General features: G+C 36.2%; 3 protein-coding genes and 1 long non-coding RNA gene across 5 annotated transcripts; 2 read left to right on the forward strand and 2 right to left on the reverse strand.

Annotated features, from left to right (window-relative positions):
- Positions 1-11,495: 11,495 nt before the first annotated feature.
- LOC131316150 (probable LRR receptor-like serine/threonine-protein kinase At3g47570) lies at positions 11,496-15,223 on the reverse strand. 2 transcript variants are annotated; one of them, XM_058345428.1, is made up of 3 exons: positions 12,394-15,223; positions 11,929-12,315; positions 11,496-11,848 (listed from the first exon to the last, which is right to left on the reverse strand). In XM_058345428.1, exons 1-2 carry the CDS (start codon positions 15,119-15,121, stop codon positions 11,933-11,935), a joined length of 3,111 nt encoding a protein of 1,036 aa, XP_058201411.1. In that variant the 5' UTR covers positions 15,122-15,223; the 3' UTR covers positions 11,496-11,848; positions 11,929-11,932. The 2 variants fall into 2 exon arrangements, with proteins under 2 accessions (XP_058201411.1, XP_058201410.1); XM_058345427.1 differs by having other exon boundaries at positions 11,920-12,315.
- Positions 15,224-27,319: 12,096 nt separating this feature from the next.
- LOC131316108 (uncharacterized) lies at positions 27,320-29,710 on the reverse strand. Its single transcript, XM_058345388.1, has 2 exons — positions 29,571-29,710; positions 27,320-29,385 (listed from the first exon to the last, which is right to left on the reverse strand). The coding sequence occupies exon 2, from the start codon at positions 29,374-29,376 to the stop codon at positions 27,340-27,342; it is 2,037 nt and encodes a 678-aa protein (XP_058201371.1). The 5' UTR covers positions 29,377-29,385; positions 29,571-29,710; the 3' UTR covers positions 27,320-27,339.
- Positions 29,711-41,558: 11,848 nt separating this feature from the next.
- Positions 41,559-44,967, forward strand: LOC131316748 (uncharacterized). Its single transcript, XR_009197260.1, has 3 exons — positions 41,559-42,043; positions 43,148-43,212; positions 44,670-44,967. It is a non-coding gene; the product is annotated as an uncharacterized LOC131316748 (long non-coding RNA).
- Positions 44,968-52,255: 7,288 nt separating this feature from the next.
- Positions 52,256-55,230, forward strand: LOC131316383 (protein neprosin-like). The gene is made up of 7 exons (XM_058345727.1): positions 52,256-52,384; positions 53,088-53,180; positions 53,261-53,458; positions 54,158-54,310; positions 54,401-54,454; positions 54,545-54,682; positions 54,798-55,230. Exons 1-7 carry the CDS (start codon positions 52,355-52,357, stop codon positions 55,155-55,157), a joined length of 1,026 nt encoding a protein of 341 aa, XP_058201710.1. The 5' UTR covers positions 52,256-52,354; the 3' UTR covers positions 55,158-55,230.
- The last annotated feature ends 1,623 nt before the right edge of the window (positions 55,231-56,853 follow it).

Consider the following 56,853-nt stretch of genomic DNA (forward strand, 5'->3'; position numbering starts at 1 on the left):
GCGGATCTAATTAATTTTCATCGAGCTAGAACAATTTCAAAGTAACTAACGGGAATAACTTACCGTCAAGTGCACTTTAAGACGTGTAATTTATGGATGACAAGTAGTGGGGCAGCATGGATGTCCTCCTGAATGGGTAGAATTCAAATGGGATGGACACAGAATTCAAACATTGAATGGGTAGAATTCAAACATTGAATGGGTAAACATAGGAAGCGGACTTTAATTTTAATGCTGAAGAGTCACTGTAAAATGGGTTATCATCCTAAGAAAATTGTATATCTACTTGAACAACCGGAGCGAGGTCTATTCTTAATTTCCAATCGTCGCAATCAATTATTATCATCCTAAGAAAATTGTTATCATCCTAAGAAAATTGTTTCTCTTTGCTCCTCCCTCCCCTTCTCCCTCCAAACCATGATATTTTCTAGGCACCTTTTTTTCCACAAATGATAGAACTAAGGGGTTGTTTGGATAAATAATCCATTAGAATTATTTTTTTGGTTTTTCGTAAATCTTTTATGAATTATTGCTTCGTCACGACGAGAAGATTGTAAAAAGTAAAAAATTACGATTGAATTCCAAAATTTTCTGAACAAAGACAAAAATAAGTCAATTTTTTTTCGTTTTTATTAAAAAAATTAGGTGTGGACAAAAAAATTTGGTGTGGACCATAATTTTTTTTCTAATTCCTCTCGTCAAGTCAAACCAGTATTCCATAAAAATTTGACGTGAAATTAACAAATGCAAAAAAAAAATTAAAAAATCAATAAAGACAAAAAAGAAGAAGGCGGAAATGATAATGCTAAAACCGTTTTTGTTGGTGCCAAAACCGTTTTTGTTGGTGCCAAAACTCTAGTGCACAAGAGGCTTTTACCATTTGCAATGTACAAGACTTTTATATACTGGAGTTTTGACACCAACAAAAACGGTTTTAGCATCGTTACTACCCAAAAAAAGAGAAGCCAATTGGCTTACTTAGCCAAAAGATCCCTAAATTTTGTAAATGATAACCAAGTAACCAATGCATCAGATTGGGCACCCATGCCCTTGGAGGGGAATAGAAGCCACAAAAGATGATTAAACTCCCAAGTACCACAACCGGTACCTCTCACTATTTGATGAGCAACACAATGAGTACTATGGTTCCAATCCTCTTCACAAACTGCATTTTGACCTCTTGAAAGCCCGTCATGGACTGAAGAACATCTGCCATGATAACTACAACAGTCCGATGCTCTTCCCTATGGTGTTCAAGCATGCATATATATATAAAGGAATTTTCAAGTGAGGGATCCCTCATTTTGTTAAAATGAGGGACTTTCATTTTCCGATCAAATTTTGAAAATCCGAACCGTTCAATGTGTGCAGAAAGTAATTTTAAGGGTCCTCGCGGAAATCAACAAAAAAAATGACCGGGAAGGGCGTCATCTGAGCAGTTTTTTTTGAACCATTCAATGGAAACTGCTCGAATGAAGCCCTTCCTGGTAATTTTTTTTTGTTGATTTCTCACGGGGACCCTTAAAATCACGTTCTGATCACTTTGAGCGGCTCAAATCATCAAAATTCAATTGGGAATATGAGTTAGGTTCCGGTGAGGGATCCCTCATTTTATTAAAATGCGGGACTCTCCTTCCCGATTGAATTTCGATGATCCGAGCCGCTCAAAGTGATCAGAACGTGATTTTAAGGGTCCCCGTGTGAAATCAGCAAAAAAAATGAATGGAAAGGGCTTCATCCGAGCAGTTTTCATTGAACGGTTCAAAAAAAACTGCTCGGATGACGCCCTTCCCGATTATTTTTTTTGTTGATTTCTCGCGAGGACCCTTAAAATTACGTTCTGCACACATTGCACGGTTTGAATTTTTAAAATTTGATTGAAAAATGAAAATCCCTCATTTTAACAAAATGAGGGATCCCTCACTTGAAAATTATATATATATAAACTATTGACAGTCACCTTCCATGACAATCTTATTAATTTCCAAATCCCACGCCAACCGAACGCACTTCAAACTAGGCTAAATCGTGATTATTTTTCGTCATTAGAGAACATGACATATTTTATTTTATTTTTTGAGATCAAAAAAGCTAATTGGTTATTCAATCAGTTGACAAAAAACTGGTTATTCGGTCTCCATTTGTTTATTAGAAATTTGAAATGGTTATTCGATCAATTTAATGGATTTGATGGTGTTGCAGTGGTGTTAAGAGAGCACGGATCCGACTGGAGCAAAGGGATGCAATTAGATGGGTAATGGGAGGGGAGAGGGATGGAAATATTGTGTGTGATAATGGGATGGGATTTTCGTCATCAGGATCTTGCTTTCCTTGCGGAGGATAATGGGACAGGGATGGATGGTCCCGCTGGCCCATTACACTCCCCAGCCTGGACTTCAATTAAACCCCCCAAATCAATGCCAGAGTCCAGCCCATTAGCAAGACCTTCAAAATGCTGAACTAGGCCACTCCCCTTAGAAGGTGGGAAAAAGCCATCTTCTCCCGCAAGCCACCACCATTAGCATGCAACCAAGGTCCATACTGCGGAGGTTTCAGGCAAACCGTCTTCTTGTCCTCCATCTTGACATTGCACTCGCTTCCGTCGTGATCCAAACATCCACAGTAGGGAAAAAAAAACAGGCAAGCCGTCCACACTTATAATCCACCCAAACCTTCATTCCATTATCACACACAATGTTAAATCCTCCAATCCTCCAATTCCATTAACTACGAATGTGTATATTTCTACATGCTGAGTTCTCCAATTATCAAGCAACAAAAGTAGGATACCATTAAGCCCATTCAGACTTTTGAGTTACTAGGTTCCATGCCCATGGCATTGGAATGAAAATGAATAAGAACATACAATATGAAAAAACTTTTAGAGATCATCAAGGGAGATTAAACTTTATCAATTTCGCATAATTAGAACCGTTAACAAGCTTGTAAAATCTACTATCTATTCGAAGTGGTTTTGTGATTATGGCTTCAACAATGGTGATGATGGCGTCTTCTACTCTGTGATGGGGCCCAACCTGCTTCAAATATTAATTCAACTCAATCTGCTTCAATTCAACTCATTTGGACTCCTCCTACCAACAAGATTTTGCTCTCCATGGCTGTGTTCTAGGGTTACAAAGATATTTAACGCTCAAGAGGCTGTCTTTCTCTTTGGTTTTAGTTCTGGACCACTTGCCGTTTATGGGTCTTCTGTGGCAATTTTCGTTTCTCGTACTCTATTCGGTTGATTTCTTGATAACCATTTTTTCTTTTTGGGTTTTGGTTGGCATATGATTGTCAAAGGATTTGGATGCCAACTTAGTTGAGAGAGTGCACGCTGAGAGTGAACGAAGATATCCGTGAAAGACCCCATGGGAGCCAGGACAGAACTTCTTCTTTGTCAGCGATGACATTGTGAGCGGAAGGGGGGGTGGGGACCGTGGGGTGACCCCATGGGAGCCAGGACAGAACTTCTTCTTTGTCAGCGATGACGCAACGGGGGGGAATGGGTGGACTTTGATGGTTAAACTCGTTTTTTGATGGCGACGAGATTGTGGACCCCTTCTTGAGGCTTTCTCGCTAGAGTTTGCTGCTTCGTCTTCATTCTGATATCATTCTCTTGATCTTTGCGATCTCTGGCCAAGAAGAGGGAGAAATCAATTTCTTTTTTATCAATATTTATGCCAGAGAATAATTAGGGTGGTTGTGTTGTACTACTCCTAGCTACTATAAATGGAATGTAAGTTTTTCAGCAGGAAGGGAACAAATGCGTGAAACACGCCATGCATCGTACCATCCCAGAGTTTACCCAAAACGGCCAAAAAAAAAAATAATAATTCAGTCAACAAGTACAGCCAAACAGGGGACCATGCATGAAGTTAACTACACTACTAGTCTACTATAGTTCTCTGCTTCTCATCACGTGGCCTTTTAAGTACTCCACACTCCGATCTCGTTACGCTTAACGTTTAACACTTTTTGAAAAATAAAAACTTTTAAATTAAAAAAAGTCTTTTTCTTTTGCTAAAAAGTAATTATTTCTCAAAATATGTGGGTGAAATTTTTTTTTTTTGCTTTTCTGATTCGTCTCGTCGAAACAAATCAATAATTTATAAAAATTTGGTGTAAAATTAACAAATATGAAAAAAAAAATTGAATAATAACAAAGCGTGCACTTTTCTAAAAGTAAAAAAAAAAAAAAAACTATTAGTTGAACAGAACCTTAGTCAAATATAAAAGATACTTGAGTCAAAACAAAAAGTTCAAAGCTGAAAGGAGTATATTTTTTTTCATTATTAACGAAGAGAATCCTAAGAAAGTTCCACATCAACGCTCTCTCCCTTCGGTTGAATGTGAACCGAGGAATATAAGATGCTTTTGTTTTGTTTGTTTGTCATACTTTTTTGTTTGTTATTTTCTGTAGTTTTGGATTGATAGTATCCCCTTTATTGTATTAATTTATAAACTATCTGCAATTTTTACTGCAGAACCCAAAATTTCTGCAAAAAGTAGGGCCCAAACTATCCAAAAGTGCTTATAATTACTACTTCACTAGGTGAGAAGCCGACTAATGTGAGTTGAACTTGGTTATATATACATAATACTATGAGAAAGCGATTTGGCCAAGTGGTATATGAAAGCAATTAAAGGGCATGCCCCTAAGAGTTTACAAGTTTGAATCCCGTGAAATTCAACATTTCAATTCTTAGGGCCATAGGAGGTTTGCGTGGTCGATAACTTTAGAGTTTCAGAATTAGTCGAGTTACACATAAAATGGTCTGGACATCTAGTTATAAAAAAACATATTGGGTCAATTCACTAAACTATGAATGGTACCCTGACACATAGTTAATGAAGGACTACCTTAAAATGAGAAAAAGGCTTATTCAAAAAGGGAAAGATGCTCTTTTAGGAGTATCATGTGGCTTTTGTCCAACAATTGGCCCTCTTAGAGCATTCACAATGTAATAATCAAAATTAAAAAGTTGTTAAAGTTAGCAATGTTTGTTTAAAAAAGTGTTTACATTGTAATAACTAAACTTAGCAACCTCTTAGCAACTTATCAAATTTTGGTCTTTGAATAATCAAAACTAGCAACCTTTTTATCAATAATCAAATCAAATGGTTCCCACATTTTCTCAATCAAGTATATTCATCATAACATAAAAACCTTCTCTCTCTCTCTCTCAACAATGTTTCCAGAAAATTATTTTCAAAAATTATTTTTTTTCAGAAAGTTTATAAAAAATAGTATTTACAAAAAAAAAAATTTTAAAGTGGTTTTACGCAAAAGCTGTTTTTTTATCTAAAAAAAAAATGGTTTCTGACAGTTTTTCAAAAAAAAATTGTTTTTTTAAAACTGTTTTCTTTTTGAAAAAAGCTATTTTCAAATTCTTTTTCACTAAACTATTTTCTTAAAAAAACTGTTATTTTTAAAAAAAGAGTATTCAAATTATTGTCAAAAATTTAAGTTTTTAGAATTTTTTTTAGTTTAAAAAAGTGATGTGGCAAGTTTTGATTATCCAATTTTGATTATTACATTGTGAACTTCTACATTGCTAACCTTAACAATGTCTTAAATGGATAACCAAAAGATGATGCAACAACTTTTGGTTATCCAATTTTGATTATTACATTGCGGATGCTCTTATATGCGTAAAAATAAATGCCATCAATGTCATGAAAGTGATGTATATGTTTGACCACTTGGCAATTAATTAAGCCTGATGGTTGTAATAGTGTTATAGTTAGGATGCCAATAAGTCTGTTGCCTATAAAAATTTAATTTTGAAGAATGCGGCCTTAAGAAAGTTTTGTGATCTTTAATTTTTGAATTCAAGGATGTCAATGCTTCTACTTGTGTTTCCTCTAATAATGCTGCTCCTTCCCCTCTTGTTAATTGGTGTCTCCCCGCTCCTGATATCATTAAATTTAATGTTGATGGTGTTGTGGATAAAAGTGGTGGTCTAGTTGGTGTTGGGATAGTAGCACGAGATCATGTGGCGCAAATTTTGGGAACGGCATCCATTCTTTTTTCTGGTTTATTCTTCCCGAGAACTGCGGAAGCGCTAGGCTTTCGTGAAGCGTTGGCTATTGTGGCAAACAAAGGTTTCTCTAGTTGGAAACCTTACTCAAGTTGGTTATTCAGATTGTGCAAGCTCTTACTCAAGTTGGAAAATCTTTCTCCGATTGTAGCTCTATTCTTTTTGATTGTTTAGAGCTTATTCCTTTATTTTCCTCTTCTGTTTTTAAACATGTAAAGCGTTTTTTCAATAGTGTAGCCTATTCATTGGCTAAGCAATCCCTATTATGTGTTAGGTTAGAGAATTGATGAGGTCTTGTCCCCCATTTTTCGGTTAACCTTGCCCTTGATGATGTACAGTCTTCAGGCCATCTTTCCTCTTAATAAAATCCTTATCTCTTCTTGTGGAAAAAAAAAGTATATATGAAAAAGGAAGGGGGAATACTCAATGTTTCTTTACCTGTGTAGACACAAGCAAGATCTAGCAAATTAATGAAATTAAACCAAGAAACCTAAGTGGGTATTGGGAAATTAAACCGTTGTGTTGGTTGTGTGCGTAATTCTGACCGTCCAGATGTATTTGGATGGTCTAGATTTTATAAAAATCCTTCCAAGGAAAAGTTTAATTTTTATGGGAAAGAGTTTAAGCGAATCCTGGCCATTTATTACAGTAATGGATGGCTAGAGATTGGTTGTGTGTTGTGTTTTACACAACCATTATGTGTGTAGCACTTTTGTTGTGAAAATGCAAACATTACCAATATTTAAGATGAATAAAGAAGGGTATAGCAAATAACAGAAGGCTACATGATTAGTTTTCAATAGCTGTAAATTTGTAATAATGGGTTTTGTGACAAATACTGCAAGAAAGCATTTTGTACAGGTCCAAAGTGCAAAATATTTACTTACAAAAAAAAAAAGTGCAACCTATTTTGTAAAGGTGCGACGTACCTATGATGTGCTGCTATTTCTTCAAAAAAAATTCCACACTACTTTGTTCATGCATGTTTACGTCTTTTTTTTCAGAAAAAAAACTTCTTTTGGGAGCGTGCATTCCGTAAAAAAGTGTTCGCGCGTCCAAAGTGTTTTAGAGGGTCACTTTTCCCTGAAAAAGTTTGTTTAAAATCTGGACCATTGATTGCTGATATGGACGGGTGAGATCATGCGACTCCGTAAATAACCTGTTTACAGTGGCTTCGTGAATAAGTATCTCCTTTTTTCAAAACAAGTTATGTGTGCTAGTTTTGTTCAATTATTAACCACTTCACATAAAGTTCATCATTTTCGTGACCACGACTATGGAGGCTAAACATTTCAAATCTTGGTGGGTTACTGTGGGTTATATAAGCCCGGTCGTTTTCCTTCAGGGCCCCGGAATTAGTCGACATACGCGCACGCTAGCCTGAACCTACGGTTATAAAAAAAAAAATTCATGACTATAATAACGGAAAAAGAAAAAACAATATCAGGACAAGTCATCAGCATTTTCTATTCTACGATTATGGCAAAGGGCAGAAAAGGAAATCTGTTGTAACCCAAATCTGTTTTTAAGTATCTCTCCTTTTTTTCAAAACAAGTTATGTGTGCTAGTTTTGTTCAATTATTAACCACTTCTCATAAGTTCATCATTTTATCGTAGATTTCTGTTGTAAGTTTTTGGATTAATCATTCATTATGACGAGAAATTCGAAAAGTATAAAAATGAGAATCGAAGTTGAAAGAAATTTATATAAGATGATAGTATAGACAAAAATGCAAGTTGTTTCATTTATTTTGTTTTTCACGAACTCTTTTTTGCTTTTGGTTACAATTTTTATTATTAAAACTCCTTTTTTCGAGACGAATGGATAATCTAAAAAATATTATGTGAATTTAACAAAAATGCATAACAGTCTTAACAGACTACTAAAAATAACAAAAAAAGAAGAAGAGAAGTACGGGTACAAATTAAGTGATCCATTGTCAAAAGAAAACACACTTCTCTGCCAAATTTTTGTGGGGCTGCCAAAAAGTTGAGTCAACCACAATTATATGTGAGCATTTTCTTGGACTTTTTTTTTTTTTTTTTTTTTGATCCTTTCTTGAACTTGTTTATTTACTCAATTTCATGATAAAAATATACTAATATATACTATTATAATCATAGTACAGAATTGGAAATCACAAGCCCGTCCGCTGTGGGCCTTAGCCCCAGGCACGAAAAACACCCATCTAAGCCCACTTATTGTCAGTAGCGTCCTGGTGCGGCTCCTGGGCCTAAGCCCAGGCAGGTCAAACCCAGTCCAGCCCATTTACTTCAGCTGTCCTGGTGCGGCTTCTGGGCTATTGGATCACCAGAATGCAAAAACTCTTGGCAATTTTCTGAAGCCCCACAAAAAATAATAATAATAATAATAATCGCACCCCAAACTAGAGACAAATAATTACATAACGGACTCCGACGCTATTCCTTGGGTTCTCTCATGCATCAATCAAAAATGCCCATTTTTCGTGTCGAGGCAAAATGATGAGGACGTAAAGAAGCGATAACAAGATAACTGTCAATACGAATGTGTGTATTTTTTTTTTACATGCTAAGTTCTCCAATTATCAAGCAACAAAAGTAGGATACCATTTAAGCTCAATCAGACTTTTGACTTACTAGGCTCCAAGGGATTGGAATGAAAATGAATAATAACATACAATAGGAAAAAAAAAATTTATAGCTTTCACCTACCAATCGAAGATTTTTTTGAGCTTCCGTAATATGTTTTGTGATTTGAACAACAGATGTGAGTTTATCAAACCAATGATGTGAATCTTTGTACAATCGTTTGTGTGCTTTATCAATAAAAATGGACTTACTATTATATGTGAATATCTCCTCCTCTCATCAGGCCAGGTGATGGTTGAAAAATTAATTCCGGTGATTGAATGGGAAAACCATCTCAAAGTTGCTGCTAGCTACTGAGTACTGTTGCATAATGCAATCAGCAACTAGATTAGTAGATTTCATCTTGGGCGAAAAACCCACACTCTAGCTAGCTAGCCCAAACTTCAAAAGTTCTACTTTACTAACCACAAAGACTTTACTAAGTCCAAGCCCAATTGTAATGGCCCAAAGCCGAAAACTCTTAGGGATCAATTGCCCAGTCCAAATATGACGACGTGCCCGGTCGATCCGGGTGTACACTTGAATGTTTTCTTAGCATTTATCATCGAATTTTGCCATTTTTGTTGTTCCATAGTAGTGATTAATTTTTACTATCTAATGCGCGCAAAACAATGGTAGTCGTAGCAATCGTATTATTACTTAAAATTCCCAACAGTTGGTAATGGATTTGGAAACACAAATAAAAATCCGTAAATAGTGTGATTTTGGAAAATGATATAGTATATGCTGTTTGGACCCAAAAAAAAAGGATAAAATTAGGAACTAATTTTGAAAGTCAAAATAGATAAAAATGCTATTGAATATGATTGCCTTTCGTAACCGAAAGGACTTTACTCCAACTTTCCCATGCGATTGCCTTAGTAACCAAAAGCTCAAAAAATGAGTTGTGTTGCTAAAAAAAAACCCATTATGATTTCTCATACAAAGTCATGTTTTTTCATGTCACAAGGACAAAGGCTCATTTTGTTACTATAGGGGTTGTGGTCTCCCTCTCTTGGGGAGCCGTGGCCGCCCGATGCCGGCTGCCACGGCATGATGCTATCAAGACCACTCGAGCAATCTTTGGCTGCTTGGCATCGTTACTTGAGAAAACACAACCCACTAGAAATGCTCGGAAAAAAAGACTAAAATACCTCTGAAGCAGCATGGAGCCGGTCTTAGCAAGGCAAAGCACGAATCTACCTAGCAGAAACTAGATTTCCTTGGCTAGGTGGCCTCTGTTACTAAAGAAAAAACGACCCGTTGGTAATGCTCAAAAAAAAGATCGATATGCCCCCAAAACGGCATGTTCTTTTATAGGTAATAGGTTCCATGCAGAGCTTGCCGATATAAAATAAATAATAATAATAGTAATAATGATAATAAAAGATTCCAACTCCATATAGGGCAGTTGGAGGTGATACGTGTGCCCTAGTTAGGCTTGAGTATCTTTAGTTTCTCGAATTTACTATTACACATTTCAACGTCAAAATGAAATTTCATTGCATTTAGTACGATTTTACTGTTTCAAAATGCATTGATTAGTAATTTTTTCAAATAGTTACATGTTGTTTGAAAACAATTAATTAGTGACTAATCCAATGAGGCTTAAACACTACAAGGAAAAATATATTCAATGAACAAAAAGTGGCGACGAAAAAATAAATTCGTTAAATTCGTTACTGTTTTGACAACTTTTGCGACGAAATTATTTTGTCACCAATAATACCTATTTTGCGACGGAGAAGGTATTTTCGTCACCAACGGTTCTCATCTTTTGGCGACGAAATACATTTTTCGTCATTGAAAGTGTAAAAACAGAGATAAAATTATTTTTCTTCGCCAAAAATAACCACTTAGAACAAAAATATATATTTCATCGCCAAATGGGGCCATTCGAACACAGCCTAAGTGAATTTCAGATGAGGAATAAATAGAAGGTGCCACGTGAGTTATAAGAAGAAAATTGATAAATTAAGAAGAAAATTGACAAAAGGGTTCTTCACATGCATAATCAAATCATGCATTCATGTAAATTTAGGACTGCAAACGAGTTTTATTGTGTTCAAGCTTGTTTATTACTCCCTCCGTCCCTTTTTAAGTGTCCTGCTTCGTAACTCCAACTTATTAAAAAGACATCATCATTACACCTTTCACATCAACTTTTTCCTTCACTTTCCCTACTTATCCATCATCATTACACTTTTACTCACTAACTTTTCAAAATAAAATCTACTTTTAGGGACAAAATAGACAATACACCAACTTTTACCTCCCTAACTTTACAAAATGGACACTTATTAAGGGACAGCCCAAAATGAAATACTGGACACAAAAAAAGGGACGGAGGGAGTAAGTTTTTAACGAATTCGAACTCGAGCTCAGTGAAAATTTAACGAGTCAAGCTCGAGCTGAGTGGGTAGTAACTTCACATAATAGAGACAAAAAAGAAAGTGTACGTGGAGAAATAGGGAGTGTGGAAATCAATCACCTTTTTAGTTTTTATATACAAAATGGATTTTTGTGTTCTCGCTTCGGCTAACTCAAGTTCTGCTCGATTCTTTACGAAATGAGCCTAATATTCTTGCTCGAGCTTGTTATTAACTTAATTATCCAAGCTCGAATTAACCCTTACTGAGCCGAGTCTCAAAATACTTGTGAACGGCTAGCAAAAGAGATGAAGCATAATTCAGGTCCAGCCAGAGAACAATCTTTGAGTTTGTGATCTACGACCTCTTGGACGACATCCGAATCGCCGGAATTTTCCTCCAAAGGAGAAAAAAGGGCTTGTCATTGTTTTCAGTAACCAAAAGCTATAGCAAAGTTACTCACAGCAAAAGAAAAGCCAAACATCAAAAGGCTAAATTGAAAGCATAACTGAACTAACAGTTAAGTTTAAGCCATGAAATTCTCAAACATAGATTACACACAATATAGGAAAATAAAAACAGAACATAGAAAATAGAGATTCCAATCAGAGTTTTGCAACTTTCAACATTTACAGGTTACAAGTAATCGGTGTATGCGATAAGAACAGAGGAAAAAAAGCCCCTTACCAAGATCGCTGCATGAGAGGAACAAGTCGAACTCGTCCACTACTAGAATAGAAGATATACTTTGGGCTTCACTTGTTTTTGTGGTGATGATCCTAGTGGAGATATTGAAGGAACTTGTTCGACATGGTTCCAAATGCCCTGTAAATGTTATCTTAATCAGATAAGAAAGGCAGCCCTAAAATAAGTGCCAATATCAAATGAGAGCATACCTTAGTCACCCGTTTATTCTCTAGTCCTTCTATCAACCAGCATCTCCTTGATCAAATGCAATTCCCTAGCCGCGTCAACAATGGTTACTCGTTCTGCTGGTGATTCCTCAGAACACTCAACTCCGATTTTGAGTATCAGAATCAAACAATCATGTATTTTTCCCCTTTCTGTTTCTGTCCAAGAACTTTGGCCGGCGCCTTCCTCGTTTTCTAAAAGTTTGTGATCAACAATCTCCATCACTCTTTCTGGCAAAGCCATCTTGGAATATCTGTGAATGTTCGTGCCATCTCTAAACATGCCATCTGTGGGACTTTTTCCAGTGAACAACTCAAACAACAGGATTCCATAGCTGTATACATCACCACTGGTAGATGGATCACGTCCCATGCCATATTCTGCAATGTATACACGAAAATTAAGTTCACTCTAGATAATTATAAACCAATATATAAGCGTAGATATACATGTATTACCTGGTGCTGCATATCCAATAGTCCCTATTAAACCAACAGAGTTGGTTTGGCTCTGAGAAAGTTCACTATTCAGATGCAGGAACCTTGCTAATCCAAAATCACCCAAGTGGGCAGTCATGTCACTGTCAAGAAGAACATTGCTTGGCTTGATATCACAATGTATAATTGGTATGTGACAATGATTGTGAAGATAATCCAAAGCAGAAGCCACATCAATAGCTATGCCCAATCGCTGAAGGAGATTCAAACTTCTAGGCTGCTTATCAGCAACACCAGTTTGCCGAAAAACAGGATGCAACCAACTTTCAAGACTCCCATTGTCCATGTACTCATAAATAAGGGCCTTGAAGTCATTACCTCGGAAATCAATACTTGCACAAGCACTTATGATTTTGACGAGGTTTCTGTGCCGGATGTTTTTCAAAGCTTTGCATTCAGTCATAAAACTCTTTGAAGCTCCTTTAATATCTTGGTGGAGTACTTTCACTGCAATAGCTTTCTGATTGCTTGGATGAAGAATTCCTTTGTATACTGAACCAAAGCTTCCTGAACCAATTAAGTTTTCCGGAGAGAAGCCGTTCGTTGCTTTGAGGAGCATTCCATATGAAACATTCCTCTGTGAACCCAGTATAGAAGATGCCACAGAAGGCAGTTGTCTCATCTTTCTAAGCAGACAAAGGATTATGACATTTGATGCCAAAATTATACTCAAAAACCCACATGTTATGACAGCGATTAAGGGTGGACTGAGAGACATTTTATTCTTTCTTTCTTTTCCAGAAGCACATGCTTGGAGCTGTAATGCAGGTATACCCCCACAGAGCTTGTTATTTCCAGAGACTGAAATTGCACTTGCATTTTGGAACACTCCTTGCGACGGTATCTCTCCCTCTAGGTTATTGAAAGAAAGGTTCAAATTCCTCAACAATTTAAAGTTTCCAAAATACCTTGGAATCTTTCCGGAGAGGTTATTATGCGAGAGATCTAATTCATCAATGGCCTTGAGAGACTCCAAAGATTGGGGAATGGATCCTGTAAATAAATTGTTGTCCAAATAGAGGTATTGCAGGCTAATGCAACTACCAAGGCTGCTAGGAATTTTACCAGATAACTTGTTATGCGAAAGATTTAGCTCACCAAGATTTCTCAAGTCACCCACTTCCTGAGGTAGAGGGCCGCTTAGATTGTTTCGAGACAAGTCCAGAGATACTGACAAAGATGAAAGACCTAATATTTCTCGGGGAATGCTGCCACTAAGATTATTGCCATAAAGATTTAGTCCTAACAAATCCTTGCAATTTCCAAGACTTGAAGGTATATTTCCCTGAAAATCATTTTCTTCTAACCAGAGTTGGTTCAAAAGTGATAAATTCCCAATGGAGGAAGGGATTTCCCCAGACAAATTGTTTTTACCAAACCCCATTTCTTGAATTTTATGAAGTCTACCAATAGAGGCCGGAACACTCCCTGTCAATTGGTTCAAGTGCAAATCTAAAGAACTTAAGCCCACGAGATTTCCAATGTTTGCTGGAATATTGCCGTATATCCTATTTCCTGCAACTGATAGTCCCTGAAGTTGGGTTGAGAGGTTGGCCAAGGAGTTCGGCAAAGCACCTCCAAAATTGTTGCTGTCTATGTTGAAATTTCTCAATTTGCTACAGTTGGTCAAAGTGAAGATGAAATTAAGGTCATCGTCACCACCAGTACCTAGACCGCTCTCAGCTAAATTAAGATACCAAAGATTCTTTAGGCTTCCAAAATTAACAGGCACTCCGGGAGAAAGTTGGTTCTGTGCTAAGATGATTACTTCAAACTTTGAAGAATTTGATATGGAAACCGGAATGGATCCACTTAACTGGTTTCGCCAAACGTTAAGCACTTTGATATTGGGCAAAGTAAGGCTCAAATTTTGTGGAAGACTTCCTTCAAGTTGATTTTGGGGTGCCGCAAAAACTTCCAATGAAGAAAGATTATAGAAAGATGAAGGAATCACACCTGATAGATTATTTGAGGAGAATGAAAATTGTGTTAAGTTCTTCAGACTGCCAAGTGAGTAAGGAATACTTCCCTCCAACTTATTCTCTTGTCCTGAGAAAACTTCTAGAGAGGAGAGATTCCCAAAAGAAGGTGGGATTGCTCCTGTTAAATTGTTGGAGCCGATAACTAGTTGCACCAATTTGGACAACGAACCAAGCTCCTCCGGAAGATTTCCATTGAGCTTGTTCCCATATAATCCAAGGCTCCTCAAGTTACTGCAGCGAGAGAGATTCACTGGAATTTGTCCTTCCAACAAATTATTGCTCAAGTTCAGTATTTGCAGCTTGAATAACCAACCCATTTCACCAGGAATTTCACCTCGAAAACTGTTGTTTGAGAGTCTAACAGTTCGGAGGAAACTAAGGTTTCCAATGGAAGGAGATATGGCACCGGCCAAGTTCAAGGAGTCCATAACCAACCCGGTGACTCGCCCATGGCGGCGGCCACATAAGACCCCATTCCAGCGGCAAAAGTGGTGAGAATTGTTCCATGAGCTAGTGATGTTTGTAGGGTCCTGAGTTATTCGGGCCTTGATGGAAACCAAAGCTAACTTGTCTGTGTCATTTCCACTTAGCCCGGCGGAGGCAGAATTGGATTGATGCAACAAAACCATGATGCACATGCCAACCCAGAGGACAGTAATATGATTTACAGAGGAAAGAAATGGTTGGAGGAATAGACTCAAACCCATGACGAAAGTGCAAACAAGAGCTTAACCAATTTGACAGTAAAGATTATCATAATATAAGAATATTGCAGTAACACCTTAACATCATGAAAAGTCTTTCAGTTTACAAGTCTTGTGATTATAGGGGTGACAAATTGAACCCATACCCATTAATCAACCCAAACCTATCCACTAGAAAATAAACCCAACCCAACCCATTTTAATAATTGGGTCATAATGGGTCCAACCCATCTAACCAATTTATTGATTGGGTCTTAATTGGGTCAACTAAAATGATCCAATAAGTCATGAACATAACCCAACCCAAAAAAAGTAGAACAGGTTTGTAATGCTAACAAATGCGTACAAGTTCAATTTGTAATGCTTTTTTACTACTGTTTCCAGTATTAATAGAAAGTTTCGTAAGTCGGGAAAAAGAAGAGGTGAAGGGAATCTTATGCAATCAATGGTTGGGATTGACTGGTAAAAATTGATTTTCAATTCTAATTATCCAAACAGTTATGAAAAATAAAAAATATTGAAAAAAATTATGGACAAAAAAGTTCACAAGAATGCAACCCAAGTTGGCACTCAGAGAGGGTTTTTGTAAACTTATTTTTTTTCTTCGTTTTGCCTGCTTTGTTTGTCTGTTTTGAATTTTAGTTAGATTTCGTTATATTTTTTGGATCAATCATTCACTCGACAAAAAGAGTTAAAAAAGTAAAAAACTTATGACAAAAGCAAAAAAAAAAAAAAAAATCTAAAAACGAAAAAATATCAAACAATTGTCATTTTTTTGTCTAACCACACCAAAGATAGCTTCGACTATCTTTATCGAAACTCATACACATTATACTTACTTTGATTTTTGACCCCCCCTAACCTTAATTATTTTCAAATAATACTCGTAATAATCTGTTTCATTAATTAATACATATTCTTGTCTAATTGTTTAACTAAATAACCCTCTTGAAAAACAGAACTAATTGAGTTTCGGCTTCAATTTTGGTTCAGCGACAAACTGTCAGGTTTCCGAACCTAACTTGCACGAGTGGCACATAAATAAGGGTTAAAACCTGAGACATATATAGCCAAGGATTTAATTATTGGCAGCTATGTAGCGATTCTCCGTCATCCGATATAGTTGCACCCCGTTATTACGGCGCTAGCAAGAATTCACCCCCATAGGTTTATTTCCATGATGAATCGTTTTTCATCCAATTTTTTAGCTCGCTTCCTATATAGTCACTTCAAGCGTTCTAAAAAATTCATGGTAGCTAGCAACATGCAACTCCCGCTACGTATCGGAAAAATTAAGTGTACATGGATAATTTGGTTATTTTAGTAGTGGAGGGATAGTATGGTAATTTTAGTCATTTAAATTTACAGGGGTAATATAGTCATTTTAGTGTACATTGATATTTTAGTCATTTAAATTTACTGGACTGGACTTGGATCTATGAATTTTGCCCTAGACAATGATAACTACGTGATTTAAGGGCTAGTTTCATCAAATAACATGAGCATGAAAAGTCATTGATGCAGCAGAAGGCAAATAAGTCAAGATGGAGTTGAGTTTTGGCAGGAATAAATTTGAGTTTTTGGAGGAACAATTTAGATTTTGGCATTATCAGCTTGGGAAATGATTTTTCCACTTCATTTTTTGTTAACACCACTCACCTGCAAGTGTACAAAAATATACTTGCAGAGAAGTGGCGTTAACAAAAAAGGAAGTGGCAAAATCAGTAGTCTATCAGCTCCGTTATCCGAAACCTAAATGCCAAATGAGTGTTGTACGTAGCACCGTTTGATGGAGAGTATATGGGTTGGTCCTGGAGCACTAATTAATTTTTCATGATGAGGGGCCATACTGGATTATTGAATACAGGAATAATCATAGGTAGTGGACATTTAGTGCTAAAGAGTCACTGTAAAATGGATTGTCATCCTAAGAAAATTAATATATTTATCTAAATTACCGGAGCGAGGTCTAATTCTTAATTTTTAATCGTCGCAATCAAGTGATTTATGGGATGAGGAGAGATTTCCTCTAACTAGGACTGCACAAAAAATCTGGTGAACTGTGAAACTGGTCTAGAACGAATCGATCCGTACATTTTGGATTTTGTCCGTGAATTAATGGTCCGGACACGGATTCAAAAATTAAAAATCCGTGAGATACAGATTAGGTTTGAATTTTTATTTGAAAATCGTGGATTAGCCGAACCAGACCATGAGTTATTTTAAAATAAAAAATATATAATATATGTGTAACATATAGTAAATAATTAATTTTACACATAATTTAGCTTCATTCATATCATTGTAGCTCTAGAAAAGTTTTCTCTCAATCCAATTAGAGAATATGTTTCATATCTTGCCAGTTGCCGTGCTTTAGAGAATGAAAGATCTGTGTTGTTGTTTTTTATTGTAGTACTTTGCTGAAACGTGGAATGGAATTCTTGCTTGGATAGTTGATGTAAGGTGTTTTAGAACATGGAATACTTGCTAAGTGCTTACTGTAATCATCTTTTTAAAATTTTGGAGTATAATCATCTTTTAAATTTTTTGAGTATAGAATCATGTATTTACATGTGATGAAGTATTTGGTTGATGTAATCCGTGGACAAAACCAAAACCGAGCCGCAAGAGTTTTGGTCCGAACACGGATTTTATTTTCAAAAAACCGTGACTCGCGAATTAGGATTGAATTCATAGGAATCCGATCTAATCTGAACCGTGCGCAGCCCTACCTCTAACCTAGGGAGGAGGAAATCCTACAGCCTTTATGATGTGTCAACCGTTGAGGATACCAACTTAAGTAGTCTTATGTGTTTCACGTAACATAACATTTTCACTAACGTCCTCAGTTTCTGTCTTGCATTTTTTATTTTATTTTGACATGGCATTATTTTTCGCTTTTCATGGTCCAAGATTCGTCATTGATCTTGTTTCCTCCATCGTGTGAATCACCGAAAAGCAAATTGCTTTTCCCACCTCCACTGACACACATCCCTCATGGGTCCCATGCAGAAAGTCCAAAATATTCTTCCATTTTAACTAATTTTTATTTTTATTTAATTTCTTAATTTTTTTATCTTATTTATTTAATTCATTTAAGAAATTATTTATTTTTCTCTTTTTCTTTATATCTTTTTTCTCTTTTATTTACTGAATATTTTTTATATATATTTTCTCTTTTATTTATCCAAAATACCCCTCCCTTTTAACTATACTCATTTTTTATTTAATTTCTTAAATCTTTTATCTTATTTATTTAATATTTTTCATGTAATTTATTTCTTTGTTTATCTATTTATCTCTTTCTATCTATTTCTTTTTTTCCTTCAATCTCACTATTGTAATATGCGCACCGATATGAGAAAATTGACATATCTCAAGACTTGATTGGAAAAGGCTGATAATTTTGGGCAGTCTAAAATGTGCTCGGGACAATTACAGTACTGCAAAGATCAGTCAATTTAATTACCGAATTTGGGAAGCCGAAAATGCTGATCTATGTGCCAATTAATAAATATGTCCTATTATTAGTCCAAAAAAAAAAAAAAGACCAGACAGAATGGAACAAAAATGTTGATTCGTGTGCCAAGAATATTTATTTAATATTTTCTATATCTTTTTTCTCTTTTATTTATTTAATATTATTTAAGATCTCCGATTTTTAATCTGGTTGAACTGGTGCGAAGATCTTATTTTTTTTTATCATTTTATCCTAAATAGTCGTAATGAATTTTTGGCTCTAAAGCCTTTCAACGAGTACCCTAAGGCTTCTTATTTAGTTTCAAGGCTCTTTTAGGGCTCATTGAAAGGCCTTAGAATTGAAAATTCATTATGATCATCTAGGATAAAATTATCAAAAAAATAAGATCTTCCCACCTGTTCAACCGGATTGAAAATCCGAACAATTATTTTTTACACCATTTATATATTAAAAAATATAGTTAAAAAATTGAATGTTTTAATTTTCAATCTGTTTGAACCGGTGTAAAGATATTATTTTTCTGATCATTTTATCTTAAATGGTCATAATAGATTTTTGGCTCTAAGGTCTTTCAATGGACACCCTAAGAGAGCCCTGAAACTAAATAAGAAGTCTTAAGGTGCTCGTTGAAAGGTCTTGAAGCCAAAAATTCATTAAGATAATTTAGGATAAAATAATCAAAAAAATAAGATATTCTCATCAGTTCAATCGAAATGAAAATTGAAGCACTTAATTTTTTAATCATATTTTCATGTATTGTTAATATATATTCAATTACAATAAAATAAAATTTCATTTAAATTTATTATTATTGATTAGAAATTTTTTTATTTATTATTCATTGTTAAGATAAATTAATTAACTAATTAAAATTATATAAAGTCAAATTTAATTGAAAATATAATTTGAGTTAACTAAATTAAAATTAAATAAGTAATTAAATAAATAAAGATATAAAATTAAGTAAATAAAAAAAAGAATTTAGTTGGGGGTGGGGGGTATTTCTTTCAAGGGGGTGGGGGTGGGGTCAGGGAGGGGGTGGGGGTGGGGTCAGGGAGGGGAAAAAGTAGCTCTCCACTGAAAATTCTATGGGAATCGACGAGATGTGCACTAGATTGGCATGTAGGGCTCGCTTCCCATACAAATTATTCGAACCGTTCATTAATTTTAAAATATTTTTTCAAGTGGTTTCTGTTAAATTTAACTCAATCGAATAACTACAAGTGTGGTTGATCCAATTTTTCTAAATGAAAAATTGGTACATTTGATCACTCACTTTTGAGTTGATTTTCTACGGGACCATTCAATGAAATATTTAAAAATCAATGAACAATTCGAATTATTTTTCGGTAGACAGCATTGGGTCCCGCTTGCCGATTTGTGCACCATTGATGCACGTCTTGTCGGTTCCCATAGAAGGGTTCTATGAATTATGGTAATCACCGAGTCATGTTCGGATCGAAGTTCAATTTTCCTTTGTGATTGCTGCCCGGCGTGGGAATCATTGTCATCTCTCTCTCGGATTCAAAAGGCATATTACTTCGTCAGCAATGGTGTTGTATAAATCCAAAAGGGTATGGGTACCAGGAAACCCACCCAGGCCCCAACCCATGATGCTGATGTGGTATGGGCCTCACGTCAGTTTTAAGTTTAAAATAATAAAGAAAAAATCCTCTCTTCTTCTTCCACTTCCACGGATTCAACCCCACCCCACGGCTCCACTCCCTCTTCCGACCAAAGACCACCACTCCACCAAACTCCATAGACTCGCACCCCCCGTCCCCCAGACTTCATTCTGCCCACCAGACCGGTGCCCCACAGCGGCAAAGTTATTCGTTCATGGAGATGTTAGTGCTTCTACCGCTTTCCTGCATTTGTATGTAGCATTGTTAGGTACTTTATGGGATTTCACTGGTGATGGAACAAGAACAGGGTGACAAGAACCAGAACTAAACCCATAAAGCTGTAGATGCCCACCTTTATTTTGACATTTCATTAAAAAAATCGGATACAAGTAAGCAACCTCTTCTCTTCAGCTTTTAGATTTGAATCCATGGCACAGTCTCCATTTTTTATTTGGTTTAAGCTTATTTTTCCAAATCTGTGAGTCGGCTCATCTGGTCGGAGTGTTAGATAAAAAATTATTTTGGGGTTTTGTTTATTTTATGATGGGAACTGAAATTGACAAAGAGAGATCCCTTATTGTAAACCTGTGGATCGAGTTAGGTGGTGGAGTGGTGAGCTGTTGGTCGGAAGAAAGAGGGTGGAGGTTGGTTGAATCTGTGGAAGAAGTGGATGTGGAGCATCGGTCCGGCGATCGAAATGAAGTGGGGAGGGGGGAATCTGTGGAGTTTGGTGGTAGAGTGGTGGTCGTTGGTCAGAAGAGAGGATGGAGCCGTGGGAGATGGGTTGGAACTTGTAACCATGGAAGTGGAAGAAGAAGAGAGGGGTTTTTTTTTAAACTTAAAGCTGGCGTGGGGCCCATGCCACATCAGCGTCTTGGGTTGGGGCATGGGTGGGTTTCTTGGTACCTAGATTTAATATTGTAATTTATGGATGAGGTAAACCATTCCCACGCTGACACGTAGTGGGGCAACAAGGATTTCCTCTTGCTTGGGTTGGAGAAAATCTTTCTCCTGAATGATGTGCAATTGAAATGTATGGACCATGAATACAAATTCTCTACTGGGACGAACACAAAATTCTAACGTTGAATGGGTAAATATTGGAGTTAATGTTTTTTTAGGGAAAATGGACTTTTTAATGCTGAAAAGTCACGGTAAAATGGGTTGTCATCCTAAGAAAATTATATATCTGTTTCAACGACCGGAGCGAGGTCTATTCTTAATTCTTAGTCATTGCAATCAAGTGATTTATGGGAATGATGTGCAATTGAAATGCGTGGACCATGAATATAAATTCTTTACTGGGATGAACACAAAATTCTAACTTCTCTGCTGGGATGGGCACAAAATTCTAACCTCTCTACTTCTCTACTGGGATGGACACAAAATTCTAACTTCTCTACTGGGATGTACACAAAATTATTCTAACTTCTCTACTGGGATGGACACAACACAAAATTCTATCTTCTCTATTGGGATGGACACAAAATTCTAATGTTAAACGCGTAAACATTAAATTTTGTTTAGGGAGACAGAATTCTAATTATGAATGGGTAAACATTAAATATTTTTTAGGTCACTTATGATATATAGGAGGTGTCTATTTTGAATGGGTAAACATTAAATGTTTTTTAGGTCACTTATGATATATAGGAGGTGTCAATTTGTACAACACATGTTCAAAAGAATTAACCCAGAAATTATCGTAGATATGTTCGATCATTCTATATAGTGTATACAATTTACAAATCATAGATGTACTAGTGAATGTCCGCGCCTGAAGGCACGGCACAACGCTTTTTAAATAAAACTAAAATGATTACAACACTATTGACTACCCCCACCAACGAAGCTGATTTATACAAGAAGATTTGTTTTCTTAAATTAGGTTCATGCCTGTTCCTGAAATCACGGCTCAAATGATTGCACACACAAATAGACAATGGACTCACGTTCAATATATCAACCCTTGTTGAACAAACCCAACTACGCAAAAAAAAAAAAAAACCAAGCATATTCGTAGGAATTCCCCGTGCTTAAAGTCACAACACGACATAATAGCGAGACTAACAACAACCAAGTAAAAAAAATGGTCCCGCCGCCTCAGATATGAACAACAAAAAAACCGGTCCCATCCTAAAAGGGAAAGGCGGATTGGGAGATGTTGAGAGATGCTGCCAAGCGAGGGTGCTTGGGATCAGTGCTGAGCGGCTAATCAGGTCGTTTATCTTGGCACAGATAACACGGATCTAATCTGAGTGCATAAAATCTTAATCGTCCAATATTGTTCGAATTAAGATCTGAGCCGTCGATTGCCGAGATGAACAGCCGGATCAGCTGCTTGGCACCGCTGCCAAGTGAGTTCAGCTCCTATCCAATTCTGTAATAATTGAAGGATCCTCCAATTTAAACCCTACGACACGATATTCACCACACTAAAAGGCCAAATGTTTGAACACACAGAAAACTCTGTGTTTCTCTTTGCTCCTCCCTTCCCTTCTCACCAAACTATGATATTTTCTAGGCACCTTTTTTTTTTTTGACAAATGATAGGACTAAGGGGTTGTTTGGATGAATAATCCATTTGAAATATTTTTTTTGGTTTTTCATAAATTTTTTTATGAATTATTACTTCGTCATGATGACGAGAGGAATGTAAAAAATAAAAAATTACGATTGAATTCCAAAATTTTCTGAATAAAGACAAAAATAAATCAATTTTTTCGTTTTTATTCAAAAAAAAAAAATAGGTGTGGACCATAATTTTTTTTTTTCTGATTCCTCTCGTCAAGTCGAACTAGTATTCCATAAACATTTGACGTGAAATTAACAAATGCAAAAAAAAATCAATATAGACAAAAAAAAGGCTTGTACTATTTGCATTGTACAAGACTTTTATGCACTGGAGTTTTGGCACCAACAAAAACGGTGTTGGCATTATCACTACCCAAAAAAAGAGAAGCCAATTGGCTTATTTAGCCCAAAGATCCCTAAATTTTGTAAATGATAACCAAGTATTTAACCAATAAATCAGATCGGGCACCCATGCCCTTGGAGGGGGATAGAAGCCACAAAAGATGATTAAACTCTCAAGTACCACAACCGGTACCTCTCACTATTTGATGACCAACACGTACAATGAACCACTCTGTTGACAATTCTCTTCAAAAACTGCACTTCGACCTCTTGAAAGCCCGTCATGGACCGGAGAACATCTGCCACTATAACTCCAACAGTCCAATGCTCCTCCCTATGGTGTTCAAGCATATATCTAAAAACGTGTTAACTATTGACAGTCACATTCTATGACGATCTTGTTAATCCCCAAATCCCTCGCCAACCGAACGCACTTCAAACTAGATACAGTTTGATCCAAAAAAGGCCCACATGTTTGTGGTGCTGTAAAACATATCCAACCAAGGGCAACTTCCTGTGGGTAATCTAACTTTCGAGCAACTATTTCTACCTAGATAATCAATTCTCTCTTTTTCTCCAAACCTTTCTCTTTATATCTATATCTTTATAAAGAGAAAATTCATTTTACTAATTGGAATCAGATTTTTCACCGTAAAAACCATTGACCAAGGAGGCAAGCAAACAAAATTATTAATTGTTGAAAGTAATTTACACAAAATATTAAAAAATAAATACAACCGCTTATCCCATTATATTTACTCATGTCGTTTTGTGCCCGTGCTTTTTCATGTTGTTACCGTGCCCGTGCTTTTTCCGTGCCATTGTCGTGCTCATCCCACGTTTTTCAAAACAACACACCAACCATACCAACCTAGAGTAATTGGTGACACCCTTTCTTCACTGACTTGATTAATGAATTTGGTTTGGAAAGAATACATTCACCAACACATAGAAGATTTGTTTCAGTGGTTGCCACAACCATACACCTTAATCTCGCTTCATTGGAATCTAAATCTCATCATTTTAGGCACAAACGTATAGCAGAGAAGTGCTTAACAAAAAAATAAAATAAAATCTCCTTTTCATAGCACAAGAGTTTTGAACTTGAAAACCATTAAAAATCTGTGCATGAGCATGAACGGTGCCAATACACCAAGTGATAGATCACTTATTCCGAATGCAAGTCGGATTCTTATTGATAAGTACTCTTTTGTTTTGGAAAAAGTAATTGGTTTATTTTATGCTTGTCCTAGAAATTTGTAAAGGCCTAATTTTTTATTATCGCTCCAGCCCTTCGGAAACTCAGGGCCGGCCTTGACGGGCACGTAACGACATGAGTGAATATAATGGGACAAGCAATTATACTGTATTTATTTTTCAGTAATATTTTGCGTAAACTATTTTCAACGATTAATAATTTTATTTTGCTAAGCAAAACAAAAATCTCATTGGTCAATGGTCTTTACTGTGGAAAACCTGATTCCAATATGAATTTCCTGGCGAGTATTTTCGGAGGTTTGGTGGCGGAGTAGAGGCAGAGAATATGGCAGGGGACAGCGGAGGGATGTCGTTAGAGCAGAACTCGACGTGGGCTGTTATTGTAGTATGTTTTGTTTTGATTGCGATTTCCATTATGATGGAACATATAATCCATCTCATCGGCAAGGTATGCACACACATATTCTGTACATAATTTTATACATTTACTCTTATATGTATATATCTTGGAGTTTCAAAATATACTCTTAATTGAGTCAATTCTTGCACCATTTGCGGTGGTTAAAGAGGAAACAAAAGAGAGCCCTCTATAAGGCACTTGAGAATTGAAGGTCAAATCAGGTACACCCAATTGCTAAATTATCATCTCTATCAATTTTGACTATGGTACATCCATAGAAACAAAAACTAACTTTATATTCAACTCTTACCATGCAAAAAACTTATATTTTAATTTCAAACTTAAATATCATCCCCCTCAATTTTGATAAAGTTTTTTTTTTTTTGTAACAATCAACTTTTATTATGATATGAATAAACAATACATAAAATCACACAGAATTGGCATATACTCTGCATTATTTTCCTTTCATATCAATCTAAACACTATTGATTATAATTTAAAATTTTAAACATAAATAGCATTGCCTATCATATATTCTCTCCAGATTAGCTCTCTCTTATACTTATAGTTTTTTTTTTTTCAAATTTTATGTGACCATATACTTACATGGTCTTTACTTTGAATTTTATACGACTTACATGCAGATTTTGTCCCAATCAAAGTGGCTCTACTATACAACATAATTATAGTGAAACTACATATCAGTTCAACCGTTTAAGAGAAGTACTTTGGGGTTGGGGTGGGGAACCACTATTAATTAGCATGCTAACTGCTTAATTAAGAATGAATAAAACAGGTAATGTTCTTTTGTTTCGAAAACTATACAAATCCAAAAACTTAAAATGACTAGTTCAAGCCAAATCAATTTCACGTGGAGCGATGTTTCACCCTTTCAGTATCCTAATTAGAGGTGGTAATGTCAATCAAAATCCATTTACCCATCCATAAATGCCCATTTATAACCCACCCAAATTCACCCATATTCAATTAATGGGTACGTTATAAATGGGTAAACCATTATTTAATGGATTTAATAGAAACTAATTAACGACCTTCAAACACGTATAAGTATTAGCAACGAAGGAAAAACTCACCATGTCACGTTGTTGCTCATCCAGATTCGGTGGAGCTGTGTTAGCCCGGGTTGGTATCTGAAAACAATAATTTGATGGAAACCATTTGAACGTAATGCTAAAAGTACCGATCGGTGTGTAGGGATTTCGTACCGACCGGCCGCGCTGGGTCGTCTCCGGCCACCGGACGGCCAATCCGAGCGATCCAAAAATTCTATAAAAAAAAAAACCGAGGGGGCCTACGCGAGAATCAACGGCATCCGAGGTATGTAGGGTGCTTGATCCGAACACCCCTTTTTCGTGTATATACACGTATATACATAAATACACGAAAAAATAGTGTTCGGATTAAGCACCCTACACATCTCGGATGCCGTTAATTCTCACATAGGCCCCCTCGGTTTTTTTTTTTTAGAATTTTTGGATAGCTCGGATCGGCCATCCGGTGGCCGGAGACAACCCGGCGCGGCCGTTTGGTACGAAATCCCTTCACACGGTTGGTACCTCAATCATTTTCGATTTGAAATATATACAATAAAAATGTTAATTAGCACAAATGCCACAAAACATAGGTCTAAATTTTTAGGAATTAACTTGACTAATAATAAGTAAATATAAGTTAGTAAGAGCATGATGAGAACAGCAAACCACCTAGTTTATCCACAAGTTTCTCTCATCGTGCTTCTGCAATTCATTATTTGCGTGAAAAGAAATATTTATTTAAGATTAGTAATTGCAGTGGCAAAGAAGAGAGCTTTATGATTTTTGGATGTTGTAACATGCAGGACTTAGTTAATGGAAACTGGTGGTTCTTAGCAGGGACGGAACCAAGATTTTGTACACGTGGGGGCCGAACTATGAACAACAAAATTTTAAAATTTCAAGGTTCGAGAATCTAAAGGATTCAAATGTCTAAATAACGCCACATACAAAACACAATATCTAACAAACAAAAAACAAATTTTTTTTGTGAAAATATAAAAGTTTCTCAATGCGTTACCTTAACCATGTATCAGAATGGAATGCGACGCTCCTTTAGATCCTTAAAGTCATCGATGATTGAATCGGAACTGAATTTCGTAGCAATTTCCTTCTCGATGAATAAAACCAAAGCATCAGCGAGAAACTCATCCTCCATTTTGTTGCGAAGCCTCGTTTTGACAATATTCATAGCTGAAAATGCCCTTTCTGTAGTTGCCGTAGAAACTGGAAGAGTAAGCACAAGTACCACCACTCGGTAGACAAGTAAGTAGGTTTCTGATTTTCGAGTCTCAACCAACCATTGACATAGCCTAGAAATACTTCCCAATTGTTTGAATTCCGGATGCCGAACAACATTATGCTCAAAATGCTTAAGCTCCATTCTTATCAATAATTTTTCATGATCACTGAAGTCTTCCGGAATTCACCAAACAACAAATATCATCAATCCTAAAAAATGCATGTGCATCTCGAGGATCCAAAGCTGAGGCTAAACGAAGTAATTCCATGGCATGCTCACCAAATCAGCGTTTTAACTCTTGCACTTGATAATCTATCACGGCATTGAAAATATCCACTTGATAATGATGTTCAATAGTAAAATCATCTTGTTGATGGCGAGCTCGACCGCCTCTCTCAATGTAACGACCATTCATGTCAGGAACATCAATATTCCGTGCCTCGCAAAATAATATCACATTGGAATTTAAAGCATCCCATCCATCATCTCTAAGTTTTTGAAGAAGTTCTTTGGTAGATGAAACAAGATTCATGGCATTTAAAATGTCTTGAGTCTTACATTGTAAAGCTTGGCAAAGAGAATCTGTTATCAACAAAATCTCTTTCATTAAGTGCAACATAAAGACGAAGTCAAATGTGGTGATTTCCTCATATGCCGATTTCGCTTCTCCTCTTTGAGAACTATTTCCTTCAGCCTGGACTTTAAGCAAAACAACACATGTGGGACTAAACAACTTTATGAAGCTAGAAATTGATCTCAAGTGAGAACTCCAACGAGTATCGGCAGGTCGTTGCAAAGTGCTAATCTGATTAAGTCCGCTTCCACTCTCAAGCTCATTAATTGCTAACAAATGTTCAATATCACTCGCTTGAGCCAATTTCAGTTCCTCAAAACGTTTGCACGAAGCACCAACTGTAGTGACAATCGGAGGCAATTTTGTGAAAAAACAATAAACAACACCAACTTCTTTCGATGATGCCACTAGTGCCAATTGCAATCTATGCGCAAAACAGTGAATATAATAAGCATATGGACAAACCTTCAAAATCAAAGCTTGCAAGCCATTCCACCCACCCCTCATATTACTCGCACCATCATATCCTTGACCTCGAATATTTTGAATATTAAGACTATGATGAGATAGTATAGAATAGATCTCATGCTTTAAGGTTAATGAGGTAGTGTTAGGGACGTGGACAACCACAAAAAAACGTTCTCGCACAAAACCACACTTGTCAACAAATCTTAAAACTATAGCCATTTGCTCTTTCATTGATTCATCATGAGCTTCATCAACAATCAAACAAAACTTTGCATCACTAATTTCTTCCCGAATTTCCTTCTGCACTTTGGTTGAACAAGCATGTAGAATTTCTTTTTGGATTTGTGGGGATGTGTAAGTTGCATTCTTGGGAGCATTCTTTATCAAGTCAACCATTTTCTCACTGAAAGACGCACCATAATGTAATGTTTCAAGAAAATTTCCACGATTCATTGAACTAGCACTTTCATCTCTCCCTCTAAAAGCAATACCTTGATGTGCGAGCAATCTTACCGTATTAATTGAGGCCTTCAACCGTAGTCTATTATTTGCAATTTGCTCTGAAGTGAAATTATCTAGCACCTTTTGTATGTGTTGCGATTGATTCATCAAATCTTCACATGATCTTTGGGCAATTTTGTGAAAAGAGCTCGGATCTTTTCCCACATGATTAAAAAAACCACCCCGGACTCCATCCATTGCTTTCTTCCAAGACTTAAATCCCTCAATTATGAATGCAACTTGCCCATGATAACCAGATGTTCCAGTGGACTTGCTGAAAAGAAAGCACGGAAGACAAAAGGCTGCATCTTTTTCAATTGAATATTCAAGCCACAAAGGAAATGCCTTGAACCAAGCGCGGTGAAAACTGCGTAGGTGCTTTTCTTTTCCAGATTTTGGATAATTGGGAAGTATAGGTTGGCAAGGACCTAGCTTAATATAAGCTCTTCGAATTTCATCTTGTTGGTTAACATCATAGTCGCATATCTGCTTACATAATCCAGGATCACACTCCAACAAACTCACATCAATTTTCCTAACTTCAATTCTTCGATACTTTGTAGGTGAATTTTCAAATATTGGTATATCAATACTAGTAGTAGAAGCTGGCGATGAAGTCTCACCAGCATTTTCCTCTGGTATGTCAATTTTTTCGATTATTGGTATATCGATAGTTGTTGAAGCCGGCAATGGGATCTCACCAGCATTGACCTCTAAAATTGAACAATTTGGGTTTTTTTTTTTGAAATACCCATCAATGGTAGACACCCTTCTCATATCAATAAACTACAAATACAAAACAAACATATCTTTTTTTAGTACAAATCAGGTGCGACATGTGAGAGATAGCCAGGTCAATGCTCTGATAAAAATATTGCAAAGATCGGAGCTTTATAGTTTATACAACTAATACAAATATATTAAAATCCAAACTGGTCCAGACTCCAAAGGAAGAGAGAGGGGGGAATTACCTGCGGTCTAGAGACTCCAAAGCCAAAGGTGAGACTTGAGAGAAAGCAGAGATGGGTGCTCCTACTTTGCCTTGAGAGAGAGAGCCGGTCGTCTGCGTAAAGCCCTAAATTATTTTTTGTAACTGTTCAAGCATCTCGATTGTATTTGTCGGCTAAAAAACCCCTAATTTATTCTAGGGTAGAATTTCAAAGTGGAGGCCCATGTGGTCTTTGGTTCTACTGTTCTAGGCTTCAAACACGTTTTTAGTTTCAAAATGGGGGCCACCCATGTTGTTTCCAGTCTTTTTCTCAAAGTCCAACCTGGGGGACCACCAGGCATCATGAGTACAATATTTTAAAAAAAAAATTTCCAGAAAACACGTGGGGGCCATGGCCCCCATAAGCTTTCATTTACCTCCGTCTCTGGCTCTTAGTAGGAGAAAGTAATACTGAGGTTGGATTATGGCCAAAGAGAATATTCAACGGATTGGCACATTTGGCATCTAATGCTGAATGGGGAGGAGAGGTGTTTTATCCGTCACGCACCCCTACACCAAAAATGGGTAATGGTTTTCCCCTTGTAAGAGACACAAAATATGATGCATATCTAAGGAATGTCGAAGTCATGAATGCCGCAGGGCAGAATATCGACGCCTGCAACATGGAGACCTTTAAAGACACATGCATATATGGTGTTTTTGATTTGGAACACACTAAATTAGGACATCTGGTCCTATATGGGGGACCTCCTTACAGTTCCTGAGGTGGGGGGATGACTGCCGGGAGTAGCTGTTCCATAATGCTACATTGTATTGAGCTTAAAAATAAAAACAGTCTCATATATGGCTCTTAATTCCTATTTTGCTTGAATTTGTGAAAGACGGACACCTTATTACTTTCTTTTTTTTCTCGGCAAACGAAACATTTTATGAAACACGAAAGGGGTACCTCGAGTTCAAAAGCAGGAAAGCCTAAAAGTGCTTAATTGCATTAAAGAAAACAGAAAACTCATCCAACCAACAATTGGATGAAAAAAAACACCTCAATGCTACATTACTCTTCCACCTTCCGAATGCCATCTGAATATCCCTTAAAGTCCTCCAAGCCACCGTGTAGATCTTGACACTAAACTTATCCTTTTGCACAAACAACAACTCATGAGATAAGCAAAAACTGAGACCTTATTGCAACAATGTGACCTCGCAAACAACATTATTTTTCTTGCAAACAATGCATGTTTGGGATAAGCAAAAAATGTATTTCTCTGCAGATTTCAAAAAAAAAGAAAAGAAACCAATGCATAGTTAGGAGAAAGGAAAAAAATGAATCTCTTCGAATTATAAAAGAACAGTGCACATTTGAAGCAAACAAGAAATAGGCTTTTCCCCATATTTTCATTGCATCACATAAGCCTCGGCCAATTACATCTATCCGCTCAAAGTATGTTCAACAACCATCCACAAAGTATGTTCTATCCTCTAGATTCCCAACCTACATAGTCGTTGCGGCATATGGGGCAATATGTACGTGATGTCAACCACACAATGATGCAATGGGTATGGAAAATGTGATTGCACGCAGGGAGGACTCGTACGTTGCGCCCATGCTCAAACGGTTCTTGGCATATTTGACATTCTGATTCGCCAAATCCGATTGCTTCATCGACTGGAAAAGCAAGTAACGAAAATTGCTCGATCATGATTTGATCTCAACTTGCTCAGCGCCAGCGGCCTCCTGAGCATCCTGATGTGTGCATCTCCACCAACACACAAAAAGAACGCATAGGGCAAACATAAAACTACCGGCAACCACTAGTCCTAAGATTAAGTACTTATTTTCGTTGTAAGATTCGATAGCATGACTCCAGTCATTAGTACTCTTCCCTTGGGCTTGATTTCAAATATCAAAACACAAGTTTGAGTAAATCACATTACATAATGGCTGATATGTAAGTAAACAACAGTATTGGAGGTCCGAAATCTTGTTACGTAATTGACGATAGGATAAGTAAATCATCTACTTCAGCAGTGTCGATCTTGATGTTGAATTTGTGGGGTTTAATTTAAAATGGGTGGGGGTGCCCCATTCAGTGAAGAGTTTGTTTTCTTGGGAAGCCATCCAAGAAAACAAAAAATTATAGGGGTCTAGATACACATACTCTTATTTATATAGTGAATTCTCATATCACGTCTCTAATAACAACTTCAAACACTTTTGGTCCTTAATTTTCAAGTGAAGCAAACACATGTCCTCTTCCATATACGTATAATATAATAAATAGAGGTTCCAACATTTAAGAATTATAGAGAATAGCAATAATTTTTATGAGAAAAATAAGGGACTTGTCGTTTTGTAGTCTAGAAAGATGGATCAATTAATCGGTGTGCGTCTCGTTGCCTTCTATTTACCCATATTTAACCTGCTCATATTTAACCCCACCATGACCTATTCCAACCTGTCTGTAGCCATCCGTTTGTCACCTCTACTGAGGATCATCAATTTATATAGAGAGTCAACGTATCAAAGTGCAAAAATCTTAATATTATGGCATTGCAATCGATTCTTTCACCTCAAATGCTAGTACTTACAAAGCATACGCGTGGGCTATTTTTGGATTGGGGTTTGAGGAAACCTACTCTAAACCACTGCTAGAACATATATGTCAAAGTCATCCACTCATTCCCTTCCACACCTGCTTGCGACCTTAGAGTGTGTTGCTATAAGAATGCCCCAAGCGTAGGGCTAGGTCGGTTGAAAGCATAATAAAACCCGGAAGTCCGGGATCGAATCCACAGGGAGCGCATCCATAACTTGGTTTGGAGATTAGCTTGCGTAGAGAATTTTGGCGTTAGGACCGCCAACCAAAGTTCGGCGTTGAGACGGCCAACTGAGAGATTTAGGTAAAGTGGCTACTTAACCTAACTACGACTTTTTAACTGGAGATTAATCTAAAGGCTAGGCTTAGGGATAGTCAACACCCATAACACAAAGGTAAGCTTGATTCTTCTCTTTTTAGCAAGGATGTTTAGCAAGTCTAGGGTTCTTTTGAGGCATTTAGACAAACACAAAGAGGGACATAGCTTCAAGTATCAAATGTGGCAAGTAGCCTAACACTTGCCTACATTTGATCAAGAAGATTAACACCTCTAAGTTTTGATACATAAAATCAACCCTAACACATGCTTAAGCTAGAAAATGAAGTTTTACAAGAGAAGAGCAAGCAACACCCATGGTTACGGGATGCTAACCATCCCATAACCTAGCCTTACTACACTACTCACACATATCGAAAGAAGACATGAAATGAGCAAGGGTAAAGAGAAGGAAAAAACTAAACATTGATTAAATTCGAAATAAATACAAGATCCTCGAAGAGGAGAAGATTCCCTACAACTTTAATGAAGGCGAAAAGCTTTGAAAGTAATTAGATCGTACCTAAAATCCTTGTTCAAGACATGTATGAGGAGAGAGGTTGGAGCTCCATTAATGGAGGTAGAGAGAGAAAGTGCAAAAATGAAAGATAACCTATCCCAATCAGGTCTAGGGGTATTTATAGCCCTTTAAAAATGAGTTACAAATGTCCCAAATACCCCTAGAAAGCTACAAAAGTCGGGCACAAAAAGCAAATTTTTTCCAGGTTGTACCGGTACCATGAAATCTCGGTACCGGTACAAGTCTTGTTTCTCAGTATTTTGGACCAAATCTGTCCGAGTTGTACAGGTACCACAGATCCGCGGTACCGGTACATTGCTGGCAGAAAACTTCCAAATTGTTTTCTTCATTCCAACGGCCCCTTTGATGCCCCGATAGCCTTCGACCCTTCTTTACATGCTCCTTGGGACTCGGTGGCGGGATGCCACATGGTCTTGACTCTTTGGATGATCCCGGATTAGTTTTCTTGGCGTACGAAATGCCTTATTTTCTACCCTTTAACCTGTAAGGGCCAAAAACACCAATTCCGCGCAATATCAACTAATTAAAGTAAATTATGCACAAAATATGGACAAAATTGGTAATGATAAGCCCATTTATAAACACTATCGAGGGCTTATCACACCCCCCAACTTGGACTTTGCTAGTCCCTAGCAAACTTAACCAACAATAAAAGACTAATACGATGCAATCTTCCCCCGAAACAAGATACGAAACTATGTTCAACTTAGGATACGGCAAGAGTCCACAATCAACTCTCCTTCGAACTCAATCACATGCAACCTACGTACGTGCATACAATGAACTAAGGTGAACAAATCATGCCAACGGCCAAGCAACACACATCCACCTTGAATTTCAATTCCAAGACTCAAAAGAACGAACTCTGACATGAACTTGCACAAAGCAATAAATTAGAACATCCCATGATAAGCGCTAGCAAGAATCGCAATAGCAGGAAACAAAAAGCTATGCATGCTAATCAAAAGAGCGCTGAGAAAAAAGAGCTAAGTAACTATTCACAACAAACTAAGTCAAACGGAAATTTCATACTAGATTAGCATTCAATATCGATCATGCATCAAAAGGAGTTAGACTTGTGTACATTAGGATCAACTAAGGACTTCAACAGCTTATAATGACCTTGGTGCCAAGAAAAGGGAAACAAAAAAGGTAGCGGCCAAAAAATTTCAGCTTGGTTTCAACTACCCTTAGCCACTACCATCCCCTATACTACCCAAAGCACGGCCACATGCAAGCTAAACACCAAACAAAGTTATGAAAAATAAAGAAAAACTACTAATTATGTCGTACTATAATTACTACCACCGACTCCACCAAACCGTCATCCTCATCCGGCTCCTTACGGTGTTGAGTCTCGAGCTCCCCCTTCCAATCGAACTTTTCTCTCATCCGGAATGTATGCTTGCCCAGAGAGGTCCCTCCTAATCGGACTTTTCTCGCATTCGGATCCTCCAAATCCAACTGGCCCATCGGACATAAAAGGAAGTAGCGGGAATAGACTGATCACGGCTGGATCAAGTCCGACTACCACGGCAGGCCCTGTCCCGGCTGGCTCTACCACTGCAGGCTCTACTTCGGCCTCAGGACTAGCCTCTTCTTGGGGATGGCCATGTGTGCAAATCCAACATAAACAGAAAATGATGAAAATACTCACAAGCATAGCTAATGTATAAAAAGAGTGGGAGAAAGCTTCGACTTCGAAAATTGGGTAGCTTGATGCCACAACTCGCTCTTTTCAACTTGATTTTAAAAAATCCACACACGTGCTTGTGTTACAAGTCTATAGGTAGCGAATAAGTAGGTAATATCTTTACAAGACAACCACTTTAAGCTTCAAATCAACAGTTTCTAACAAACTATATGTAGAATTTTTTTTTTACAGTGTTTTATTTTTATACAAAGTTTGTGTCAGATCATAGTGACTTGAAGGTATAAATAATAAAATTGTCTCTCTCTCTCTTTCTAACAACTTAAGCTTGTAGATGGGTTGATGGTTAACAATGTAATATGGTATGAAAGCAGGCAATAGATCATGTGTTTAAATCTCAATGCCTACCAAATGATGTATTTCACTACAACACGAATGGGCTATAGCGAGGAAATATGGCGAGGAAAATGAATTTCCTTGCTAAAAGTATATTATTTGCGAGGAAATTCAATTTCGTCGCCTTTTCTAGCGAGGAAACAAATTTCCTCGCCAAAAAGCCTTTTTTAGCGAGGAAAATCTGTTTTCCTCGCCAAATGTAACCTTTTTGCGAGAAAATATTTTTCCTCGCCAAATGTAACTTTTCGATGAGAAAATATTTCGTCACCTTTTTTAGAATTCATTTTTTTTTATATATAAGTTATTATTAATTATATTCCTATGTATATTGTAATATCACGACGGTATGACATAATAAACTATACCATTATGAAATTTATTAAAATAAAAAAGTGTTAAAAGGGAACAAATAGTTTTCATCACCAATCGCATTGAATTGGTGATGAAACCTCGTATTTGTCACTTTTCTTATTCTAATTAGCAATGAAAGATATCTTGAAGTGTAGGTATCGATGATTTTTTTCATAATAGTGAAAAACTCAACAGAAGATAAAGTTAAAAATATCTTAAGTTACTGATGTTGTATTTAAAATATCTCAAAGTTGGATCATCACAAATTCTATTTTCAGAACATCTACATAAAAATGCACTATTTCACAAAAAATACACTATTTCATATGTATTGTGCATTCATGCTGTAATTTTTTTTTCCCCTGTAAATAGTTTGTTGATTTTTATTTAAACCAACTTAGGTGATTGTAATGGCATTCCTTTATAACCAGATAAATATGTTAAGTATTAATTTCAAATGCAATTTTGTAAGTATCATGGATAATTTTATTTATACATATACATATTGTGTGTGTGTGTGTGAGAGAGAGAGAGAGAGAGAGAGAGAGAGAGAGAGAGAGAGAGAGAGAGAGAGAGATGGGCAATTTAAAATTTTAAAAAATTTATTAAAGATTAAAAAATTAAAAAAGTATGTTCTTTAGTGCTTTTAGGATGATCTTATATGAATATTTATAAATTTTGTTCATATTATTATAGCGATGATGAAAAAAATTACAAGTCTATAATACCCTTTGTATTTGGCAAAAAAGAAGGTCAAACTCACTTTTAAAATTAGAAAATGAGGGTGATGCTTCTTGTTATTCATAATCTAATATTAAAATATTAGTACTAAGTACAAAAAAAATTTACCCTGAAAATAACAATTAGTGGTTGAGATTCACTTTGATATATAGGGTCTCACACATCAAATTGAATCTCAACCACTAGTTGCTCTTTTCGAGCCACTCTGAGGTAAATTTTCTTTGTCCCTAACTTTTCGTTGAAATATATCTCAAGCTTATGACGACAAAATTAATCTCATTCCATAAAAGTTAGGATTATCCCATAAAAAAATGAGAATAATAACACATATTATTAGTTCTTCAAAAGTTGTTAGATAAAATTGTTGTGCTAGCAAAAAATTAACTTGTTCAAATAAAGTTCAGACACTATAAAACTACAAAAAGTAGAAAGGCCAAAATTAATGTTGAAAAAATTAATTTGGAGTGATGAAAGAGATAATATATAAATAAAGTTTCACCTATTTCACAGAAAGTACAGTGTAATGTGGTTGGTAGTTGCTTCGCGTCTTATGGGAGAGGTCCAAGGTTCGAGTAGCAGCAGTTGCAAAAAGCGCGGAGAGAACTTCTGTTTTGGGATTCTTTTTGTTTAGCGAGGAAAAAATTTCCTCGCCTATTGATAAATTCGTAGCCTATTTGACGACAAATGGTATTTGCGAGGAAAACATTTAGCGAGGAAAAAATTCCTCGCAACACATCAAATTAGGCGAGGAATTTATTTTCCTCGCTAATACTTTTTGCGACAGTGTTTTAGCGCGGAAAACTGGCGACAAAATTTTTCCTCGCTAATACATTTTGTGAGGAAATCAGGTGCTTTTGTGAGGAAACTAAATCCTCGCTATAGCCCTTTCGTGTTATAGTGTTTAGACTTTATGCAAAACACGAAAGTTGTAGAAACCGAGATTTTATGCAACTTACATACAGAGTTTGTCCCAATTCGAGGTCCGGGGTATTTACTATGAATTTAAAATTAAAAAAAAAAAAAGTAGCCAACATAAGGGGAGTTTACTATGAATTTTATGTGACTTAGATGCAGATTTTGTCCCAATCAAAGTGGCTCTACTAGCCAACATGTATAGTGAAACTACACATCAGTTCAATTGTTTTAAGAGATGGGGAACCACAATTAATTAGCATGCTAACTGTTTAAGAGTGAATGAAACATAGAAGGTTCTTTTGTTTGAAATTAAAGTATACAAATAAAAAACACTTAGCATGACAATTAGTTCAAGGGAAATCAATTCCACGTGGAGTGATATTTCGCTCTCTCAGTACAGTAATTAGAGATGGTAATGTCAATTTAAATTCATTTACCCACCCATAACCACCCACTTATAATTCATCCAAATCCAACCATATTCAATTACGGGTACGTTATAAATGGGTAAACCATTATTTAATGGTTTCGATTATAAATTGGGACAAACTCACCTGGACTCAGTGGCGGCTCCAGAAAAACTAAGAAAGGTATTCAAAATCTTTACTATCTTTAAAAATCACAACTGTATATAAATAAAATTTATCTATAATGCCACTCAAATACTGGGAAGTATACTCTCTTTGTTACAAAAAGTTAGTCCATTATGAAAGACATGCAATGGATCAAGACACAAAGTAATTGCGTTTACAAGTTTTTAAATTTTTCATGCCAAATTAAATTCGTTTTAATTTGTGTGTTAAAATTTGAAAAATTATGCATTGAAGTACTTTGTCTTCTATCCAAAAATTGCAAGTATATTGCACGTATATTGCACATATATTGCACGTATATTGCATGTATATTGCACGTATAATGCACATATATTGCACGTATATTGCACATATTGGACATATATTGCACGTATACTGCACGTATATTGCACGTATTGGACTTATATTGCACATATATTGCACGTATAATGCACGTATATTGCACATATATTGCACGTATTGGACTAACTTTTTGGGACGAAGGAGTATACCACAATTTTTCTCGACGCAATTTCTTATTTTGAAACCGTTGCATAATACCCTCATTATCAATGGTCAAATACAACTCTCAATGTAAGTAACCAAGCAATTATTCATTCATTTATCTCTCATCGATTGCACATATCGTAGTCATTGGATTGATTTGTTGGCTGGTTTGTGGGTTGGGTGTTTATAAATATTTTTGGGTTAGGTGTTCAAATAATTTTGTATTTGGGTGTTCATGAAAGGGATAAACTAAAATTAAACTAATAATAATACATATGTGCTTAACAAAAACTTCTTTTTGGGGTGTTCAAGTGACCACCTTGGTCACCATATAGAGCCGCCTCTGCCTGGACTCCATTCATGAAATTTGAAATTGTGGACCCAAACTGAAGAGGAGATGATTTAGACGCCTCTCCTGAAGTTAGGCCATTAGGAGTAAACAAAAAACTGCTGGAGTTTGCTCCCGACAGGCCAGCCCAAGGACAAGCCCTCGGGCTTGGAAGACCCCGGGATGGGGCAACCATGAGAAAAAAATCTACGTTATATATAAACATAAAAAAAGTTTACTGTGGTCACTGGGCGTTGGCAAAGTTCCATTGTGGCCTGAGTTTGATTCTCAGTGGGCACATTTTTCTTTTGTTTCCCTAATTTTGTTCAAAAGTGCTACACATACAATGATTTTGTAAAACACAATACACAATCAATTTCTAACCATTCATTACTATAATAAATTGCCAGAATTCGCTCAAACTCTTCCCCAGAAAAATTTTAAAAAATCTAGATTGTCCAAATGCATCTGGACGGTCAGAATTTCGCGTACAACTAACACACACTACAACAAAATACACAATTCCCGACTAAACTTTCCCGACTAAAACATGTTTAGTCGGAAAATATAAGCCAATCACCGACTAAAGAATTTTTAGTCGGTAAAATATAAAACAATTGCCGACTAAATTATTTTGGTCGGCCAAAACATATATTTGCCGACTAAATCCAAATTTAGTCGTGAAATATCATTTTTTAAATTTGATAAAATAGAAAATTAATTCCGACTAAACTAAATTAGTCGGTAATTTCTTTTTTTGCCGACTAAATTTAAATTTAGTCGGCAAAAATCATTTTTTTGAATTTTGTAAAATAAAAAATTAATTCCGACTAAACTAAATTAGTCGGTAATTTCTTTTTTTGCCGACTAAATATAAATGTAGTCGGCAAAAATCATTTTTTCGAATTTTATAAAATAAAAAATTAATTCCGACTAAACTAAATTTAGTCGGTAATTTCTTTTTGTGCCGACTAAATTTAAATTTAGTCGGCAAAAATCATTTTTCGAATTTAATAAAATAAAAAATTAATTCCGACTAAATTTAAATTTAGTCGGTTATTTCTTTTTGTGCCGACTAAATTTAAATTTAGTCGGCAAAAATCATTTTTTCGAATTTAATAAAATAGAAAACGAAATTACATTTTTCGACCAAATATATTTTAGTCTGGTAATACCATTTAATCCGAATTAAAAAATGAAATACATTTCCCAACTAATAGGTTTAGTTTAGTCATGGAATATCAACTTTTCTATCTTTTTAAAAATTTCAAAGAAAGGAAATATTTGTTCCAACGACATTGATTACGATACAACCTTTCCGATCACTACCGCTCATTTTTTTTTTCCTTCTTAATCATAATATTCTCCTAAAATTTTGGCTCGATCGGGCCAAGGAAGCCCCTTTATCGGCACATAAATTCTTAAATGTAAAGAATTTTGTTGTCCGATTAAGTGCTTATCCATATGCGGCTAACTTCACTCTTGGTACGAATGTTTAAATTTGTATTACGTCAAAGATAGATGATTTCGATCGTGAAAAAATACCTCAGGCGGGGCTCGGTTAGTTCACTATAACACTTAAACATCTTCGAACGCATTAAATGCCTTTCGATAATGTGGTCGCCAATACCAAATGATCTCCGATTTTAGTGACAATGCTATATTAAGTAAGACGTGAAATCCTAACGATTCAAATCAATCATTATAAAAAATGATTTGGCAATTACCTTAACTATATATATGTTTGATGTATTTGATAGTTAACTAATTCTTATGTTGTACTTGTTATTACAGTAGCCACAAGATCCCGAGACAATCTTGACGACTAAATTGATTACAATGCAACTTTTCTTATCGAAATTGTTCATTTTTTTTTCTTTTTAATTACTATAAGATTTTCATAAAATTTTGGCTCAATTGGGTTAAGGAAATCCCTTTATCAACACGTAAATGCTTAAATTAAAAAAAATTTGTTGTCCGATCAAGTGTTTATCCATATGCGGTTAACTTCATTTTTAGGATGAATAATTTAATTCATATTACGCCAAAGATAGATGGTTTTGATTGCCAAAAAAGATCTCATGCAGGCTCAGTTAGTGCAGTATAACACTTAAACGTCTCTGAAGGCATAAAATGCCTTTTGATCACGAGGTCGTCGATATCAAATGATCTCCGATTTTGGTGACAGTGCTATAATCGGTAAGACGCGTAATCCTAATGGTTCAGATTGAGTATTATAAATAATGGCTCGGCAGTTACCTTTACAATTTATACTTCTGATCTAATTGATGATCAACTAAGTCTTATGTTACACTTATTGTTGCAGCAGTTAAACAACCGCGAAACAAATCATGACGATCAAGACCGTTGATTTTGTTGCACTTGTCAAATTATTCATTATCGTAAATTTGCAGCTCGATCAAGTTTAGGAAATTCCTTCATGGAGACATGGACTCATTAGAAAAATAGTATTTTCCGTTCGATGAGTTGTCTAATTAAAAGCGATCTCAACTATAACTCGGTAAGAATGATCTAATCCATATTAAATTCAAGATGGATGGTTTTGATCTTGCAAAAAGACCTCAAGTGTGGCTCAGGTGGTGTGCTATTAGACTTTAATGCTTCTGGAAGCAGTAAAACTATTCCGATCATGTGGTCATTGATACTGAACGATCTCCGATTTTGGTGACAATTCTATAATTAATAAGACGTGAAATCCTAACGATTCAGATCAAGCATTATAAAAAATATCCATGGTGATAAAATTTAGAGTTTATATGCAATGGTGGTGTAATTAAAGCTCACTATATTTTTTCCCAAATTCTCAAAGTAGATAATTGCCGACTAAATTAGGTTCATTAGTCGGGAAAATCGTAATTTTTTTTGCGGGACAATTGAAATTTTCGCGAAAATTGTTGGCGGCAGTCTCTTACCAAAAAAATCCCTCGATCATTTTTGGTATTCGATAATACAAGGTTCCAAAACGCGGAATCACTGCCCCTTCACTCTCCCACCGTCCCATGATTGAAACCCCTCCTCGCCTCTCTCTCTCTCTCTCGAATTCTCGATCGATGAAGAAGTTCTTCTCCCCCTTGCCCTCTTCTACTCTCCTCCTCCTCTGTTTTTGTTTGTGCTGTGACACATGAAAACGAGTATGTTAGCACCGCTGGTCTCCGCCGTTGGCAAGAGAGAGATCCCACAAGGAGCAACAACACGTGACAGATACAACAACCAGGTTGATTCTCTCTCTACTTATCTCGCTTTGTCTATCTCTCCCTCGTTTCCTTCCTCTCTCGCTATACATTTATGCATACAACCCCTAATTTCAGAAACCCTAGTTTTTTTGTTGACAAGAAACCAAATTCAAAAAACCCTTAATTTTTTGCAGAAATTAAACCCAATTTTGAAATTCATTGGAGCTTTTGTTTATTCTGATTGTTGTTTTGTACAATTTCTTGGAGTTTCATTTGATTGAAGATCTTCTCACTTGATTCCGTGGAAGTCCGGTGTCGCTGACGTAACATTCGTGCTCTGAGATCTACAAAGGTGTGGCCTTAAAGTGTAAAATTCTTCATGAAAGGTATGCAATTGTCCCAAATTCAGAAACCCTAGATTTTTGTTGAAAAGAAACCAAATTTGAAAACCCTCGATTTTTTCCAGAAATTAAATCCAATTTTTAAACACTAGTTCTCTTTATCCTGCCCTAAATAAACTCCTGGTTTGTATAAATCTGTATATGTGGCTTGGATTTCATTATGTGCTTATGAGTAATTAACTATCAAGTCAAGCAAATCAAGCAACACGTTGAACTCACCAAGTATTGTGTGGTTCATTGTCACTTGAAAATTATCAAGCTTAAAGTGAAAATTGAGCTTAACATCTTTCGTTGAGCCTATTTAGAGTAGCGTGCTTACTGCCCAAAAGTGAGGATGAAGGTAAACAAGAAAGAAACTGATCTTTATGCAAACAATATATTCAGTTGAGCAATTGTGAACCTACTGGTAACAAAAGATGGGTTGAAATTTATCCATCGTCCCCATAGCACTTCATAAGCAATCCCTTGTACTTTTAATTCCAATCTGGCTAAGATAATGTGCTGAGATAATAAGCAATCCTATTGTGGATGCTATATGCAATTGCGATCAAGGTGCTTTCCATTCCTAACTGATTCCTTTTGCTGCTACGTTGGATGAGTTTGTCTTTGATCATTACGAAGGTGTTGTCGTACGTTAAATGATGATTTTCAAAGCTTAGCTACCAATATTTTTTTGCCCTTTGCTTTAACACGCAAGACTTGTACATCGGTTTCTAGTATTTGGAAATTTGTGGAATGCTTTAAGTGCTTTTAGAGACTAAGTATCCTTCTATAGATTATTTCAAGTTAAAAACTATGTTGAGGCTGATATAGCCTTCTCCTTTTGCTAAAGATAAAGTTGAATGTTATGAGATGCTGGTGGTATGGTAGTTCAACTTTAGTATTTGAAAATCAGTGCATATGGATAAATTGGTATCTCCAATTCTGCCTGAAGTTTTAATGGAAGCATACATTCTTGTAGCATGCCAGGAGATACACGTATACTTTTAATATTGAACACTTATTCCTTTACTTTTTTGTTGTTTCCTTTTTAATTAGTCCATTCCTTGTGTCTTCGTTGTTTATTTTCTTTTCCTTTTTAAACGATAGGCGAGGATGGTGGCGATGCGTGACGAGGCAGTGTTGGAGCAGGGTGATGGTGGCTCGAATATATGGTACGTAATTTGAGAATATCAATCTGAGAATAGACTTTGATGCTAAGTAGGAAATCTGGAATTGCAGTCAGTAAACAGAATTTTTTGCTGATATTGAAATCTGGAATTACAATTTTTTTTAATCCTTTGGGGCTGAATAATTGGTGGTGTTATGACTGGGAAGCTGAGAGTTGCAAGCTGAGAGTAAACTTTTATAGTTACCTGTTATTCATTACGGTGGTAGGCAAATTTGGAAATTGGATAATTCAATCAACTTGCTAAGTAGCTTGGTAATGAGAGTGAAAGTGGGGCAGATCCAAACAGTCCTAGAGGGAGTATTGGTAGTAGTGACCTCGAGTTCTTTGGAGATGGAGATGAGTTGTATGATTTAGGTGACAATATTAGAACTAAACAGGTGAGTGAGACCTTTGTAGGTGGTTCTGAACCATATTTTCTTGCTGCTTCTATTTTTTTGGTGTATTACGATTGGAATGGTTAAAAAAGGTTGAGGCTGGTTGGGTGTTGGTTCCACAACGGTAATTGGATTGCATTCATAAAGCTAGTAAACCAGTTTTGTGACTGACATGGACTGAATATGCTAGGAAAGAACTTCAAACTTTTTTCATTCTTTCATTCATATAAAACCACATTACAGATGGATGCTTGGCATTTGGAGTGCATGTGCTTGTCATGGCAATGCTAGGATTATGCTTAATTTCATGTGTCCTTTGTTTTTGCCGTGTCTGATATCTCTATTAAAAGGGTAGAGGAAGAAGGATTGAAAAGAATTAGAGTTTGGCTATTGATTTCAACAAAAGTCAGTATTTTGGTTCGGTTATGCAAAAAAAAATGGAAGCGATGGATATCTCTTTCATGTTTTGAGAAATAATACAACCATGGATATCTGAATGTGTAGTTTAGGTTCTGATTAGGTCATGGGATATGAGTTTTACTTCAGAAAAATGCGTTTAGTTTATGGGTATACAAGTTAGAGTTCAACCAGAAATGAATTTTCCAAGTTCTTGATGAATTTTTATAACCAACTTTCCGACCTTGTAATTTTTCAACATTTTTATAGTAGATGCCTCTATATGTCTAATTTATTGTGTAAAATCTGTAGAACTGAATTTAAAATGTGGAAGGAATTAAAAATCATATACTGAACTGCTGTTGCGAAACTGTCAGTGCTGATAGCACCGTCGCACTTCACGGAAACGGCTATAACTCTGCCTAGAAAACTCAAAATCACATTCCGCTTTCTTTATTGGAAACTAGACACATAGAGCTTCAACTATATGTAAGCCACGTGCCTTAGTTGTGCCTGACTAATAACAGATTTCAGTTTGATAGGAGGATTCCAGAAAATTCATGGAGCATAGCATTGCTAGATTTCATAAAGCATTTCATGCATTTCATTTGCTTTTGGGCATGATCTTTGCTTGTACACCTTATGGCTGGAACGTTATTCATATTTCTAGGTGGGGATATCATAAGGACTGTCATTGTGACGTTTCCTGCTCGTAGGGAATAGATTCTGTACGGAGTTGGTGTTTTTGTAAGGTGAGAATGTACAGCTTCAATACAAATTCACCAAATTCTCACTTCTCTTGATTGCTTGTTCGTTTTGCGTGGACAATTGATGCACCTCTCCACTTAGCTTTTGTACAAGGTTCATCAATGATTCAATTTCCTCTTCATTTTCTACAACAAAGGTCTTCAGTAACTAAAATTGGAATAGGTGGAGGGAGAAGTAGATATTTAACCCTTTTTTTTTTTTACTGCTGCATTATCCATGTTGTAGGTTGTGTGGCTAGCTCTAATTTTATAGTTGTTTCTGTATGCATAATTATGTCAAGATAATTTTTCGTTCTAGCTTCTAATTAGTAAATATTTACCATGTTCATGCTTTGTGCAATGGGATACGCTAGTTCATAAATACTAATAATAGATTGTTCTTTCTTTTTTTTTTTGGTTTTTTACAGAGACGGCATTTTAATGGAGTATCGTGCGGGATGTTGGTTATTGACTACGAAGGTCGAAGTTGGGTTTTGGTTGCGGACGTGCTTGGATTTTTTTTGGTTATCCGTTTGTTGACGTTGAGTGTCCACGGGGTTTGGATACATTTTTTTATTGAGCTTGGATTTTTTTTATTTTCCCCCCGTGGTGGACGTGTTGTTATTTTGCACTCTAGGAATTTGGATACAAGTTTTTTAACTATTTGGTGAACATCTCTATTTATGAAAGTTTCTATTTATTTCTTGAAATTTTTATTTTGTATTAATTGCATTAGGTTGGCAATTTTGTGGATTTAATGGTTGTTGGCTGAAATGTGGAAAAAATTTGTAGAAAATTTTGGAATGACAAATTGGTATGGAACATTTCCCGACTAAAGTTTAGTCACCAATAGGTCACAAATTAGTTGATTCGATATGACATTTACCGACTAAACTATTAGTCGGTGATAATTAAAACACATTTCCCGACTAAACAATTAGTCGGCCAATAGGTAACACATTCCCCGACTAAATAATTAGTCGGCCAATAGGTTAAACATTTCCCGACTAAACCATTAGTCGGCAAATAGGTTATACATCCCCGACTAAACAATTAGTCGGCCAATAGTAACACATTCGCCGACTAACAAGTTAGTCGGCAAAGGTGTATACTTTCGCCGACTAAACGTTTTTTAGTCGGCAACAACCTTTGCCGACTCTCTTCCACCGACTAACTTGCCGACCAAAATTTTTAGTCGGGGAAGGCTTTTGCCGACTAAAATGCCTACAATTGCCGACTAAACTGTTAGTCGGGAATGGTGTTTTTTCTTGTAGTGACAACGGTTGTACGCGTAGCATTTTTTATTTTCGAATGTACCACGGAAAATAACTATAACTAAGGAAAGATGGGTTGACAACCCCTTTAGGATTAATCTGTGATTTGATCATCATGATCAAAGAAATGGCGCCTATCATTTTGCGAGAAACGGTGAGAATCAATATAAGCATTGCCATTACACACATTATTCATTATTTCTCACCAAATCCCTCGATTAATCCAAAGGGACTTCGTGAGACCAATTATTCTACTACCACACACATTCACACAAATGCACAAACTTGAGTTGGATTTTTTTGGTTTTAGGGTCACTCTTGAGTTAACACACTTCACGACCAGAAGTAAACAATGTTTCACTCTTGACTTCACTCTTGAGTTATAAAATCATATGCTGTTAACGGGATCAGATGCATTGGACCTCTCCGAATGGGTTTGTTTTTTTAGAGAGAGGACCTGATCTTCCAAAGTGCTGCAAGGATCGAAGGGATGGCTCCATATTCAGATCCCATTGCCGTAGAGGAATGAGAAGCAATATCAAGTATGAGGAAGGTGGGGAAAAAAAAAGATGAAAATTTTTGGGTGAAGAGAAAATTTATGGAGAAGAGAAGTTTGAATTCGTTCTGATATAGAATTAAAGGAGGAGGAAATTGGACAGGACGAAGAGTGTAAGAAAAGATATATAGAAGGCCAGTCCAGTTCAGAGTACCAAAAACAGCAAACGAATTCAGAGCAGCGACCATTGGTGGGGGGAGTGGGTGGTTGTTCCATGACCTCGTTTCGCGCCACTGCGCCAGAGGAACTGAGAGAAGAAACAGGGCAAAGGGCTCGTTTTGATGCGGAATTAGATTCGGAGGTATTATGTAAGAAGGGGAGATTAGATAGTAGAGGGTACTATTGGTTAATTTGAGATGGTTCACATTGATGTGATGTTTATGAAAGGGATATTAAATAGTACTTGGTTTGGATGAATGATTAATTTGGGGTATAAGAAAGGGGGATTGATGTAAAAAGCTGTTAAATGACTTTTTTGCCCTTATGCAGTGTTTATGACAAAATTTGTTAGTTTCATTATAATTAGAATAAATACGTGCTTTTTTGAGCTTCAAGAGATAAGAAAAAAGAAAAAAGTGCAAGGCTTGATTTTGGGGAAAGTTAAAGAAAAAAATTAAGTGTTCCGAATTTCAATCCGTTTGAATGGGTGAAAAGATTTTATTTTTCTGATCATTTAATTTTAAAGGGTCATAATTAAATTTTGACTCTAAGACTCTCGTTGGTTAGTCCTAAGATATTTAGTTGTACGACTTTGTTAGGACTAATCAAAGAGAATCTTAGAGTCAAAATTTAATTATAACTATTTAGGATAAAATAATCAAAAAACTAAAATCTTTCTATCGGTTCAAACGGATTAAAATTTGGAGCACTTAATTTTTTAATCATGTTTTTTAATATATAAACTGCAGGTTGAAAAATTAAGTGTTCCAAATTTCAATCTGTTTGAACGGGTGAGAAGATTTTCTTTTTCTGATCATTTAATTCTAAAGGGTCATAATTAAATTTTGACTCTAAAACTCTCGTTGGTTAGTCCTAAGATATTTGGTTGTACTACTTTCTTAGTGTTAATCAATAAGAGTCCTAGAGTCAAAATTTAATTATGACCATTTAGGACAAAATGATCAAAAAACTAAAATCTCTTCACCGGTTCAAACGAATTGAAATTTGGAACGCTTAATTTTTTTTACTTTTGCTCATGAAATGGGTACCTGGGGTTGAAAAGGGGGATTACGAGGGGTACAATCGTCCGAAATGAAAGGGAATTAGGAAGTATTACACAATAACAGGTAAGACCCTGTCCATTGCTAAGACCCTCTCAGCCGGTCTTAGCAGGTATTATGGAAGAGGGGCCAAAGATAAAATTCCCTCCAAATGGAGTTGCCAAACGGATCCATAGCTGGGGCCTAGATACTAAAAGGATGGATTGTGGTATCCCCCTTCACAACACCCCTTCCAAGCAGGCCCAAAGGGTAAACTACATGGCAGGTGCACCCACTAAGTTACTGAAATCCACGCTGAGCCCCCTTTTCGGAGTTTTGTGTACTTACAAACCGTGTTAAACTGAACGAGGATTATTCGAACATCCACCCAAAGGGTATAAGATATAATAGATAAAAGAGATAAATTTTTGGGTGCCAGGTGGGTACCACATGGGCCCGACCAGTCCATCCGGACTGTCTAAAAGTGTATTGGATGGCTCATATTAAAACACTCTATCCTCTTTCTCTCTCTTTTTTCTCTATCCAAATCTGAGCCGTCCAAAACCGACATGGACGGTCCGGATGTGCCAAGCGGGCAACACATAGTACCCGCTTGGCACTGAAAAATTTCGCGGTAAAAGATGCATTGATGTCTGAGAAAAGTGTATTGATATTTGTGAAAGTATATTAATATTTATGAGATATGCATTGATATCCAAACTTGTTTTGAATTAGGTGTATATTATCCTCCGCCTAGTGGACGGAAGTTAGCAAAACCGAAATTACAATCAGGAAGTGATTTGCCTGGGAGCTTAGCAAAGTCCCTAAATTTGTACTGAGTTAAGGTTGTTTGGAAACCAATTAACGGGAAAGTTAACGGGATATTTGGGAAAGAGCTGAGTCTTGGTGGTGGAGTTTTCCGCTAGTGGTGACTGGAGGCTTCCGTCGATGAGATGTGCCAGTGAGGAGGACGGTGTCGCTGTGCATTTTTGGGACTGTGCGGGGGGGGAAGAGTGTGTGTGTGCCCCAATGTGCTTAGTTGGCATGCCATGTATGGTGGTGTGGTTGGGATTGCGGTGGATAGGTGTAAATGTAGAAGGTTTTGTCGCTTTTGTTAATAATAAACTTAAAAGGAGGTTGATGTAATCGACCACCGATAACTCCCTGAGCCTTCCTTACAGCCACCGCACCACCAATTCAAGTTGTTAATAAATTCAATACTAATGTTTTTAGTTGAATTTTAAAAAAAAAAGTTAAATAATTAAATTGGAACAATCATTTACACCTGTCTAATTGAACACTTAATCTTTTCGAGTGATTTGAAAGAACTAGTTTTAAATTTATTAACGGCATGGATCGTGTAAAATATCAAACAGGGGGCCTACAAAGTCATTCGTTGAGCTTTGCATCGATACACATAGTATTTTCAGGAGGAAATAGAACCAATTAAGGAGCCAATCAAACCCCTCTTCGGGGCTGCTTGGCAGTCCTTTCTGACATGGTGATAGTAGTTAGGGAGAGATTATTCCATGCCCCTGGGGCATAGCCACGTGGTGTCCCGGGGCTTTCTGCACCACACATTTCAGTGTGGGCCACTGAAATATGTGGTGCAGAAAGCCCTGGGGGCACCACGTGGCTATGCCCTTGGGGCATAGTATAATTTCTTGTAGTTAGGGATGGCAATCAGTGCCCCCTGAACACACCCCTGACCGCCATATCGGGGCAGGTTTTCATTAAATTTTTAAGTATCAATCGGTGTCAGGTAGGTTTTATGATGATGTTACGCGTCTAGAACCTACCCCAAAACGTTTTTACATATAAAATTAGATTCTTACTTTTGTATTATACTTGAAAATTTAAATTCCTCCTCTTATGGTTTCACCATTTTATTAAACACTACAAGAAAAAGTATGTTTAGTGACGAAAAAGTGACGACAAAATTTAATTTTGTCGCTAAATGAGTATATTTGGCGACAAAAAAATAAACTCATCATTGTTTTGATAACTACATTGACGAAATTATTTTGTCACCAATTATAACTATTTAACGAAGAAAAAGATATTTTTGTCACCAAAGGCACCTATTTGGCGACGAAAAATATTTTCGTCTTCTTTTTACGTTTTCAGTGACGAAAAATTTATCCTTTAGTGACGAAATTTATGAATTACGCTTTGTCACCAAATATATTTCGGGCATAACTCTTTGCTCAGAAATCCGATTGAGATAATTTAAATTGAGTTTGAACAATAACATAAAGAGCTACGACTTTCATGCTTATTAAAATTGCTAATTTTAATGTTTAATAGTTCAAAATGCCATTCAAAATATATTTTAATGTTCAATGTATGTGTTATATATTAGATATTTCAAACATATGCTGAAAAGTTTGTGTGGTGTAGTTGGTTAAAGCTTGTGTGCAAAATTTAGGAGACTCGGGTTCGAAACCCCACAGGAGCAAAAAAGTGAGATTTTTTTCACATATTAGAATGTCTTTCATGACAAAAAATTCACATATAAGAATGTCTTTCATGATAAAAAATTTTGTCACCGATGGATCACCTTTGACGAGCCAAAGGGAATAATTTGTGACGAAATTTTTTATCGTCAAAAAAGCACAATAGGTGACGAAGAAAATTTTGTCACCAAGTCATTTTTCCGTGACAAAATTTTTCGTCACCAAAAGGCACTATATATGACGAAAAATAGATTTCGTCACCAGGTAGGAATCCTCGACAACCTTTAGTCGACAAATTTTTTTTCGTCACCTATATTATTTGTGACGAAAAACATACAATTTGCGATGATTTTCATTCGTCACCTAGTGCAATTTTTCTTGTAGTGAAAATACCACGTTGATAGAACTATTTTCTCATATTTTGCATTTAGTTAAACAATTTTTTTTCTTATTTTTAAGGGGCCGGTAAAACCGACTCCCAACCGGGACGAGAACCAGGGACAGAATTAGGATTTTTGCGTAGGAGGACAAATATACACAATCAAAAAATTAAAATAAATAGAGACGACAACAATGCTAGTACAAAGTTAGTACTTAATTAAATAACAATACTAACTCATTACTTATTCTTTTATTCAACTTTAGCCGATATCTTTAAGTAATAGTTGTTGGTATCCTTATTTTGTTTAAAATGATTGTAGTTTAAACCTCATTTAGGAATGGGAATGATATGAACAGATCATATATTTCATTGAAGAACCAAGTTGACTTCTAGATCTTCGTGGGGTATTTTTTCTTCTTTCCTCTGCATATCATGCCTCAATTAAATTTATAAGCTCCTTGTGAATATTTTCCATGATCGGAAAAATTATCCCCAAATCAAGATTTGATTGACCAAAATAATTCTTTCAAATCTCTATATACAATTAATAAATTAAAAAAGCAATTGTCTTGGCCAATAATTTGGACCACTTGCACATTCGTAGGCCTCCTCACGAAATGTCATTCTGCAATACTATATAGTTTAGATGTCCGAAAAAATAGAAAGTGTCATGCACATGAATTATATTTGCTTAGCTAGGGTAGTGATAAATTAAGAAGAAAAGTGGCAAGTGCTAACTTGAAGAGGTTAATTACAAGTGGAAAAAAATAGAAGATTCTTTCACACGCATAGTCAAATCATTCATGTAATCAACCCCTTTTGATTCGTTTTTCTTACCAAAATTAACGTAAAAGAATAAAATAAGGAGAATCAATTCATTTGTCAATCACCGTAATTTGAAGATACGAATTTCATAGATACCGTATATAGCATTGCATTCTTAATGGGAAATTGAGAGACAATCAATATAAATATAAATAAACTCCAATGACGTATGACATTTATTCGCATAGCTTTTTCTCAAGAACACTGTTCTTGTACTATCACCGTACGACATGTCAGGTCTGTTTCTGAATCTAGCAATTTTCACATGTTTTCAATTTACTTTTGTTCTTCGTAAAAACTTCTACGGATTTCTTTAGACTAGAAAACGTTAAACCCGTAAACCAAACCGGGGAGAGGAAGTAACGATATCTTAGCAGGCAGTGAATTACACAAGCGCAAAATGCACTTCGTTCTCGTCGTTGCTACATTTTATTCCAGGTAGAAATTTAAAGTGAAGGCAAATATACTCTTTTTTTTTAGTAATGCTAAAAAACAGTGTATCTAGACCAAATTCTTGTATAAAGAGGAGTGGACTTTTGTTTCATCCAAAATTAAAATCCCACCATTATCACTAATTAATGACCAAACCTAATCAACCACACCCCGTTTAGTTCATAGTGAGGTCAACCAGCATCATTCTCATAGTGCTAGATCACTTGCATGTTGGGGCACATTTTTTTGATAAAGTGTTGAATTATAGTAATACGTGTTTATAGTTTCTTAAACAAAATTAGCATAATGCAATTTTTGATCACTCATCGTTACTCTGCTTTTGCTATCCAGATCAACAGACTTGTTTACCTAGATTTCTCCTAGTTCTCTTATTGTTGGTTCAACTTCTCGACTACAATGGAGTTGAAGGAACGAGGGATTTATTGGAAAGAGAAGATCAAGAGTTGGAGAAGCAACTTAAGCTCATGAACAAGCCAGCAGTTAAGACTATAAAGGTATATAATGTGTGACATATACATTGGAATGTATGAAGTACATTTGGTCAACTTTCAATTTTGTAAGAGTGATAAATCCTCGATATTTAATTTTAGGCTACACAATAGTTGTAGTACTTTTAGTCCCTTCAAATTTGACGAGTCCGATTTTGATTATCTTTACTAAATAAAAATAAACATTACCCTCATTTTTATTGTCCCTTTCTAACTCTTAGGTCCCACCCAATATTACCATGGTTAGGTTTAAAAGCAAACAAATATTTCAATCCCAATATAGAAGTCATAAGGAATCAACCTAATTATTTTATGACGAGAATAAATTGTTGAGATTCCTAATAAGGAATCAACCTAATTACTCAGACAAATTGTTGAGATTCCTCTGTAAAAGCAAACAAATATGTGAATCCCAATGGGCCTTCTGAGGCTTCTTAATCTAAACTGAGCCCAAAAGTGTCGGTATTTGCCCCTTGGTTCGTGGTCCAATCTATGCACATCCGGACCAACAAATTGGGTCTCCAAAAAAGCCCACCTGGGTAATATGTCTCCTATTAAGGCCGAATTCTAGGACAGCAATGGGCCTAGAAAATGGCAAGTTATTAATTGGTCAAAACATCACTTTTCACGAATTGGACATCACTTTCGACTGAGTAATTGATTACATTCAAATCCTCTTCAAAATTTAAGAAGATTGCAATGTTTGCAGACGCAGTATGGGGATATATATGATTGCGTGGATTTCTACAAACAACCAGCATTTGATCATCCTTTGTTGAAGAACCACAGTTTTCATTTTGAGGTTTGTATCTATATATTCTCAAGTCTCTAATCTAAGACTGAATTACAACTTATTTACTGCACATATACTGTTGAACGCAGATGAAACCTTCTTCGTTGGCTAAAAGAAAAAGAAAGCAAGTCTCCTCTGAAGATGAAAAACCCGTACATATAGGGTTGATTGGTGGAGGCTGTCCTGTTGGTACAGTTCCTATTAGAAGAGTCACAAAAGAAGATCTCATCAGAGAGAGAAATGCTTCGAAAGTATTGTCTTTTGCAGATAATACTCTCGGTGCTCACGTAAGTTATCCTTAAGCCATAACTAAGTATTTGATAATTAATATGGTGCCATTGCTATTACTATTTCTCTTTTGGTTATATATATGTATGCTTTTACAAAGCACCTTTCTCAGTTTTAATTTAGAACATAATGTTTCGTATATCAACATTTGTATTACTCTCATCCTGTTCTTAAAATAATTCTTTTGAAATGGGCAGGTTTGAATCTGTTGTTAGTAGAAGCAATCATAGCAATAGTCAAAGACCTAAGATTTAAGAGTAAATTTGTGCCTTCTTAATGTCTCTTTGAAGTCTCTCTAAGGGGCTATAAACTCCTTTGATTTATCTGGTTCGGATATCATGTTATCGGAAAAAAATATTGACATAATGACATCCCTAGCGAGTAGCATGCATGATCGAAATTACAAAGCAATAACATAGAAAGTAGGCTACTGTTCCGTACTTTAAATCGATGGATATAGATCATACATGCGTGGATTATAAAGCTAATCGTGTACTTACGTTCCAAAGCATTACCGACTCTGAAAATCCTCAAGACTTCTTTTCCTTTTTTCTTAAGAATCGAAATCCTCAAGCCTATTTGGAGCTTGTAACATCATATATGCCAGAGTTATAACTAATACAAATATTTTGTGGTGGAAATGAGGGGTAGATCAATCTTGCTTACATATAGTGTGTATTTTTTTTCATATTGCTCAGTACGCCGTGGTTCGAACAAGAGCTAGCCAAAACAAGTTCAATGGAGCTGGAGCGGTACTTAGCTTACATAATCCTCGTGTTTCCGGAAGACAATATAGTGCAGCAAGATTCATGCTTCAAAACGGGGCCGATACCATACAAGTTGGGTGGAGGGTAAGTCACTGTTGTTTGCGAATTGTCAAGGTTAATTGGATTTTAACATCATCTAAGAGTTCTCACCGTAAGCAAATTTTTATGTTTCAGGTTGATCCAACGTTGTATGGTGATTCTAAGACTAGACGATTTATACGATTGGATGTAAAATTCTCTGTTTTGGTTCTACTTTTCTTAAATGAATGTGCTACACTTTGTTACACATATTAAACCTTTGTTTGTTTGTACCAACAGGCAGGTCAATCTCATTGTTTCAATACTAGATGTCCTGGATTCGTTCATGTGAGATCGGATATACCTCTAGACTTAGTCTATCCCCAAATTTCTGTTCCTGGAAAAGAGGTGTACGTAGTGCAACTGTACATCGACCGGGTAAGGTTAATTATCGCTCATCGCGCTTCTTCAATTCTTAGTTGGCTTGGGAAAAAGAAATTAGACGAGTATTTGCATGCAGCAAGGAACTAATTAAGTTGTTTTGTCATGATAGGACCTAGTTAATGGAAACTGGTGGCTTTTAGTTGGAGATGACAATACCCAGGTTGGATTTTGGCCGAAGAGAATATTCACCGGACTAGCAGACATGGCTTCCTATGCCGAATGGGGAGGAGAAGTGTTTGGTCCCCCAGGCACACCTACTCCTGGAATGGGCAATGGTGCTTTTACTATAGATGATACACATTTCGACTCATACTTCAGAAATGTTGAAGTCATTGATGATGGTGGGCGAAATATCGACGCCTATAACACAGAGCCCTTCGCAGACAACAATACCAAATATAAAGTTTTTGATTTAGAACACTCTAGTTTGAGACATTTGATTCTGTATGGAGGCCCTCCTTCAGGCTGATGTAATTGATCTTCTAAATTATTATTTTTATACTCTCTTACTATTTTCAATAAAATAAGTGAGCCACAATGCAAAAGATAATGAATGCAATTGAATTACTCTCAGGTACTCTGGCTGTGTCATTACTATTCTGAAGATTATAAAGATCATGAAGAAAGCAACTCCCATGCATGGGTTCCATTTTAACTAGACAAATCACCAATCGAAAAGCCTCATTTCTTCGGTCAAACTTGAGTTAATTAAGAAATAATGATGCATTTACATTAATTGCCATTTCATACCAATTTAGTATCAACGTATAAAAGAACCAACTTTAATTTGAAAAAATGACTCAAACTATCTAGGATGATCTTATTTACATGCACGTCACTACTTACAACCAATTTTTTTTTTTTTTTTGATAGGCGACAAGATTTTATTAAAAACTCGACAAATGATACATCAAGAAGAGACCAAATACAAACCATTGAGAAAGAGGTACTGAGGCTTGAGGGAAAACAAAATAGAAAAGAAGATTACATTCAATGGAAATTGAATGTTTTTCAACAAATAGAGTAAAACATCAGTCTCATTAGAATGAAACTCAGCAGAAGGATTCTTCCATAAGAATTTGGTAAAGCCCATCTCATCCAGCACATTTCCAACAGCACCATATGCCGTAGAAGCAATCCCATTATATCATGATCGAAATCCCAGCAAACTAGTTTACATCATCGAATGCTGTAGAAGTAGATCAGCTCCTTATTCAGCCATGACCAGAGGCAATATGAGCATCAATAGTGGGACCAAAAAAACAAGTTCAAAACAGCAGAGACTCAGCTATCTCTTATCCCTAGTCACAGTTGGGAGTTGAAAAGAGAGAATGGTATACACCACGAACAACAGCCCCATCACATCTCGGGCTTCACCACGAGAAAATTCAGCAATATATCTGCAAAATTCCTTTCTCATTCCGCAAAATACAGCTCTCTAAATTCTCTTAGCCCTCCATATAGATTAGGAGTTGAGAACAGAAATAATCAGCACATGAGAGGAGAGAGAACCTACTAGCCCTCCCAAGATGGGAGTTGACAAGGAAGCCAATTGCCAGGGGTCTCCCAATAAAATGCAGCTTGACATTACTTTCCTGATCCCATCTAAATTCCGCTTGAAATCCACCACAGAGTAGACATGTAAATTGAATCTGCTTTTAATCCATACCGCCATTCTATTTTTTACCACGTCCATGATATCATCCACCTCCCAAGCTTTGTTATTTAATACTGTATCATTTCTACATAGCCATAGAGTCCACAACACTGCATAGAAAGTGGCTTGCCAACAAATTTTTCAAGATTTTTAAACTTGAAACCCTCCCAAAACAAGAATAAATTCTTTATCGATGCAGTACTTACCCAGAATCCCAAAAACAAGAATAAATTCTTTATCGATGCAGGACTGACCCAGACCAAGTTCCACCAAACCATCACCTCATCCCAAACCTTCCTAGCAACATTACATAAGATACGAAAATGATTGGGTGTTTCCTCCCCTAATATTCTAGGAAATTATTTTCATTGAGGCCTCTAACTACTTTCATGCTGTTAAAAAAAATAATAAAATTATTCGTCCCTCATAAGAGGGGCAAATGAATTGTTTTTCAGAGATGCTTTCAGAATTTTTACCTCATTTTCTATCACCTTTGTGATCCTCTTAA

The sequence above is a fragment of the Rhododendron vialii genome, chromosome 2a (assembly GCF_030253575.1).
Source record: "Rhododendron vialii isolate Sample 1 chromosome 2a, ASM3025357v1".
Classification (NCBI taxonomy): Eukaryota; Viridiplantae; Streptophyta; class Magnoliopsida; order Ericales; family Ericaceae; genus Rhododendron; species Rhododendron vialii.

Excerpts from the sequence above, each read along its gene's own strand:
- LOC131316150 (XM_058345428.1), bottom strand. The coding sequence starts at position 15,121 with ATGGGTTTGAGTCTATTCCTCCAACCATTTCTTTCCTCTGTAAATCAT. Across the intron at positions 12,316-12,393 it reads TATTGGATATGCAGCACCAG|AATATGGCATGGGACGTGAT; the intron begins GTAATACATGTA and ends TATACATTGCAG.
- LOC131316108 (XM_058345388.1), bottom strand. The coding sequence starts at position 29,376 with ATGAGAAGGGTGTCTACCATTGATGGGTATTTCAAAAAAAAAAACCCA.
- LOC131316383 (XM_058345727.1), top strand. The coding sequence starts at position 52,355 with ATGAACAAGCCAGCAGTTAAGACTATAAAG. Across the intron at positions 52,385-53,087 it reads CAGCAGTTAAGACTATAAAG|ACGCAGTATGGGGATATATA; the intron begins GTATATAATGTG and ends CAATGTTTGCAG. Across the intron at positions 54,683-54,797 it reads TGCAACTGTACATCGACCGG|GACCTAGTTAATGGAAACTG; the intron begins GTAAGGTTAATT and ends TTGTCATGATAG.